The 60948-nt window shown below is 48.2% G+C and overlaps 1 protein-coding gene across 1 annotated transcript; it reads left to right on the top strand.

Moving 5' to 3' along the window:
- Window positions 1-2440: 2440 nt before the first annotated feature.
- IGFBPL1 (insulin like growth factor binding protein like 1) lies at window positions 2441-17576 on the top strand. The gene is made up of 5 exons (XM_031449563.2): window positions 2441-3012; window positions 11498-11607; window positions 12250-12366; window positions 13966-14124; window positions 16374-17576. Exons 1-4 carry the CDS (start codon window positions 2565-2567, stop codon window positions 14113-14115), a joined length of 825 nt encoding a protein of 274 aa, XP_031305423.2. The 5' UTR covers window positions 2441-2564; the 3' UTR covers window positions 14116-14124; window positions 16374-17576.
- The last annotated feature ends 43372 nt before the right edge of the window (window positions 17577-60948 follow it).

The raw sequence follows: 60948 nt of genomic DNA, 5'->3' as shown, positions 1-60948 counted from the left end.
TCTGCTTTAATTCTCAAAGAGTCATACTTACAGAATGCTCTTCCTACTACTTAAAAGGCACAGAGATCATTGTAAATGTGCCTCTGTGATGGGGTATCCCAAGCTGCACTGAGCACAAAATCAGTTTCATCATTATAACACCGTTCAGTTACTGTACTCTCAGTGTTTGCATAAAAGGCAGGCAAATCATTCCCGTGTACATTTATTCACCAATCACAACCACGTTTTGCCCCACCTGGGTCTCAGGGTCAGGCACTGTTCTGTGAGAATATGGGAATCGTTGGCTCAGTTTGAGGGACTTAACGATCCTCGCACCCAATCCCTGATGTTTTGATCCCCTCCACACTCCTTGCCAAGACTCATCCTTGAACTCCTCCACTGACAGGGAGCTCACTATCTCTGGAATCTGTTCTCTCCTTTGACAGCCATGCATTTGAAAATTTAAACCTACTAGGAAGGATGTTTCTGAAAAACAGCATGGAGCCTCTCTCTTTTGTTTTTAAGTCCTGCTTTGTTCCACTTAACATTATGAGTGTTTCTTTCACATCATTAAACAACCTTGGATTTCTGCACATAAATACAACCACATATTTACAAAAATGTCATCCACTAGATGTGCAATTTCTAATTGCTATTTCACTAAACTATCTTACAAGCATTTTTTCATTTCAATTAATCTATAGCTCCTTCCTCAGTTTCAGGTGCAGACAATCCTCTATTGCTGGATATACCATAATTTATTGAATCATCGCCCATCAGTGGACATTTAGGTTGTTTCCAATTTTTTTTTGCTGTAGTGACCAACTGCAGAATTAAATCTTCACACATTGTGATATTTCCTGAGGAGAGTCTCATAGAAGGCTGTAGAGGTCAAGGGGTGTGGGCACTTTAAAAGACCATTCCAGGTAAAGACAGCAGCCTCCTAGTTGAAATCAATCATTAGTAAGTAGTGAGAGCCATGTTGAGTGCTACACCGACACAGTTATATTTAGTCCTCATCACCACCTACCACCACTCCCAGGGTGCTTGCCTGTACACTTTCTATGTGTCTGCTTGTAAGGGAAGAGCTGGAGCTGGTGAGGCAGCTGGCCCTGCTCTGTCCACCACATAAAGTGGCCACCACAGGGACTCTCTTTGGGGATAAGAACATCTCCTGAAAGACTGCAAACTGAGAAGGACCTGAGCTTGAAAAGCAAAAAGGAACCACCCAGAGTGCTGTACCTGGTCTTCCTAGACTCCAAGAGAATTTCTTCTCTAGAAGTTCAGAAAAGAAAGAAAACAGCACGGGGCAAATGAGGGTTGCAGGGTGAAGGCAGGTAAAGCCACTCAAAGCCTGGTCAACAAGTCCTTCCATCCATCCAATGTTTTCATTTGGCCACATATCAAAGTCCAGCAAACAAGACTCCCCTGGGTTTCTTGTCTGGGTCCCCTGCCAGGACTGGGCCAGGGACCAGGTACACAGAGCCTGACTCCGAGCAAACACCGGGCTGCAGGAATAAAAATCTGACCGCAAGAACCTGTTCCACTTCATCTTCCCAACACGCACACCCCACTGAGCCACAAATACGCTGACACTTGTGTGCCGGGACACCCAACAGAGCATTATTTGTAGTAACAAAAGTACCAAAACCAACTGGTTAAATAACTACGGTTTTCATGTAATTAAATACTTTGCAAAGTTAAGAAGCCTGAGGACAACACAAAATATATCACTGTCTCATCATAGCCAAAGTCAATGCTGACTGTGAGATGCACCATGACTTCACGGAGCATCAAAGGGAGGGAAAAAACCCAATTAAACTATGCTCCATTGACTCTACAAGACGCTGGATTTCAGAGATGGTAGGAGGTGGGGGAACCACGGGAAATAACATGAGTAGAAAAACCAAGTGCACAATAATGTGTAGGGCATACTTCTGTGTGTCTGTGTTTAAAGGGAGGAACTATACAACCATTCGTGCTTTTATAAGCATACAAAATTCCTGGAAAGATAACCAAGAACCTGATAACAGGTTTGGCCTCTAGACGCTGGGTTGGGGTACTGGGACACAGGGTGGAAGGGAAGCCCTCTTCACAGTTACATTCATTTGTAAACTCTGAAATTTTAAACCATACAGTCCCTTTTTTATGATAAAAAATTTAAAACTACCAAATGTAAAATAAAATAAAATAAAAATAAAATAAAATAAAATAAAATAAAATCAATAAAATAAGCATATCCTTCTGGATTAAAGGGCATAGCACTTGGAGCCAGCCTTGGATCTAGAGAATGTACTTCCAATCCTAGCTTTGCCAGAGCGACCTCGGGCAAGTTCCCGCCCCGACTGGGTCTCTAAGAGCCCATTGGCTGTTGGAGAGCGGGTCTCAGAACATCTTTCCAGCTCAGAGTCCCGGGCGGTCCAGGAGCCCACCCCGCAGCCCTAGTCCCGGGCCGGGCAGCGGACTGCGGGCGCCCCGCGGTGCAGGCCGGGCCAATCAGCGGTCGCGGGGCGGGCGGGGTTGCGGCACCGCGCGCGCGGAGCTGAGCGCAAAGCAGAGGCTCCACGGCCGTCCTGGAACAGACCATGCCACGCTCACCCGTGCTCTTCCCGCTGCTGCTTCTGTTGCTGCCACCGCTGGCCCTGGGCCTCGGGCTTCGCGGCGCGGGCGGCCGGCGCCCGCAGTGTGGTCCGTGCCGGCCGGAGTTCTGCCCAGCGCTCGAGCGCTGCCCGGCTCCCGGCATCGCGGCGCGCGACGAATGCGGCTGCTGTGTGCGCTGCCTGGGCGCCGAGGGCGCGAGCTGCGGAGGGCGGGCCGGCGCGCGCTGCGGCCCGGGACTGGTGTGCGCGAGCCGCGCCACTGGGGCGGCGCCCGAGGGCACGGGGCTCTGTGTGTGCGCGCAGCGCGGCACAGTCTGCGGCTCCGACGGCCGTTCCTACTCCAGCGTTTGCGCGCTGCGCCTGCGCGCCCGGCACGCGCCCCGCGCTCACCCGGGCCACCTGCACAAGGCGCGCGACGGCCCCTGCGAATTTGGTGAGTCCGGCTTCTGTCCCGCGGTGCTTGGGTGGGTGGAGAAGGAGGGACACCAACCCTCTGGGGGAGTAGGGCAAAGAATCCCCCCAGCACCGCGATGGACAGTGCTGCCTGGGCCTCAGTTGTCCTTTAGGGATCAGTTTTTCTTACCTGGTCAGATGCTCAAGAAGACAGTGACAGGAATCCACATCCTGTAACATCCCTTACGACACCCATGGACACAACAGCCACTGAGTTGGTCGGAATTTTGGTGAGCCTGCTCTCCCTTTTGCTACTTAAGTACTTGCTGATACAGTTATTTGTAGGACTGGCATGTTTGCCTCCACAGACAGGGAGTTTGGGGAGCAGGGTGTTCCCACTGGGTACAAGTCGTACTTGGGTCCAGCACTGGCCATGTCCAGAGGAGTGTTGTCTGAATGAAGAGGGAGGGCAGGTGAAGATGCTGGAGGAGGAGGGGGCTTGGACTCCAGATTGGGACTCAGGAGTCAGGGGATCAAAGCAGTAGGGCTCAGTGAGTGTGGGGTGGGGTCCTGCTGGGAGTCTTGAGGAAGCACCCCCCTAGGACAGGTAAGACTTTGAGAGACCTAAGCTCTGAAAAGATTATGGTGCCATCAGGGGCAGACCCAGGTTTTTGTGAGGATAAGGCTTATATAATTTGGAGGGTTCCACTTGAAGTAAAGTAATAGAAGATGATCAATTGCTTGGGACCTAGAAACATAAGCTTCATTAACATCACAATAAAGCCATCTCTGGATGCCATCTTTGCTCACCCTCTACATGTAATTTTTAAAAATCAAACAAAAATAAACCAAAACATCTATATCGGAATCCCAGCCAATCACCCTGCTGGCCCACTAGGTTTTAGAGAACTGCCCCTGCCTAGACTGCCTGGAGTGGGCAGTGGAGAGTTTAGGGTGAGTGGGCTTGTCGCTTGGGGTTCCAGCCTGGGACTGGAGACCAAGTCTATACCTAAATGCCTCAGTCAGTGTAATGCCCCAGCTCCAACAAGGAAGCCTCAGGGGTGGGGGACAGGCTTTTCCAGGCCTTGGGAAATTTCTATTATTATTTCCCCCCAAGCATTCCAAGTAGATGCCCTCAAGTCCAGGAGACCTAACTGGTTGTTGGAGATGGGGCAGGAAGGCCCCTGTCCCTGGAAACAATGTGCTGCCCATTGAGAGGGCTGAGGCAGTCCCAGGAGCACAGGAAAGTCACTATTGGCTGTTCCTGGTTGGGGCTTTCAGCGGAGGAGAGGGCTGGCTGGTGCTTCCCCGGCTGCTGCTTTGGCTGTCCCTTCCCTTCTCTGGGCTGTGTCAGCCCCTGTGGAGCCACTATTTAGGTCGAACCTTTGTTTCTGCCATGTGGCATTTAAACAGTCTTACCCGTTTTTACAGTCTGCTTTCCTCAGCAGGAAATTCACAAGCAGGTCTCTTTGTCTCCAGACAGGTAACACTTCCACTTCACATGCAGGAGACATGAGAAATGCTGACCAGGTCCCCAGTCTCTAACCAGTGCTGATGGTCTCAGATGATTCCTCCCTGGACTGGTATTCTGTTCCTAAAAGAGAGCCACTTTGAAGGCATTTTGACCAAATCTACTAGTATGCAGAGGAGACTGAGACCCAGGGGGCAGGGGACTTGTCCAGGGTAACCGGTAAAACCTGAGTGGCTCCCAGGTCCCTGGCACCCGGTTCAGTGCTGTTTCAGGACAGGACTTGATAGTGTTAAGTCAGCAGGTGGTGGTTGCCATGGTTACCGGAGTGCAGCCAGATGGCAGATGGAAGCCCCACACCCCTAATTCACTGAAAATTACCAAATGACAAGTAAATGTGACAGCCCCTCCACTCTGATCTATGGGCTCTGAGCCCACCCCAGGCATGGGCCCCAGGAGTAAAGATGTTCACGGGGCCAAATGGAGGCAACTCAGAAGCTGCTTTTAATGATCCCATTAGTGGCAGGCGTCAGGCCTCCCCAGAATTTAGCTCTCCTTCCCCACCAGTGATTGTGTCATCAGGCACTATCCAGACCCCAGCACTGTTTTCCCCCACCGTGTTTTGTCCTGAAATGCTTGTGTGGGCCCTACCCTTGTGTCCTGGTGAAGCACGGAGGTGTGGACGTGGACGGGGATCTTTCCCAGCTAGGGAATACTGTACCTCATTCTGGGCTGCCCTCAAGCCATCCTTTATTCAGAGGACACGGCAGGAGCACTTTTTAACAATGCCCCTGGGGACCTCGCTTGAAGGGAAACAGACTGAGTCAGAGCAGCAGCTGTTCTGCTTCAATATTGGTAATAAAATCACCCCTCCCCAGCTCCTCACCTACGCCGTCAATAAGCCAGCACCTGACTTTAACGGAATGAGGCCTCCATAAATATTTATTAGGTTCCGCACAGTGTAAGAGGTGTTCTTACTCCTGCCTCTGAGGAGCATTTGGAAACAGTTTTCAGGCTTAAATTCTGACCTTTCCTCCTACGCTTTGAAACGCCCCAAAATGCTAATAATGAAATAATCTTTTGATCAACACACATGTATTGAAGACCCACTGTGTTCCCACAGAAGAATAATTCTTTCCTGTTGGAAATCGCTCTTGCATCATATCTTCTTCCTTGATTTTTACAACTACCCAGGCCAGGTCTCACTTGAATGTCATAGAAGGGCAATCTGAGGCAGCAGAAGGGAATTCCCTGGAGCCACGTGGCTTTGTTGCCCACTGAGGTGGGGCTGCAGCCCGGGTTGTTCTGGCTCTTTTTGGATGTGGCCGTGCACCTCTAGCCCGCTTGCAACCTGATTAGGAAGGTGCCGCAAATTGACTACCCTTGAATCTCGAGGGTTTCTCAGTCTGTATCCACTTTCCTGTTTCTCCCTCAAGGCTTATGACTGGGTCCTCTGTTTAGCACCTGGTGATGGCTCCTGAGAAAAATGGGGTTAGCTTCACAGAAGAGAAAGCATCTGAGAGGGGCCTTGAAGGATGGGTAGAAAATCTCTGGGCTGAGAAGGGGGGATGGGGAGCACAGCATACACCAAGGCAAGGAGTTAGGCAAGCCTGTGGCGAGTGTGACCAGTGGGCCCACTGGGCAGTTAGGGGACGTCTGGGGCAGACTCACTGCAGACCTTGAGTGCCAGGTTGCCAGGTGAAGCTTCATTCTGTCCTGGGTTATTGGTCCGTTTAACAGTTAAGGTGACATGGCGTTGTTTTTGTTACTGTTATTTTTATCATTACTTTAAAAGGCTGCTTTGTTCCACATATGCACCCTGGCTGTTTGCTAGCATTGGCAGGAGGTTGGGATCCTGCAGACAGCAGGTGGAGTTCAGGTTTTGAATGCTGCATGAGATAGGAACAGGGTCCCATGCCGATGCCCATCAGGGCACTGAGCCCCCAAAGCTTCCGTGAGCTCTCAAGATCCTAAATCTGAAAAAATTCGCCTTGGGTTGAAATTCCAGCTCCACTTAGAAACCTCAGTCTGTGCGAGGCGTGTGTTACCAGGTAACCAGGAGAGGCAGCGAATGCCACTTTGTGAGAGGGACAAAGGAGGGGGGCCTCGTGCTCAAAAGCCTTTCATGCCGAGGGAGGGGGTCTGAGGCACAGGCTGCAGGGAGCCAGATTAAACTGTTTCTTGTTCCACATCGTAACGTGACTATTAGCATAAATTATCAGGGCTATTCAGTGCATTGATTATTAAACTCTTTGGTTGTGTGCTTTTTCATACGAGCAGATGGGGTCCTGGAGGATGACTTGTGATATTCTTTCTTTCCTGAGTGCCATTAACTTTAAAGAAATCTCAGAGGCATTAGGGAAGATCTGTTATTCCAGCCATCAAGGACACACTCAGTTGACGGGGTTGGGGGACAGATCCCCACACACTAATAACAGTATCGATCCCTTTCATTTGTATCTGTGGATAATAATGCAGTCACATCCCTCCTCTCCGTTCACCCTGGAGGATGTGGGGGCACAGTCCTCATCTTCATTTGTAGATAAGGAGGAAATTCTTAGCAACTTGACTAATGGTTGGCGACTGGACCCCCAGGCATTTGAATTTCCCTTGGTACTATTTTGCCCACCTGCAGTGCTGCCTCTGTAGGTGCACACCTGGGTGACTATTCTGTTTCCTGATGGTCAGTCTGTGCCACCCCAGCATTTCCAGGGCTGTTGCTGGCATGAGCAGAAGCAAACAAGTGTTTAGCAAGGAAGAGCTAGAGAGATGAAGCTGGTGCATTCCCAGACCGGGCCATCCTCCCTCCTGAAGGCAACATGACTCTTGCCAAAGTCGGTAGAGACGAGAGCCCCAGCTCTTTCAGGAGTGTGGCAGCTCTGACAACAGTAAGGTGAGAGGCTGGGCCCTGGGCTTGCCAGAGTGAGGGCAATGAGCCACTGCCTCTGGAGCCTCTGGGCAGCGCCCACTAATAGGCCCGCTCCCCAGAGGCCAATAGAGGGTCTTGAGCAGGCGGGGCACCTTAGAGGAGACTACCCTTGGGTGGCACACCCTACCGATTCCTGAGGTCCCTTCATGGAAGCCTTTCACAGTTGGCAAAGTGTCTTGTAACTGTTCTGCACAACAGCCTATGGGGCAGGGAAAAGAGGGAGAATGAACTGTGCCCACTGTAAAGAAGAAGAAACTGAGGCCAAGTCACACCCCTGGAGTGTGGCAGAGGTAGGATTTGAACCCGAGTTCCTCCTGCCTGCGGTAGTCAGGAAGTTGAGCACCCCAGTGCCACACTCAAATGAGCCCTTGGGGACAGCAGGCCTGAAAATGACCGGCCAGGATTAAGGACACATCGCCCATTTACTGGCATCCTCACAAGAGCTGTTCCCTTGGGTGATGTACAGAGGGTTCCACTTCTGTGCAGAAAAGAGTAACACAGCAGACTTGAGGCTGGCATCCTTAGGAAGGCCTGCTGGGAAGGTTGACCCTTGGCTGGTATCTGGGAAGTTGGATTTGGGGAGGGTTCCCACTGTTTCCAGAACTGATAACAGTAGTTCACTGTCTGAACTGTACAAACAACGTGGTTTACACTTTCCTTCTAGAGGTCTGAAATTTTGGTATGCAGTAGGCAGAGGGTGCCTGGGGACCAGCTTCCAATGGTGCCACCAGGCACTGAGTGTCCAGTGAGGTTCCTTGGTAGAGGGCACGTCACATGTGTTGTCACATGTTTGTTGCTAGGGAATTAGGTGCATCCTGTGTGACTCCACTGGGAGAGGCTCTTGGAAACATGTGCCTGATTCCCCCAGTCTCTGCTCCTTGAGACTTTTCCTTTTGCTGATTTGCTTTGTCTCTTTTTGTTATAATAAATCCCAGCTGTGTGTAAAATATGCGGAGTCCTGTGAGTCCTCGTAGCAAATCATTGAACCTGGGACTTGTCTTGGAGGCCCCCAACACAATCCCTAAGGAATTCTTTCATATTCTGGAATGGAATCCATACAGATAACAAATGTTTCACTTTAAAAATCCATATGGAATTCACAGGATCAGGGTGCCGGGGTTTGGGGCCCTGCTCCTCCAGGCGCTTCTCTTTTCTGAGCCTTGGTTTTCTTATCTGGAAAATGGGGATAAAAGCACCTACTTTGCAGGGCTGGTGTGAGGATGAAAGGTGGACATGGAAGTGTCATCTCAGGAGAAGTCAAGATGGTGTGGGACAGAGCTCAGGCCAGCCCCTGGGGCTCTACTGTTTAAGCCTGGGTAACCCTTGCTAGCTCCCCCAGCTGGCAGCTGGGGTGGTTGCTGGAAGGATCAAGTGGGTTAACCCTACAAGCAAAAGGGTACGTAGCACATGGCAAGCTCTGTGTTAGCTGGTAGCATCATTACCATTACTACTATCATCATCATGATGACTGATTGTAAAGAGCTATTATGGATAAAAATATTTTAAATTTAAAATCAGATATGTTAACATGCAAAACCAATAACTATGACAGAGCAGCATGAAGAAATTTTTTGAGATAACCAACAGTGCAGTCTTGGTACTGGTTACACGACTATGTGCAATCATCACAACTTAGAACTGTACACCAGAAGGAGTGAATGTACTGTATGGACACTTAAAAATAAATCAAAATTTGAATGTCACTTTATCATCAAAAGCAGGGAGCACTTTTACAAAAGAAGTGCTGTTTTCTGCCACGAAAGGCATGGCAAAGGCAGTATTTCCAAGACAGTCTTTCTTAATTGTAGTTACTGAAAAAGAGGGAAATGCAGGGAGAGAGATGAAATGTGATTTACCACTGTTTTCATTTAGGCCTGAAAGGGATTGATGAAATCTCATTTAAAATTTATGACTTTACATGAACGAAAGTAAAACATGTTGATTGAGTGTCCCTTTGGAATCCGTTGAGGGCTTTGGAATAAGATGCAGCTCTGATTGTTCCCACAGCGAGCCATTTGAGGACTGGTTTGGGCTCCAGGGGAGGTGCTGCTGGCAGGAGGATGTGAATAAATTAGACTCTCTTTGTCGTCCGTCGCAGATGGGGCTCTGCCAGAGAGGCAGGGTGTTGTGGTCCTTTGTGGCAGTTGGCAGGTGGCTGGGGTGCGGGCAATGTTGGAAGTCTACAACCTTGGTTCATTCGGGGCACTGGCTACCCTCGGGGTTGTGAGTTGGGGTGTGGTGCTTGGAGGGCATTCAGTTAGTCACAACTGAAGGAGTGAGTTGATCAGGCTGAGGGGGAGAAAGCAGCCTGGGGTGAGGAGGGCAGGCAGGGTAATGCGGGGCTCCTGAGGGCAGCCCTGGGATTGACAGGTGGGAGTTACAGGGAGACGGGTTTTAGCTCCAGGTGAGGACAAGCTATCTCACCAGCACAGCCATGGTTGGAAGCTCCTGGCTCCGTAGGTGGTGAGCTCTCTGTCACTGGGGGCGTGCAAACCAAGGCTAGATGAGCACATCACAGTCAGTCAGGCACACGCTCCTGGGGAGTTGGGCTCCTCCAGTTTGAGACTCTGGCCCTTAGACAATTTCTCAGAGATTTTTTGGCACCAACTTGACCGCTCTGTAGGGGCCAGATCAGTCTCATTTCTTTGCCTTTTACTCCTTCCCTCCACTCTCTTTCTCCAGCCTTCTGTCTCCCTCCCTTTGTTCTCCTGCTTTATCACAGCCCCACCTGGTGGGCAAGGGCCCTTTCCCTCTCCAGTGCTGGCCTGTGGAGGGCCGCAGGGATGTCCATGAGTCTCCAGGTGAAGTCCCAAGAGTTGTAGACTCTGCAGTTTGATGGCCCAAGGATGAGAGTGTTTGCTCTTTGATTTGTCGTGTTTCTTTACCCAGTCATCTGTTTGACAGTCCTACTCCTGCCCCCACTTGCATATTGTGTGAACTTAAACCCTTATGTTCACACTCATCATGTGGTAAGATCAGCTCAACAGCCCTGTGAAGCAGAGAGTGTTATCCCCATTTACCAGCAGACCTGAGCAGAGAGCGTTTTCCTTGCCAGGCCTCCACACTGTGCCCTGCCCAAGACCCCCCGGGGCCAGCTGCAAGGTGGGGCCAGTGAGACCAAGTGGAAGTGCCTGGACTACACGGCAGGCTGGGATTCAACAGGTCAAAAAGGAGCAGACCCCCCCCCCCCATCCTGGACTAAGACCCAGACCCCCCAGGCCCTCAGGATTGGGAGGTGAGGGTGCTTCCGATGTGGAGGGGAGGCAGGGCAGTGAGGGCAGATATGCTGAGGGCCGGATGGAGGAGGCCCTGAAGGCCAAGGCACCTGGACTTGAGTCTTGTAGTCCCAGTGTGAGCAGAAGAGATGCCAGGCACAGGGAGGAGGGCAGAGTGTGGAGTATCAGCTAAGAACGTCTGACTCGAATGCCACGTGCTCTCCAGTCCCACCCAGGTGCGGGGGGAGCCCACACCTCCCTGTCCTTTCTGTAATGTCCTGGCAGCCTAGAACCACATTGCCTGACTCCCTGATTTGCCTCTCTCTGGGCAGACAGGCTCAGCTTCCACACCTGCAGTTTTGCCCTCAGGGATGGGGAGTGGGGGGGGCCTGATATGCAAATGAGTATCTTGAACTGCAGGGGGTCTCAGCTCAGAGTGAGCACAGCTGCTCTTCATGGCATTATTCTTTGAAACGCCCTCCATGCGGAAGGAGAAAAGCCCATCTGTTAGGAGCCTGCCATGGGTGAAGTGACACCAGCCCCTCCCGGAGCCTGCCGCCATACGTGTAGTTGAGTTGTAAGCAGATGGCAGCTGGGCCCTGGGAGTGAGGGTGATGAAACCACAGACGCACTGGGGGACTTTGGGAAGTTGCCCTTCCTCTCTGCATCCCTGTTTTCCATTGGTAGAACAAAGGCGATGAATGAGGAAACACGTAGGCATCTTTCCAGGTCTAGGGGGAACACTCTTCTATGATTCCTTGCCTGTGAGTGTGTCCTTTCTGTGTGGAGAGTGCTCACCTGCCCTGCCCCGCTCATGTTAGACTGTCCCAACTTGCACTCTGCAGGCAGGGAGTCTTCGATCTGGGGGGCTTGGTCAGGGTCAAGGTTGTGTTCCCTTGTCTTCTTCTCCCAGCTCCTGTGGTCATCACTCCACCGCAGAGTGTTCACAACGTCACTGGGGCACCGGTATACCTGTCCTGTGAGGTGAGGGCTGTGCCTACCCCAGTCGTCACATGGAGGAAGGTATTTATATCCAAGAACTTCTGTGTGTGTGGTGGGGGTGGATGTAAATGTTTTTTAAGTGTGTTTGTATCTTTTTATGTGAATCGGAGGATTTTTAGAAACATCTTATGCTCCACTCCTCTGCCTCCAGATTTATGCTTCAAAACTTTTACTGGAAAGCTCTCCACAGAGAAGAGCTGTTACCATTTCCTCCCTCTGACACTTTAGCTGTCCTGAAAGTTCTGCTGTTTATCTAGCCTGGGTCAGCTGGGATAGTTAGAGCCTGCTTCAGTGGATCTGGGTTTCAGAAAGACTTGGCTAATGGAAAATGACCCAATCCTATTCCAAAATTCAATCTTCCTGCAGATCAGTTTCTGATCAACTGGCCTGGGTCACAGCATATGTTGTCCCCTGACTTCAACAGCCCTGAGGAGGGCCATGAAATTCTAGTAGATAGTGGTGGTATCTGCATCTTTGCTGTCCAGCAGGGGGTGCCATCTGTACATACATTCAGCCTTAAGAAGCAACTGACATTTTAATAGGAATAAGAGGTCCTAGGGTTGCAGCCTTCAAGTCAGTGAAGATGAAGACAGCAAGGATGTCAGTGGGGAGGTCCTTATCCAGAAATGCTTTTTCTAAACCATTCCTGGTTTTTCTCTGTAGGTCACACAGTCTCCTGAGGGCACCCAGGTGCTGGAGGACCTGCCTGGGGACCACATCAATATAGCTGTCCAGGTGCGAGGGGGCCCTTCTGAGCATGAGGCCACAGCCTGGATTTTGGTCAGTATCTCATTTGTTTAGGATTACTGGCTGTTATGACTGGCCCTTGTAAAGAACCATTTATATTTCTGTGACACATTACACCTTTCAAATGTTCTTATCCGCTTCTCCTGGGACCCTACAGTAACTGTGAGAGAAGCAGGGCAGGTAGCGTAACCCCTGAGAGTAGGCATAGGTAGGCAGAATTTGCCTCGGAAAATGTCCTAATCTCTGGAACCAGTGGATATGTTAGGTTATATGGCAAGAGGGGATTTAGGTTGTGGATGGAATTAAGGTTGTTAATCAGCTCACTGTAATAAAAATTATCCTGGGTTATCTGGGAGGGCCCAGTGTAATCACAAGAGTCCTTTACGTGTGGAAGAGGCAGGTGGTTGAGAGCCAGAGAGATGGCAATGTGAGAAGACAGGAACCACCTGTGCTGGCTTTGAAGCTGGAAGAGGGGGCCACAAGCCCAGGACTGCAGGCTGCCACTAGGCTGGTTCTCCTAGGGCCTCTAGAAAGAAGGCGGCTCTGCTGACACTTTAATTTTAGCCCACTGAGACCCACTTGGGCCTCAAAAACCATAGATAATACATTTGTGGTGTTTTCAGCCGTTAAGTGTGTGGTAATTTGTAACAGCAGCTGCAGGAAACTAACACACTTGGCTGAGACCACATGACTGATAAAGGGGGAAGATAGCACCTTTATGCCCTCCTCCAGGGCTCTCCTATGCCCCGGGCGGCAGTTTTGCTAAGAAAAAGGAATGCCACGTGTTTGAAAGAGCCACAGAGGGGCGAGATGGGGGTCCATGCTAGGCTAGTCACTCTACCTTCCTCAGCTTCAGCATCCACAATCATAAAAAGAGGGCTTTGGATTGGACAGCATCCAAGGGTCCTGTGACCCTAACATTCTGTGACTTCCCTGTGAGTTTCCTGTAATATGAGGACTATGATGCTCCCCCTTCAACCACAATCGAGGTATGGATCAAAATGAAATGGCGTGCATAAACTCTCTACAATCTGTAGTGATGCGCAGTCGAGAGAAGCCCTTGTAAGGAGAAAGCAAGAGAGGAGGGGGCTGTCGTGGATCTGCTCTGCGGGGGCATGAGAAAGGCTCTCTGAGGGGTCTTCCTCATTTCACCCCCAGCTCTGCCAGGTTTGGTGACTTCTCCACCCAGCTCAGAGACTCAGAATGCAGTCAAGTCCATGGCTTCTTCAAATCAAGCAAATTCCCCCCACTTTTTTACAAGAAGAGGCAGGGGAAAGGTTATCTCTGGTGTTATTTGTAAGGGCTGTTTCATTGGGAGCACTTGTGGGCCATACCTTGGTCAGTAGATTTTCGTTCTTTGTAGAATTTTCCTTTTAAACTCTACCTGTCCCCTTCAATACAAGGACCAGGTAGCTCACAGTAAAAGACAGGAATGTAGAGGAAACATGAACATGAGAGCCAGATAAAGAGGAAATTTAACTCTTTCTCAGCAACCAAGGCAAGAAGAGAAATAGAGTGAGCTGCCTTATTTTGAAAAGGAATAAGTGTTCAGACAAATCATTAAGAACAAACTAAGGAAGTGACTTTGTTGTGCGACATAGGACTGTATAAACTTGCCTGTTTAACTTCCAGATCAATCCCTTGAAGAAGGAAGATGAGGGAGTGTACCAGTGCCACTCAGCCAACGCGGTTGGGGAGGCGCAGTCCCACGGCACGGTGACGGTGGTAGATCTGAGTCAGTACAAGGCCCCCCGCTTCCCGGCTCCGGATGACCACATGTGACGGAGTAATGTGTGTGTTCCAAGTCATTTTCAGTGTCTGTACACCTGTGTCACAAGAGATTGAGATGGATTGTAAGATGTGTAATAAGTAAGAAGAAAAATACATGAATCGAGGGGCCCAGGGGCATGCAAAACAAGAGCAGGAACTGATTACAGTCAGCAGGTAGACTCTAGTATGTGCTACATAGGTGTCATTCTGGGCTTGCCACCTAGCATGCAGCGTCAAGAGCTCTGAACATTATGGGAGCCCGTCAGGTGAAAGAGACCAGCTGTTTTTTTCAGTTTCTGAGGCTAAATGGAGCATTTCTTCTGAGTCCGCCCAGCAAGGGCCCTGAGAGAACAGACATCATCACTGTGATGCACCCACGTGAACGCCTGCCTGCAAGGAAGACAGTCTGAGCCACCTGGGTCTGTCCCGGGTTCTTCCCTGTCTGTAGCTCTGCTGTCTCCGGGCCTTGCCTCCCCATCCTCAGCACCGTATGCCTCAGCAGCACACCTCCAGGAGAATCGGCTTCTCCCCTGGCCAGGTGGCTCCTAGTCCTCAAAGCCACCCAAGTGAGAGCTGGGCTGCATCTGTCCTCCACCAACAGGTGGACTGGGAACTTAGGAAGCAAGTCCCTTTATCAGCCAGCCTTTGCTGCTTCACAGCCCCCGGCCTTGCTGGGTCACAGCCACCAGCACTGATCTCCTGCTCACATTCCATGTCATGGCTGCAGGCTGGCTGTGGCTCTGCTCCATGTGTCTTCTCATGTGGGGACCCAGCTAGGGTCCCCAGCTTTGTTTTTGTTTTTTTAAAACCAGAATAGGATTTTACTGTGTAAAGTTTATAGAGTATGACTAGTATTCCTCTGTACAAAGTGCATAACAAATGGTTTTAAATACAACTGAGAGAAATATGAGTCCTATGACAACATTTGTTACACGCGAATCCTTTACACGTACATTAAAAAAAACAAACAAAAACTCCCAGTGTGGAGTATGTCCATTCTTAGGGCCGAGGGGACGAGCAAGAGGCTGAGCCAAACACACGGTCTCAGTTAAAGTTTCTGTGCCCATGTGGCACAGGTCACATAGCTTAGGTCCACGGCCAAGGCAAGTCACACGGCCACACCCAGCCTCAGTGGGGTAGAGGGATGTCTTCTCTCACAGGAGGCCGAGGGCAGGGTGCATGATCCTCATACAGGATCGGAGGGAGGAACAGTCATGAACAGGCACCATTACCAAGGCTGCCTGATGACTTTTTAATAGAGCAGGAAAAATTAGAAGCAGGTTTGATAGCTTAGGAAAAGCAGAAGGATTTGGCTGTGTTTGTAATCCATATTATTCCGTATTTAGCCACTGTTGCCATGCTCCTTCTGTGTACAGGGTCTGTAGGAGATGCACAGAAAAATGAAAGGTGAACTGCATTAAACTATAAGGAATGTAATGTTAAGGAAATATGGGGCATGTGTGAGTTTGAGGCAAGAGAGGCAGCTTAGAACTGGGGAAAATAAAGGAAGACTTTGCTGAGGAAGTGAGGTTGGGGTTGAAGGATGGGTAGATAACAGGTGGTTAGAGTTCCTGGAAACAGGGAGGAAAATGTAAGATGTAAAATCGTCAAATAGGAATTCAGTTAGGAGATGGCTCTTAAAGTTGCCCTCCTGATACTTAACCTGGTTTTTATACGTGTATTGTCATACATGTGGAACAAAAAGTCAGGTATCAGGACTTTTTGTTCTGTACACTTGTATGTATATTTATGTATATACATGTGTACATGTTTCATGTTTTAAATATATATAATTTTAACTATATATACATACACATATGTATGTGTAATACAGAAATGATACCAGGCTATGTACATAGTTTATCATAGATGACTTTTCAAAAGGAGTCATAAAGAACTGTGGAATTTTACGACCATTGCCATCGCCTATTTCTTGAGCTCCCTCTACAACATGCAAAATTGGCCAGCTCTTGTTTGCATACCTCCAGGGACACAGAGCTCACTACCACCCGACAACCATCTTTAGATTTTCCAAAAGTTGAAAGTTCCTCCTTATATTAAGCTGGAACCTGCCTCCCTGAAATGCCCACCCATTGGTTTTATATGTACTTCTTGGACCCCCATAGGGCATCTATGCTCCCCACCACCACCACTCCTGGCTGGGGAGAGGTTTAAAGTTAGGGTCATTTACCCTACCTTTCATCTAACACATAGTTGTCTGTGACAAAGCAGTTTTCTTTTCTCTAATTCTTTTCCCTCTTTCCTTCTAGGGTCTTAGAAACATTGATCACAGGATGACAGAAAAGTCAAGTCATGGATCGTTTTGCTTTGAAGAGCTGGAAAAACTGTGTTTGTAGATGACCCCTTTTGTACGTTTTTAAAAATTAGATGCACACTAGATTTCGTATGCAGATGTAGTTTTTAGCAGGACAAACATTGGGAAAACAGACTGCATGTAGCCTTTTTATACTTTTGAAATGAATAGCTCTGTGAGAATTCTTTTTTTACCTATTCCCTCCAAGGGAAGGTATATTTGTTACCATATATTTGTAATTCTAAAGGGCTGGACCACGGCATGTGTCAGCTGTGACTCTTTACCTCATTTGTCTAGGACCGATTAGCGGAGCTCTGTGACTTAAAACACTGTGTGTAGGAGGAGTGGGGAGAACCCTGCTGTCCTCTGCCTGACCTCTAACTTGCTGTGGGACCTGGGCAGGTCCCTCCCCTCCCTGGCCCTTGGTCTCTTCACTTGTGAATGTGGTATTGGAACTGGATGTTTCCTGTCTCTTTGAGTGCTGCCATCCCAGTGTAAGATGGTCCTACGGAAAAAATACAGGAAGTGTAGTCTTAGCATCCTTTTTAAAATGGTATTCCCTCAAAAAGCAAATACTAGGGTGTGGACAGCTGGCTGTAGCTCATCTATTCCTGCCATCTTCCTATTTTAAAGAGGTTCCATCCTAGCTGGAATACTTAACCGGGCTGAGTGTTTGGGGACCAAGACATCTACTTACTAACAAGCCCAGCATTCTCTAACCAGATGGGCAGTGGAGACCTGGCCTCTGGACATCAAACTGTAAAAATGGGGTCAGCTCCTCTCTCTGGGCTGTGGAATTAGAGTGGAGTGCAATACATTTTCCTTAGAGATGTTTTGACCTCACCCAGAAATAAAGCTTTCTTTCTTTTCTTTTAATCAAGAAAGAAGGTGAATTTTTAATAGCTGGGCTTAGGCATCTGAGCTGGGGATTGGAATAAGTGTGAGAGATTCCAGGCTAGGGAAGCAGCATCTGAAAGCAGGGGTGGAGAAGTGCAGTGTGGTTGGTGAATGCGGAGCAGTGACCAGTGGTGGCTGCTGGGAGCCCTAGTGGCAGATAGGGGGCGGTTTGGGGCCACACCCCTAAATGCCATCAGAAGAGGCTGGACCTGATGCTGTGAGCAATGGATCTGAATCTCAGTCTTCTGTTGTCAACTGGGTTATAAATGGGAATGAGAAAGGTCATCCAAAAGCCAGTGTTCAATCCCAAAGTGACTCACCTTCCACCTTAAACAAAAGAAGTGTGGTTTTTAGTCATGAGGGATTTTTTTTCTTCAAGTTTTAGGGTGAAATTAATCCTATGTTTTTAAAGAACATTGCCCTCCCTCCTCCCCCCGAGATGGATGACACGGGGAAAATTAATAAGAACGAGCAAACTAGTCGACAGTGAACAGTCTCCTCTAATGAATTTCCCCATTCCCAGCCTCCACCAGAGTCTCTTGAACATTAAATCAGAGAATGATTATTATGTGATATTTTAATTAATTAAGGGAAACTAAAGTGCCCTGGTGTCTGCAACTGAATAATGAATTCAGAACGTGGGAGCCCATCACCCAGGGCAGAACTAGACACCAACATTTCCCCACGCTCGGCTCAGCGGGGCTGACTCCTCTCCTGGAGCATGAACTTTTTTATGATCAGGGCTGCCTTGGAGTTCAGCCTTGACTGCTCCTATGTGTCCTTTCACTGTGGCTCTCTCTTCGTTATCCTAAATCTCTCCCATGACATTAGAGAGTGGTTGCTTGTCAGGGGAAGAGTAAAAATCGTTAGTACTAGGGAGTGGGGTGGTTGGGGGCAGGGACAGAAGCCTCTCATTTCCATTCATAAATCCACCCACCACACATGTCTGCAGAGCACCTACTGTGTGCCAGGCACTGCTGGGTGCTCAGGGACCTACTGTCGCTCACAGCTCCCAGAGTCATGGCCCTGGCACAAAGATCTAGACTTGTCTCTGTGCTACTGGAGGTATGGTAGTCGTCCCCACGGGTACAATGGGCATTAGCTTTGGAGTTGGAAGACCCGGAACCAAGGTCAGACCCTACCATGGTCAGTGGGTCTCGGTTACTTCCCTCTACTCTTGGGGCCCCATTTCCTCATCAGTCCAGGGAGGTCAGCATCGCTGCCCTTTCCTGCTGCCCTGAGGATCCCATGAGCAAATGGACATGCACTGTCCACTCTCCAGGGCTGTGTGCCAGGTGGCAAGGGTGCAGGGAGACAGATCAGACATGCTGGGGGGGGGGTCTGTGGGAAACAGTCTAGTGGGACAAAAAAATCAGACCCATTTCATTACACATACACGCTAACAAACAAGAGCTGCCACAGGGTGAGACTAAAGGAAGGGTGGGTGCTATGAGCTCAAAGGGGCCAGAGGTGGCTTGATTGAGATGCTCAGATAAAGCTTCCTGGAGGAGGTGGGTCCCTGGCAGGGTGCCAAGAAAATGGGCTGAATTTGGAGAGAAAGAAGGAGAAAGAGACAGCATGATCAAGGCTGGAAAGTAGGAATGAACAGCCCACAAGAGGATTAAACTCTAAAAGCATCTTTGTAAGAAAAACTGACTACCATGCTCACCTGCAAGGAGGTGCTGTGTGTGTCAGGGCAGGCGGCAAGCTGTCCTCCAAAACCTGAGGACAACGTGCAAGTGTTCCCATAACTACATTTCCCACCTCCATTTTCACCTTGGTTGGGTCAGGTGGTTTCGCCAATGGCCGTGAATGGAAGCAGGACATTCCATGCCAAGGCCAGGGCTTTAAGAAGCAGCTGTGCCTTTTCCATACTTTCTTCCCCAATTACCTGGGGCCCTGAGGTCTCTGAGGCCCCATGCAGGGGGTTTTCACCCAGGCTGGTGGACCCCTAGGAATTCTATAGATGGATTCATGGAGTCTGTGAGCTCCTGAAAGTGTGCAAAATTTTGTGTGGATGTGCATGTGTGCATTTTTTTCTGGTGAAAAAAAATTAGCTTTCACTAGTGTCTCAAAGGAATACATAACACAAAAGTGATTTAGAACCACCGTGGATAGTGGAGGCACAAGATGGAAGGAATCTCCATGTGGAGGAAAGGTGCTGATTGACCAGACATCTGCATTAGATTATTATGTAAGCAAGAAACAAACCCTTGTGCTGAACCCCCGCAAACTTGGGGGTTTATTTGTTGTGGCAGCTAACATCATGCTGAAACACATGGGGAGAGTATTTGGCTGGGACCAAGAGACCTGTAATCCAGCCCATGCTCTGGCCCCAGAGTTCCATGGCCTTGGGCCGTTTACTTGGTCCACTCTGGTTTAAGTGAGTGGGGAGACTAGGGGTTCTCAATGGCCATCGTAATGTGCCTTCTTGCTTTCCCTCCATCTTCCAACCCTGGGATTAATGTACGGATCACTGGGGGTGGGGGTTAAGTGATGCTCTCAACCCACAGCAGGCCCCCCACAACCTTTCTCCATAATAACCTTAATCATCCAATGGACTAAATGTTTCATTTACTTTGCTTATGGTCAGCCATGCCCATCAGGGAAGATGTGTGGGACTTTAGTTCCTGCTGTATCCTGAGCACCTGCGATTGTTCCTAGCACAAAGTCAGCTCAACAAAGGGTGCTGAATAAATGAATAAATAAACTCACCACCTTGTCCCCAAACCTGCTCCTCCAGCTGGGCTCCCTTTCCCAGTGGGGGCACCACCGCCCACTTGGATACCCCAGCCAAGAACACAGGATCACCCTAACTTTCACTCTCCTCTTGCAGCAATCTGTCACCACGCCCCAAAGCCCACCTCCTGGCTCCCGGGATCGCCCACGCATTCTCACACCTGGTTCAGGTCAGCATCCCTGGCATAGGCAGCAGTGTCCTGGGTGGCCTCTGACTCCAGGCTGGCCCTTCAACCTAACCTACACGTTGAAGAAGAGCCAGCCTTAGGAACCAAAATATGACCCCATCACTTTCCTTTGAAGAACTTCACGGCTTCCCATGGCTGGACTCACAGGGGTACAGCCTCTTTACCATCCAGCCCCTGCCTCCTCCCAGGCCTCCCTTCCTCACACCATTCCTCACTCCCTCTGTGCTTTCTCACAGACTCCATGCCCTTCCCTCTCCCAGAAACACCCTTCCTGCATCCCTCTGCCTGGTTACCTCCTGCTCATCCTACAGAATCCTGTGCTCCTCCCATTGTGCCTTTCCCTTGGACTGAGCTGGGGGCAGTGGACAGAGTTGGAAGACCTGAGTTTGAGTCCTGGCTCCACTTCCTAGCTGAACATGGCTGGGCATCCATGTTTATTTACCAAGTGTGGAATGGTACTAATGAGTGCCCTGAGGGTAATCAGAAGCACTAAATGATAACGAACATTACTGTAGGTACCTTATTAATACTGTGGGTACTTAATATTTTTCTTTCTGTGGCTTCATGACCTCTTTACTTCTACTTATCACAGAACTTTTCACTTTGTTCTGTAAATATGCCCCTGCCAGACCATGAACCCCTGCAGGACAGAGATGGCCTCATTCAATTCTCTTTCCCTACAACCTGCTGAGAGCCTGTACCTCAGCCTTCAAATTAATTAACAAAGTGACCACCAGAGGTCAGCCTCACACGCAGAATAGAGCCAACTCAAACAAGTTCTTAAATGGCCTGCAACCTGGGATCTGATCTGGAGAAGCAGAGTGATGGAGCAGCAGCCCCACTGGATCCAGCGGGAAGACTGGGTATTTGGGCTCGTTCAGCATTGCTGTGGGCTCTTCAGGCTTTGGAGTTTGATTAGATATGCTCTTAGTTTGCCCCCACCCTTCCCCGTCTTCTGGACCCATTTCCAACATGTATGTTGCTCAGGAAGCGGGGTTCCCCACCCCAACAAGCAATTCTCAGACACCAGCAGGATGCAGACTTCTGCTCAACTCTGACACTATCTCCGCAGAGACAGTGTCAGGTCCCACAGGTCAGGGGTCAGTCCTACAAGACTCTCTCCCCACCCTACCCACATCCCCCTCTCCAGATGCCAGTCACAAGTCCAGGTTGTTAACCTGTGCTTCCACTGACAAGCTCAGATTGGAGGTTCCCATGACCGCTTCCTTTCTTGGGTTCAATTAATTTGCTAGAGCAGCTATTGGAACTCAGGAAACATTTTACTTATTAGATTACCAGGTTATAATAAGAGGATGTAACTCAGGAACAGCCAGATGGACGAGGTGCATGGGGACAGGGTGCAGAGCTTCCATACTCTCTCCAAGTGCACCTCTCTCCCTGGAATCTCCATGTGTTCACCCACCAGGAAGCTCTCTGAACCCAGCCCTTGGGTTTTTATGGAGGCTTCAGGACACAGACATGATTGATTAAATCATTAGCCACTGGCAGTTGATTCAACCTCTAGCCCCTCTCACCTCCTGGGAGGACATGGGGGTGGGACTGAAACCTCCTACCCTCTAATTTCAAAGTTGGTTCTCATGGCAGTAAGCCCCCATCCTTAGACCCCCAAAATCACATCATTAATGTAACAAAAGGCACCTTTATCACTCTTGTCACTTAGGAAATTCCAAGAGTTTTAGGAGCTCTGCCAGAATCAGGTGAAGACCGAATATATACTTATTATAAATCACAATATCACATCCCTTTCTGGCCCATAGTGTAGGCACATGGGAAATAACTCCAAATGAGCTGCGCACAAAACCTCTCAGCTTCCATCTCCTCATGTGAAGAAAAGGGTAACCCCACTGCCTACTTGATAGGATTGTTGTAAGACTTCAATGACATGTGAGGCACAGTGATTGACAAACTAAGCACTGTGTAAGTCTGTTGAATGGGGAGGGGGGCAAACTGCAACATCTATGACCAAGTGAAGTCATACAGGCACTACACTTAATAATAATGCCCAATTCAGCCTCCCTGCTCACACCTGCCTGCATTCAGAGCGATGGTAATGATGGCAGAGGGGTTGCGGGGCTGAGCTGATTGGGAATCTGACCTGTCTGACTCCTCAATCTCAGAATTTCAGGGATTGAAATGAGGGAGGCAGAGATCGTCCTTTCCCAGTCCCACCCGGCACTGGGAGACACTCTACAAAATTCCTCTTTGATTTAGAAGTACTGAGAAGCCAATGAGGAATGGACCTGTTTAAAAAATGGGATATTGTTTGTTAATCATTAGAGATCCCATCCACCCACTCACTCCTTGCCCACTTCATGAGAAACTTGCACTACTGTCCAAAGTGCCAACAGCCTCCAAGGAAGATAGATGGAAAGTGCACTCTGAGGGACAGTTAGTCCCTCAGAGTAAGGGGTACAAAGAAAGGGGTACAAAGGCCAGGAAGAGCTCTCTAGTCCAACTGTCACGTCCGATCTATCCTCCAGCTCACTCCCTCACCTCTTCTGGGTCTTTGCTCAAGTGTCACCTTCTAAGTAAGTCCTTCCCTGACCATCCTTTATAAAATTGCAACATTCCTCACTCCAGCACTCTCTATTCCCCACACCACGCCTTATTTTTTCTCATCTGAACCACCAAAGAGTAGGTGTACACACTTCTATGTACACACTCATTGTCTGCCTCCCCCTAATAAAACGTTAGCTCCATGAGGGTAGGGACTTTTGTCCTATTTCATTCATTGCAATGTCCCCGATGCCTGGAATTATGCCTAAGAAAGAGCAGCTGCTCAAAAGACAGTTATTAAATGGCATACTGAAGAAACATCGACATATCCACTAAGGCTGTTTAATTGATCTGAGTGGAGTAGACTCAAAGGGACTCAGGGACAGGTTGGTCTCTGAGAGAGGCTTCCTTCACTTAACCTCTGAGCCTGTTTCCTCACATGTGAAATGTCACATAGGGCTAAAGCTGAGTGGGATGGTGCATATAAAAAGCTTAGCACATGCCACCTAGGCCATCAGAGCTGGCAGTATACGCAGACCCCTCAGGCTTCCTGGTCTCAGCTTCCTAGGAGTGCAGCGAGCCCCCCAGCTGGAAAACAGGCTCTGATTACTGTTGCCTACAAGTCTGAAAATAGTATAGACTTTACTAAAACAACAACTATAAAATTTAAACAGTCTGTAAAATTTATTCAACAAAATTTAAATGATGTATAAATTTCCTAGATTCGTTGAAGTTACTCTCCAGCCAGGACATCAATCTCTCCACCTTTGCTGTCTCTCCTGAGCCCTGCCTCACCCAGCAGCAAAAGGGAATTGCACCTGCCCTACCCTCACCCCCAGCACCCCAACCATTCACCACCGGGCTGGGAGAGGATCAAAGAACTCATCCAGGAAAGCAAGGCCCAGGCCAGGTCCCCTGCCCTACACCAATCAATGCTGCCCCAGAAGCTGTCCCTTGGAGGGAAGCTGAGACAGCAGATCTGTCAGGGGTACACGCAGGGCCCACTTTGCTCAGGGGGCAGAAGGAGCCTTGGATCCAACAGGCCTGGGTCTGAGGAGGGAGGGGTCCCAGGAGAGGTGGGAGTTGGAGGCTAGACAAGGCGGGAGGGGTGGTCACAGACCCAAGCTGGCAAGTCTTTCATGCCCAGCCAAGGCTGTTCCTACTTTAGGGGACCTACGTGGGGTCTGCACTGGCACCTCCACCGGCATATGGGAAGAGCACTGCTCACAGTACACCATGCTTTACAGTTTGCAGGTCACCATCTAAGCAGTTAACTCATCGAGCCTCCCAACAGCGCTCCACCCCGGGGGAGGGGGGAATCTGGGCAGATAATGATTCCCATTTTGAAAGAAGGCTAGAGATCAGAGAGGTTCAGGGGCTCAGCGAGGACACACAGCAAGTAAGAATAGGAGCCTCAGCCTGATTCCCACAGCCCCAATGTAATAGAAAAGAAAAAATCTGACTCCATATTAGATCTGTTCCTTTGGCTTTAACCCTGTGCCCTGTTTTGTAGGCTTAGTCTTGCTAGCTCTGCACTCACGTAAAGGTAAGTTGCAGAATAGAGAATAACATTTGTTTTGTTGGAGGTTTTGCAGGAACACATGAGCTGGCCCACGTGGAAAGCTGCAAGAACAAAGAATTCCTACAGCAAGAAGTTTACACCAAGCAACCACACCCCCTTCCCTTTTCTTGTATAAAAAGAGCCTGTATTGTGACTTGAGTAAGACGGTTCTCCAAGGCATTAGACTGCCATTCTCTTGATCTGCTGGCTTTCCGAATAAAGTCACTATTCCTTGCCCCAACACCTGGTCTCCGGATTTATTGGCCTATCGAGCGGCGAGCAGAACAAGTTTGGACTCGTTAATACTAGCTTTGTGTTTCCTCCCTACTATGGGCATTTTCTTACGGTTCCCTGTATTGGCGCCCACTGTGCCATGGACCAAACCTTCTGGGTCATCGAGGACCAGGTAGCGCCCAACTCACCCATCCTGCGGGGAGGGGGTGTGCGTTCTGGCCTCCCGGCTACAGCCAGAGGCCCTATGCTGCAGAGGGCCCGGTGGGCGGGAGTAACGAAGTGGAGCTAACGGGGAAGGTTTGGGGGGCGGGGCGTCATCTGTGCCCTCCAAGCGCGGTTCCGGGACCCCATTACCAGGGGAGGGGTGGGAAGTGTGAAGAGGTTCCTACCGCGCACGCCAGGCGGAAAGGCCAGCCCCCTGATTGGGAAGCTGAGACCCGGAGAGGAAGCCTCCATCGCAGGGAGGGGAGCTGCGGCCTGAGGGGTGGAGGGGGGACCCGGAAAGGAGAGAAGGGGGCTAGTTACCTGCAAGAGGCTGGGGCTCACGCTCTCGGCTGCGGGTTTGGGCTCTCCTAAATCGAGTGTGTCCCCCGGCGGGGTGCTCGCCGGAGGCCTCGCCTCCGCTCAGTGTTCAGCCTCCAGTGACGCCCCACCTGCACCTGGGGGCGGCTGACACCCTGCCCCGCGGCCGAGGCGGCTTCTCCCCACCAGGCGCTGGGCTTGTCTGCGTGCAGAAACAAAGGCCCAAAATCAGGCAGGACTTGCCAGGGCACACACAAGCACCAGTGGGAGACTGGACCCCCAACTGTATTTGCATTTCTCCCTCCCACACGATGCATCCTTGAGCCTCTCAACTTGTTTTGTGCCTCCCCTCTCTCACTTTTCCCCCTCGCTTCACTGCTCTTTTCCCCAGTTGATTTTATATTTGTGCTTTTAAAAACTGCATTTTGGGGGAGGTTCTAAGGACAAAAAGAATATATGCAGAATGTAGAAAGCTTGGAAAACACAGAAAAGGATAAAAGAAAAAAATTACCTTCATGTTTTTCACCCAAAAGTTGCCATTCATCTTGCTGCTATTTTTCCCTTCACATTTTTCAAAAATTCGTTTAATAAAAATGAAATCATATGGTGACCTCTATTTTGCTGCCTGCTTTTTTTTTTTAAACTTAGTAATATATTATGAACCTTTTCTTGTCACTAACATCCTCCTCCCCAGGGTAGCACAGAATCCTATGGTAGGATGAATTGTTGATGGACATTTAGATTGCCTCCATCTTGTTGCCATAAAGGATGCTAAATCCTGAAACCGCATCTCATACTCACTCCACTGCACCCTCCTTATGGTCAGGGAGACTGGGAAGCTAAGAGCTGTTTCCTAGCCTTGGTTGCAGTTAGAGTGAACCAGGTGGTGCCGATTAGCAGTACCCCTGCCAGATGTGGAAGGTGGAGGGTATAGTCCTGCCCATTTGGAGCATTACTAGCACAATGGCAGACGTGTGAGGATTTTCTGCATCAATGTTCCTCATTCTGCCTCCAACTTCCTAGGTGTGGGGTGGCTGCTGTGGCTACAGCTCCTTGACTCTAGCTCCCTGCTCTTTGAATCTTGACTGCAGGGGTGTGTCTTGAGCTGAATAGCTCCAGAAGTGGCACAGAGAGAGTACTAGGCGGATGGGACACATCCCTCTCATTCTGGAAGTTAGTCCTGAAGGTTCAGCCCTCTCTGATTCTTCCTCTGGCCCTGCCAGCGATTTTGTCAGCACCTGAAACCTGTATTAAATCTCTACCTCTCTACATATTTAGAATGTTCACATTTTCCTGCTTGAACCTGACTGAGTCACCTAATCCATTCCTTAAGCTACATCTCTATGGAATCTTTTGTTACCATGTCATCCTTAGGATGTTCACAGTCCTTGCTGCAAAATTCAGTTCTTCACTAAGAGCACACATCTTGCATCTTGCCACATTTATGTTTATGTTTTCCCAGCAACCATGTGGCCCTTTGCAAAGCCCCTTCTGCCTCCCCGACAGCACACAGCCAGCCTGGGACCCGTTTGGCACTTGGCATGGCACGCCATGGTGGACTGACTTAAGGATTACTTGGTCAGTCATTAACAGGCCTCGCTGATAGAGTCAGTGAGTCCGTGACTAAGAAAGTATCAGTTTTCACGTGGTCAGACTGCTTGGAAAGCTGTGGCAGGTGTGAGAGGCCAGCAGCAAGCAAGAAGCCGCCCCTTGGGGGAGAGGCTGAAGGCTGTGTCCTGTGAGGAGTAGCTAAAGGAGCTGGGGATGTCCACCCCTCAGAATTCAAGGAACTGGACTGCACCCTCTAAATCTCTAAATGGCAAAAACAGTCTGTGGGGTCCTGGAAGTCAGAGCCAGACCCATGAGGGGAAGTTATAGGAGGCAGAGGAAGAACTTCATGACAAAGCACAGCTTGCTCAGGATGGGTGGGAAGGGCTGCCTTGAAAGGCAGTGAACCCCCCATCACTGGAGGAGTACAAGGAGGGACGGAAAACCATTTGGCAAAATCCTATGGAAGAGAGTAGCAGATAAGGACTGAACTAGAGAAGTGGTTCCCAAACTTAGCTGTGCATCAGAATTGCCTGGGGAGCATAAAAGGAAAAAAAAAGTTCCAATCTCCCTAGCCTTACCTTTGGTGATTCTGAATTATTAGATGTTTGTTGAGACCCAAGAATTAAATTCCTTATACGCTTCTGATACACAACTGTATTTGGGAAGCACCAGCCTAAGTAGTCTTTGGGATTCTATGACTCCATCATGGATGGTTTTCAGAAAGGGACTTACCAAGTGAATGCTTTGTCTGTATCCAGATCCCATTCAGTAGGCCCACCCTTGACACTTGGTAAGCTGTGTCTGGCATCAGAAGTCACCAAAGTAGTCCTACTGCAAGGCATTTGTAAAAGCATCCAAAAACTAAAAAAAATTAAAACCTTCCACAGTGCTTGACATTTATGGTTTGGAGAGAAGGATGAATGTGCAGTGACTCAGGGTAAAATGCACAAATTATTTTTGCAGAGGATTGACTATTTTTCAAGAATGCTTTAGATTCAGCTTTTTGATTGGGCAAAAAAAAAAAAAAAAAAAAAAAAAAAAGATCCAGGCCACTAAAATGGATGTTGAGCCTGGAGCCCCTGTGAGTGTTTGGACTAAAAGGATTGAAGGGGAAATGGTGAGATAACACAAACCATAGTCAAGTCCTTGTCAGCAAGGAATGTCACCCAGGGATGTGTTTACACTGGCCTGCCGGGGGAAGAGAAGCTATTTCCATCCTTCAGCATCTTGAAGCCTTATATGTCTGGGAAGTTACTGAAGAAGATTCCAGACTCTGAGAAAATGAGCAGATCAGATAGACTCCAAACAAAAAGACCTGCAAGCTGCACTGGGTGTTGATCCTACACTGAGTGTAGCAGGTACCTCCATTGCCTGCATTTGAGCTGAAGATGGAAGACTGGGTCAAGACACCGAGGGAGTTGCAGGGAATGGCTATTTAAAAATAAAGATGAATATAAAAGCAAACCAAAATGTACCCCGTTTTCCCCTCTTTTTCTCTTAAGTGAAACACTACACTCTGTGAAATTTACACCCTGGGAACATGAACTAAATCTGAATGTTGTCAAACCAAACCAGCGCTGAGTCTTTACCACAAACCCAGTTTCCCTCCCGCCTGCCTGGCTTCCTGGCTCGTTCCCTTCCTCTGCCCCTCAGATTATGGCTGAGGAAACTGAGACCCAGAAAGGGAGTGGGACTTGCCCAACATCACACAGGAGATGAGTGTCTGAGTTCAGACTACAATCAAGGCTCTCACACAAGCACACAAGTAACACTGGAATTGAAGCAGACATTATGGCAGCACTTGGGCATCTGCAGTGAAGGATCTGGAGGGAGATCATCCTGGATTACATGGGTACGCCCAGTATAATCACAAGGGTCCTCATCAGAGGGAGACAGGAATGTTAACATCAGAGCAAATGTGACGGTGGAAGCAGAGGTTGGAGTGATGCAGCCACAGACAAAGAATGAAAGCAGCGTGAAAAGGCAAGGGAACAACTTTCCCCTAGAGTCTCCAGAAGGAGCATGGCTCTGCCAACACCTTGATTTTAGCCCAGTGACACTCATTTCAGACTTCTGAACCCCCAGAACTGTAAGATAATGTTTGTGTTGTTTTAAGCCACTAAGTTTGGGATACTTTGTTACAGCTAACAAATGTGAAACTAATACACTGATTCACTCATTTATAGCCCTTCAGGCACTTGGGTTTGTAGCCTCAGGCCTAGCTAGAGCAGGCAAGGGGTCCGACAGTACTCCATTGCGTAGACACACCACAGTTATGGTGGACATCATTTCTTTTGTCTGCCCAGCATTCCTTTCTTCTAAAAACCTCCTCTCCTGCCTTTACCCCAATCATATTTTTGAGTTAGAACTGCCCCCATTGTATTCTACATATTCTGGGGACCTTGTAAACTAGAAATGCCTTCTATTCTGCGTGTCTAACAAGTTGCCCAGTGATGCCAATGCTGCTAGTGCCGAGCCCACATGCTGAGTAGCAAGGACAGAGGATGAGAGCTGAAAGACAAATAGGGCCCAACTGAATGAAGACGCAGGTTCAAGTTGCAGGTAAAAGGGACAGGCATGTGCCCAGGCCTGGAGGTGGGAGGGGTCAAGGTGCATTCAAAGAACTGAAAGAAGACAAGTGGGGCGGAAGCAGGAAGCAGGAAGCAGGAAGGGGTGTATGGTTCTGGAAAAGGCTGGAGGCATGGGTAGCGACTAGACCATGTAGACTTTTGGAGGCCCGAGTAAGAACTCTGACTTCTGGGGCAGGCACCCTGCATAAATCTAATATGGTCCCACCTGGAGCAGGTCAGAGGACAGCAGAGAGACCTACCCAACCCAAACGAATGCAATGAACTACCATATACCTCTAATGGAGATTAGCACCCAGCTCTGTGGAAGCACAAGGAGGGAGCCCCAAGTTCCTCCACCTGGGACTTCTCGGGAGAAGATGACCTTTCAGCTGAGTGAGCCATGTGTCCTTTAGGATCAGTTCAGAGACATATGATTAAACAGTGGTTCTCAACTGTGGTTGTGTGCTAGCATCGTCTGGACAGCTTTTTAAAGCACTGATGCCCAAGCAACACTCCAGACCTGTTGAATCAGAATTCCCTCAGTGTTGTAACAGATTGTCTGGGTTTTGCTGTTGTTTCCTTTTGTTTTTAAGTTCCTCTATTGATTCTAATATATAGCCACATTTGTGAACTACTGACGTAAGAGGAAACCCAAAATAAAAATGGCTTAAACAAGAGAGAAGTGTATCTTTCTCTCACTTAAAAGAAGCCCGGAGGTAAGCTGTGGAGGGCAGGATTGGGGCCCTGCTCTGTCTTCCTTTCAACAGCCGAGGATCCTACTAGAGTTCTGAGGAAGAGGAGGTGAGTTAATATGATCCTGTTGGCAATTTGGAAAGATCATTCTGGTTGTTAATATGTGTCTCCTCTAGTTTCCTCGGGGAAAGACAATTCCAAGTCATGTTCCCAAGAACAGCAGGTGTTGATAATTATTAAGCTGGCTGCTGATGGGCACAGGGGATTCATTATATTCTCTCCCTCTCTATTTTGGTGTATATTTAAACTTGCTCATAATAAAAAGTTTAAAAAATAAGAAAAGGTTATGTTACCACATCAATAGGGTATGTCCTCCTGGGTCAAAGGCTCTGTAACAGATCTGTCTCTTCATGACCTTCACGAATGGGCCCAAGGGGTCCGTGTCTTTCTAAATTCACAGTTAATTATTGGACAGCAATGGCAGAACTGGGCAGGGGTTGTGCAAAGGGCATGGGGGCTGGAACAAGAGCCTGGCTCCTGGTCCCTGTACCAGCCTCTCCATGTGACCTTGGGCAACTTCCTCTCTCAGCCTCAATCCTTTTATAAAGGAGGCGATATGAGGTGGCTGAAAGGGCCAACAGGGGATCAGGGCTCCAGAAAGTCCTAGGAAAGCTGTTAAATAATATTCATTCTTAGCAGAGTCCTCGGACCACAAACTTTGGACTCCAAATGCATGCCACTTATGAAACCTGGTTAATTGACTTTCCCATCCTGTTATCTTCACTGGTTCTGGGCCATAATGAGGCAATGGTTGAAGTACAAAGAATGGGCAGGGGCCAAGTGTATCTTCACACATTTGCTGACTGAGTGAGCCTGAAATGCTGCCCCTCCATTAACGACACACAGTGCAGATTGGCTAACAGACGCACCAGGGCCCCTTGAATCCAGCAGTACTCAACTCCTAGGTGACCAGAATAGGGCAGCAGGAAAGAGCAGCTGCTCAGGATGCCCTTGACTTTCACCTCTGCCTCCAGTTCTTTCCACTTCAAACACTATTTCCTGCACAGCCCTCACCGGACCCAGCAGTTTCCATCCACATGGGCAAGCCTCTGCCATCCATCTGCCCTCCCTCTCTCAGCTCCTGTTAATGACGACCCTGTCGCAGAGGCCCTGGCAGTGCAGAGATAAACCAGGCACCATCCCCATCCTCAGCCCGCTCACAGACTGGGGAATCAGACAGACACGGAAACTGGTGTGCCTTCCTCACATGGTTGAGAAACCCCTGTGGGGCCAAGAGAGAAAAAAGAAACAAGAAACAGAACAAAACAAAGTCTGGGAAGGTCTAGGGAGGCTTCCTGGAGGAGGTGATACTTGAGCTGAATCTTGATACCTGAAAAGGGCTGGGGGAGAGATGGCATTTCTGGAAGACAGATTTGCATGTGCAAAAGGCCAGAGGTTGGGCAGCTTGGGTGTCATGGGGAGCAGTGAGTAGCTCCTGCTGACCAGTGCCTGGGGTATGATGGGCAGGGCGGGGAGCAGTGACAGAGCCAAGGCTGGAGCAGTAAGAGGGGGCAGATCACAAAGGACCTTAAGTGTCATGCAAAGGAGTTTTAATGTTCTCCTGAGGAGGCACAGAAGGACTTTAAGGCAGGAGGGTGACTTGGTTAGAGAGAACCTTTTAATTTCATCAGCTCCCACAGCAGTGTGTAAGGATTAGGTAGAGCTCTGAGTAACAGAAACTCCAATAAAAGCGGATCGCACAAAGGGTGAGTTGATTTCTGTAAATACGTAAAAGAAGCCCAGAGGTAAGCATCTAAGAAGGTGATAAATGATTCTCAAGGATACTCGTCCCTTCCAACTCACCACTTGGTCATCCTTAGCAGTGAGCATTGTGTTCATGGTTCAAAATGGCAGCTACCACATCCATATTTCAGGTGGCAGGATGAGGAGGGGATGAAAACAAAAAGGCAAAGTATGCATGCCAGCTTCTTTTGAGGCAGGATCCCAAAAGCTGCCCTGACACTTCTTCTTTCATCCCATTGATGAGAACTTAGTCACATGGTACAAGTAGCTGCAAAGAAGGCTGGGAAATGTGGTCTTTATTTTAGGTGGTCATTTTGAAGCCTTCCATTTCTCTGACACTATGGGAAGATAGACACTGGGAGAGAACTAGGAATCTCTGCCACAGATCCTTCCAACTCTGCTGTGAGGACAAGTGTTACCAATTTCAGCTGACAGATAAGGACACTGAGGCTCAGAAAGAGAAAATGATTCATTTGTAAGTGGTACATCTGGAATTGCAGCGCTTGGCTTTGAATGTTACACTCCTAAGCACGAGGCAAACTACTGGCTGCCTCACTATGTGCCCTCTGGGCCTAACTATCCACACAGTGAGGGGATTGGGCTAGATCACTGACGCAGATGAAATCTTACACAGAAGGCCAATGTGAAGCCAGGTGAAAAGGAGCCGCTTGTCACCCCCACCTCCACCCCCTGAAGCAGTTCTCGGGGTTCTCTGTGGCTCCGTGGTCCTTCCCAGCTCTGCCCCTGGGCTGCGTGTCTGGGAATATTCATGAGGAAGGGGCAGCATGAAGTAACTCCGGGGCAGGAACCAGGAAGTGTGGCCTATTCCTGGTCTGGTGAGAGTCCTTCATGGGGTTGGAAGACAGCTGGCCTGCTCTGTCCTCTCAGGGCCAACTTTTTGGATGAGATGACCTGCTAGGAAGGAAGGTGGGTGGACAGATCAGGGGTCCCTGACTGGGAGGTTGCACACTGAGTTCTTCCACAAGCTGGGCCCCCATCTGGGGTGTAAAGAGTAGGAGAGGCTCCTCAGAGAAACAGAATCAAGACTGGGAAGTGCCTGAGCCTGTGCAGGGGCCCAGGCACGCTATTCAAAACACTGAGTAACAGAACATCTGGCACTGACTGCACATGAGCCTGGCCGTAATTCTATGCCCAGTCCTTGTGCCCCTTCGCTGGGCCAGGCATTACTCCTTTGGATGCTGAATCGTGTAGAGATTTGAGGGGGTACCAGGGTAGATGCTGGGAGGCCAGAGTGGAGGTGGGCTCTTGGGGCTCAGACATCAACTGCTTGCAAACTGGTAGGTGATCGTTTCACACTAAAGCACCCACATGGCAGTACTAGTTAGTGCTTTTCAGCAGTAAGTCTCGCCTTGTCATTTATGACTTGAGTCAAAGGGGTTCATCACTGTGATGGGACGAATATGAACTAATAGTATTGTCACCCTGATTGTACAGGACAGGAGACTGGACTCCATGGAGGGACAGGGACCTACCCCAGGCCAGGCAGAGAGACCCCAGCAGGCCAGGGCAGGGCAGGGCAGAGTAGCACCAAGTGGCATCCTCCACATCGGGAAGCCACTACATCTGTGGCCTTGGAGGTGCAATTAACTGCCTGCTGGGGACAGATCAGCGCCTTTAATGGGCATGTTTATTTAACAGGCTTCTCAACTCTCAACACCCAGAGGGGAAAAGGGATAATTCAATCTTGTTTTCAAGCAAAAAAGAAAAACAAAGAGGAGGGGTAACAAGGGGGCAGAACAATTCTGCTGATGGGACCAGACTCTCAGGTTGCTTTCCAGCACAGCCCAGCTCAGACCTCCAGCAGGAACAAAGGAATGGCTGTACTGAGAGGGGTTGTTTATTCACCAAACACTGCAAATCATTATCTCCTTATAATCACCATCATCATTCTCTGCTTCCCAGAGCAGCAGGTATGGCAGAAAGCACCCCAACCCGACTGTGTAGGGGTGCACAGGCCGCACAAACTTTGGTCTGTCCCTGCTTGTTCCCTGGATTCCTGCTCCTAGGACTGGCAGCCCCTGGGGTCTGTTCCCAAAGCTCTCTCCAGCTGGGAGACTCTTTCTCTCTCCGCCTGAAGAGCACTGAGGAGCATGGGAGAGGAAAAGCAATTATTTTCAAGAACTCAAGGCCACCCCTTTAGGCAGCCCTTGAATCCATAGTAAATCAAGCTCTCAGTCTTAAAACCTGAAGGATGTTTTAAAATTCTGGTCTGCCTGCCAGACAGGCACTTCCCTTCCAGAATGTGCATATATGAGTCATTTCTTAAAACCTTAAGGCAATGCCAGGAGTGAGACACTCACCTCGGTGACACTGCCCTGTGCTTTGAGTGTGGCACTGAATCCCACAAAGCCGGAGAGACCTCTAACTAGACTGCATCTTGTGTCTCCCTGGAGTTTGAAATGCTTGGTTTAAATGTAGCTGAAAATGTCACCATGTTAGTGATCTACTGAACCTTCCTATTTATCCTGAACATGTGGAAAGGGGGTAGAGTAGGGGACACTGAAAGGTGATCCACCTGTCTGGATTGAAGTGTCATAATAATTAATAATTACTGAGGATTTTCCATGTGATGAACCCTTTTCATGGATTACCTCATTCCAGGCTCATCATACCCACGTGACAGGTACCTAACTATGATTTCTATCTTGGAGGAGGAACAGATTTACAGAGGGGTTGCTCAGCCTGCCTGCATATAACCAGGGGTCTTCTAAAAACACTGATGCCCAAGCCCCACCCACAGACCACCTAAATCAGAGTCTCCAGGGATGGGGCCTGGCCATGGGTATGATTTAAAGTGCTCAGGTAATTCGAATGTGTGGCCAGAGTCAGAAGAAAGGATTGGCTGCATGATTTGCTCAAGGTCCCCCAGCTAATAAGTGGCAGATTCTAACCTAGGATGTCCAACTCACCAGGCCTCACCTGAACCTGCTGGAAATCAGTGTCATTCACTGCCCTCCCAGAGGAAGTGGGCCTTTGGGGAAGTTCCTTCTCCCCTTAACAACAAAGGCATATGTGAGCCAGAAACCTCCAGCACTTACAGCTCTGGAACCATAGGTGTTATTTACTTCCTGCTCTAAACTTTCCTGATTGTACCATATGGGTCTGACACCTTGTATTAGTTTGCTATTGCTGTTGTAACAAATGACCACAAATCTGTGGTTTGAAACAATGCACATTTATTCTCTTACCATTCTGGAAGTCAAAAGTCTGAAATCAGTTTCATTGACCAAAATCAAGGCACTGGGGCTGCACTCCTTCCTGAGGCTCTAGGGGAGAATCCATTTCTTTGCCTTTTTCAGTTTCTAGAACTAGTTTTCTTGCATTCTTTGGCTCATGGCCCCTTCCTCCATCTTCAAAGCCAGCAGCATAGTATCTGCTACTCTTTTGTAAGGACTTTTAGGGCCTACGTGGATACTCCAAGATAATCTCCTTATTTTAATATCCTTAAACACATCTACAAAGACCCTTTTCCCATCTAAGATAATTCTCACAGGTCCCAGGGTTTAAGACCTGAATCTCTTTGGGCTCATCCTCAGACATGCCCACTTGAAGTCCTGGGGGCGGGAGTTGACCTGGGAGTCTGTCTCCCTGACAAGTGCCCCTGGGAAGTCTTGTGAGCACCCTAATCCCGGCTCCAGGCCCACTCTCCTCTGTTGTTGAAGGGGTGCCTTACTCTGCTTGGGCTGCTACAACAAAATACCATAGACTGGATAGCCAAATTAACAGAAATTTGTTTTTTTCACATTTCTGGAGGCTAGAGGCCACAATCGAGGGCTGGCACAGCTGGTTTCTGGTGAGAATACTCTTCCTGGTTTCTAGATGGCCGCCTCCTTGCTGAGTCTTCACAAGTTGGGGAGAGAGGGAGAGAAAAAGCTCTCTTCTCACAAGAACACTAATCCTAATGGATTAGGGTCCCACCCTTATGACCTTGTTTAACAGTAATTACCTCCTTATAGTCCCTGTCTCCAGATACAGGCTTACCAGGATTAAGGGCTTCAACATAGGCATTTCAGGCGGACACAATTCAGTCCACAGCAAGGGGACTGCAGGACACAACTACTGAGGTCTAGAGGACAGAGCAGCTAGTCCACAGGGAGCTCTCCTTCTAAACTGAGCTGAGCTTTGGAGGATGGGATTTTTGCTGTTAATGATTTTTCTTTTCTTTTTTTTCTGATTATAGAAATAATTCATGTTTATTGTGGAAAAATGGGCTAAAGTGAAAAAAAGTACAGTGAAAAGGATAAAAATTATCCAGTGATAACCACTATTCCCATTTTTGGATGTTTCCATCCAATTCTGTTTTCTGTGAATATACATGCGATCCAATGGTTTGGAATATTTTTCACATGAAAAGCAGGATGGTGAAGTGTATTCGAAAGAATACTGAACCTGAACCCTGAAGATTTGGGGTCCCAGTCTCATTTCCACACTTAATATTTCGTGTTCCTAAAATTTAGAGATCTACTTTTTCTTAGCCTCAATTTTCTTGTCTGTAAATCAGAAATAACTGTATTCAACCTGCAAGGCCACTGTAAGGACTGAGAGAGCCATGGCTGTGGAGGGCAAACAGCACACCACAGGGCACAGCCAAGTCCAGCATGTGCTGGTTGATGGTCCATCTGAGCAGCAGAGGAGAGAGCAGGGAACAGCCCAAGGACTATGGGGCCAAAGGCCTGGAGGTGGGAAGAGCATGGGGAGGGAGTGGGCAGAAGTGGGTGGCGAGAGCTCAGAGTGTGTGAGGGGGCATAACGTTTGGGTCAGTGAGCTCGGGATGGGGTCTGCCTTCTATTCACATGCCCACTCAGCTCCCATCCGACCTGTGCCCCCCAGGCCCGCTGCCCCATGCCCCGTGCACTTGGCCTCCCTCCTCTGGGCACACTCTGAGAAGCACTGCCTGCCCTGGATTTCCTTTGTGTCATTCCTCTTCTGTCTACCAAAATTTCCCCCTCCTTTGTCCCTTTCCCATTTCCTGCTGCTCTCTCAGAATTGGCTCCAGCAAATGGTTCAAATCTTTCTAAATCCTCCACTCCCACCCAGTACCCACCTCTGACATTTGTAAAACAGGCCTCAGCTCCCTATTTCCCTCCCCAGATCACCGTGAGGAAATACTGGTAAATGCCTGTAGGTCACTAGAGATAGAAGGCTGGCTGTAAATTACAACAGTCGTGAGATGGATCAGCATTACTCCCAAGGCCGTGACCCCTTTGCCCCAACACAAATCCTCTGCCATCCAGGAGTTCTATGTTCAGTTCAGGACTCCTTTCTGTGCCCAGGAGGCCCCCCAAACTCTCCATGGGACCCCCCTCTGCCTCTGGCCACAGCCTTGGTTCTGGCCAAATTCCCCGTCACTGCCTTCAGTCCTCACCAGCTCCGCTCCTTCCAGCTGCCTTGATGAGGCAGGATTCCCCCATCTCCTCCCAGCCTCTGGGTCCTTTGCCTTCTCGTCAAACCTGTCAGACTCTCGAGCCTGTCTGGAGCCCACCACACCCACCATCTGCCTCACCACTCTCGTTCGAAGTTGCTCTAGGATGACTGAAGTCAGAGAGACCCAGAACTGGATCCTGACGCTGCCTCTCACTAGGTGAACAACCTTAGGCACGTTGCTTAACCAATGTGTACCTCAATTTCCACAGCTGCAGAAAGGGAGTATCATGAATACTTACTGCCTAAGGAAGGCATAAGGAATAAATGAAATAAAGCACGTGGAGACTGTAAACCTTAACGCCAGATGAGAGATTTGAGGCCCAGAGAGATGAAGGCACCAGTCCATGGTCACACAGCGTATCTGTGGAAGGGGTGGGAACTGAATCCAGGTTTCCTAGGTCCCAGGCCTGGGCTCCATGCATTGCCTGGGAGGGGTTTCTGCTCGGTTGTGCAGACCAGTGAGAGGTGTCAAGTCAAGCCCTAGGAGGAACCAGAGTGAGGACCAAGTAAGAGGTCCATTTCTAGCCCTAACAAAAGGCAGTTGTTTCTAATGAAAGTCAATCATGTACTAGGTGTATTACATGCTTTATAATCATGAATTCTTCCCTCAAAGGGAAACAATCATTTAGCAGACGGGGACGCTGGCTTGGAGAATTCCACAAGTCTTGTAAGCAATGGAGCAGGAGTTGCAACCCAGGTAGAGTGTAGACTTCTGAAGATACTAGGTTGTTGCCTGCTGTGGGGTTAGGCTGCCTGCATCTTTTTAAACCAGGGTCTTCAGATAAGTGCAGGGTGCTGAGGGTGTGGGGGTGGTGGGGCCTCCTTGACTAGGACAAGCAATGCTATTCCAGGTGGATATGGCCCCTTTCAGAGTATCTCTCCTTCTGCTTTTCCTTCACCTTCACCACAGGACTTTAGTGGGAGGAGCTTACTGTGTGTGGTATTGGGAATCCCATTTTGTATTCTAGAACCGAAGTCTCGCTCTCCCTGCTTTCCTAACCCAGCTTCTGGGCCTTTCTCTTCTCTGCTCTTGACCTCAGCTTCCCGATCTGCACACTGACTACAGCAAAGGCTTTTAAGTGACTTTGTCTCTCTTTCCTTAACAACATTTCCACCTGCTCCAAGGGAGACTCAGCTGGAGGTCAGAATCAAAAGCAAAGCAAATGGGTTGAAGTAATTTGCACCAGGAAGTGCGAACAGCTCTGTAACCACCCCCACCCCACCCCCTTTCCTATATTAGCCTTAAAAATAAAAATAAAACAAAGAAGTGAATGGCTTTTTATGTGGACTGAAAAAAAAAGGGAGCCACCCTGCCAGTGAGGTAGGTAAGAGACTTTGGGACCAGAAACCTCTCTCCACAGCCTGGGGCAAGACTCCAGGCTCTGGGATCAGACAGAGCTGAAGTCCCATCAGCTCTGCCATCATGATGGGGCTTTGTGGCCTCAGTAAGTTAGTAACCTCTCTGAGCCTCCCTTTCTGCATCTGTAAAAGGAACAGCGCCTGCCTCTGACTTGTGCTGAGCTGCAAGCAACTAGCCCCAGTGGGGTGCCCAGGTGTGGGGGCTCCATACTGCTGAATGCAGACCTCCTCCCCTTCCACCCCCAAGATCTGGTGTGTTTGCCGTGAGTGGGGTGGACGTGGGGAGGAGAGCCAGGTCTGCCCTGGCCATTCAGGATGGGAAGATGGTGGGGGACCTCCCCTGGCAGAAGGCTCAAACCCCCTATTCCCTGACTGGGTGCAGATTTTGGAAGTTGAGGGTTGGCTGTGGGACAGGCCTGGCTGCAGGCGCTGGGGTGCCAGGCGGGGTGGAGGGGGAAGCAGCTTGCCTCCAGGCAAGTTGGCTCAGCCCACTGCTTTGTTTAGCTTCAAACATTCAACTTCTCGCTTCTATTTGAAAACCTGCTTCTGATATGATGGCCTGACAGCTGGTGAGAAATGCGAGCTGCATCTGGGCCACTAGAAGACTTGGCTGTGTGTGTGTGACAGCCCAGTCTTCTCTGTGCCTGGGACCTCATTCATTCACTCACTCACTCACTCATCCATCAAACATCTACTAGGTGCTTACTCTCTGCTAAATGCTGGCATCCAGCTGGTGAGCAAGACCAACATGGCCCTGCCTTCAGAGTATAGGTTCTTGTAGGGGAGGGGCCCTTAGCAGGTCATCAGTCTTCAAAATGGAGCACAGAGCTGGTGTAAAGGTGGAGGTCGCCAAGTGTTCTCAAGGATTGGAATATGCTGCAACCGAGGTGGGTGATGCCCTTAACTAGATGCAAGGGGCTGGTGAATTTAAGTGTTTCTGCCAATCTATTCATCCAACAATTATTTACATCTACTCTGTGCCTGGCATATACTAAGCCCTCAGTGGGACTGTCACCATGCCTGCCAGGAGCTCCGTGAGGGCTGTGTGGAGGTGTGATTCTCCTCCTCTGGATTCTCCGTGCTAGACCTGTTGATCATGCAACAGGGACTCAGCTACTGAGACTGGAATGGGATGCCATGCAGAAAAGCAGAGAATCCTTCCTGGCCGAATAGGGGTTTGGGGAAGGAGGGTCACAGATTATCACTAGCATAACTGTAAACACTGGGGAAGCAAGAGACTCTGGTTCCAGCTCTGGTTCTGCTACTCAAGGGCTATGTGACTTCAGGCAAGCTCTCTCCCTCTCTGGCTTTCAGTTTCCCCTACTGTAAAAGAAAGGGGTTGCCGCAGCTCAACTCCAGGTCCCAAGCCCCAAAGCCCAGGACAGCATCTAGGACAGAGCAAGGGCTGGGGAATAACAATGTCATTTGTCATAGGGGGCCAGATGCAGCCAGGGTCGGAGATGTGAAAGGGCTTATGACAAACAGCACTAATTGTGCCACTAACACTTTCATCCTACCTCTTCATAGTTAGGGTTATTTTGTATCTGAGTAACACAGCATAGCATGTTTATAGTAATTCTTAGATCTTTGGGTCTGATAGGTAACTTTCCTTTTAACAATTATAATATGGTCATAGGTTCTGGGACACATGAGATAGAATTCTAGATCCAATCTTTGCTTCCAAAGAATAAAGCTTGAAAAAGAAGAAACAGTTACAATGGGGATACCTAGCAAACATTACCTCAAACAAGCAATTAAGGAGAACCTCAACACTGATGTCAAGTGTCATGTGGAATGACGTGACGAGAAGGGCACTTTGCCTCTGTGATATTCTTTCCCTAAACTTATAATCCTAATTTAAACATGAGAAAAACGTTAGATAAACCGGACTGGGAGATATTCTGTGGGATACCCAGCCAGGACTCTTGAGGGTAATGAAAAACAAGGAAAGACTGAGAAGCTGGCACAGACAAGAGAAGATCATGAACAGAGATGACAACTCAGTACCGTGTGGTGCCCTGGCACTGGATCATGGAGTAGAAAGAGGGCAGTAACAGAAAAAATGGTGAAATCCAAATAAAGTCTGGAGTGCATGTAGTAACCATGTACCAATGTCAAATTTCTTTGTTTTGATACATACACCATGGTAGTGTAAGGTGAGAACTATAATTGGTAACTCTCCATCTATACAACTTCTCTGTAAATCTAAATTTACTCTGAACTGAAATGTTTATTTTTTTAAAGGAGACAAACATTTTAGGACTAAAATAAAAGTGTTTGGCAAAAAAGGAGGAAAGAATGATTAATAGATAAAATACCTTCCTTCATAGAAAATACCACAGAATAATTTGTTTTTTCTCAGTTGCTGGAAAAATTTTGAAACTAAGCCAAGCTTTGAGGATTTGTATAAGATGCTGCATTATAATCTCATGCTTTGGCTTTGTGCTAACATAACAGGGCTGTACAAGGTACAGTAAAACACAAGAAGAATCAGTAACTCTTGGAGGGTTGCATAAGGCTTCCTAGAGGAGGACGGCATTTTCAATAGGTTCTTGAAGGATGTATAGGAGTTATCAGATAGCTAATGAGAAAGAGTAAGGATAGGAATCTCTATAATTATATTTAATAAATATTTATTGGTTACCTACCAAGTACTAGGCTCTGAGGATACAGCTATAAACAAAACTAAGAAATGTTCTCTGCCCTCATGATGTTTGGTTTCCTGTTACTTCCTACAATACATATAATTATGTGTTGTAGTTATGGAGTGTATGTGGATGTTTAGGTATATGTCTCCCAGAAACAGTAACTAGCTGGCCTGCTCTGGCACCCACCCTGACTTCTAACCGATACCACTCCACATTAAGCCTGCTGCCCAAGCCACCATGTTTTTACCAAGCTGGTTTTCCTGGTAAGTGACCTCTGCTGATGCACAGGCCATTTGGTTTTATGTTCTGTTGCCATTGTCTTGAAATGCTTAATACTTTTAAGCGAACTTGTGTTTTGTAAGTGAAGTCTAATGAGACAATGGAGCATGCATGTGAGAGGGGAGACCTGCCTGGTGGCAGGGCATGCACGCGTGGGCTCAGCCCCATGGGGACAGGGCAGTATGCATACCACGCAGCTGGCCTGGCCACTGGATGGGCACACGCTCTCCACTGGGGTGATCTGGAGTGCTGTTGGACCCCAAGGGGGCAGCCACGGCTGGACCTGAGCCCAGGTAGGTGGTGGCGATGGTGAGAGCAGTAGCAGTGCTAGTGGCAACCAAGGCCCAGGAGAGAGGGGCCTCCAAATCTCAGGCATTAGTCCTTTACTGCATTTATTGAGGGGCTACTATGTGTCAGGTCCTGTGATTGATAAGAGCTCTAGTTATGTCCCACTAGAAGTGGGAGGAAACACTGTTTTTTCTTACTGTTTTGTCCCATTAAAAAATATTATGCAGCAAATTTGGAGGAAATAGAAAAAAGGGGGAAAAAGGACTCCATAGACTCAAAGCCTCAACAAATTACTATGAACATTTTGGTGTTTTTCTTTCTAGACTTTGCCGTGCATATTTTTACAGGGTTTAAATGATATGTAGCGTATATTCTATCGAGTGACTATACTGTATTAACTTTCTTTGACATTTATGTGGCTTCCAATTTTTGATAAGACTTTGCTTTACATCTTTGTGCATAATTGCACTTTCTAATACACTGACTCATTTTTTAAAAATGTATAGTTTTTCATGAAGTTCAGATTATTGCTTAACCCAGAATTTCTGTGCTTTGTTCACTATGGTCTCCTTAGGTGAGTCATTCATTCCTGCGTTTGGTTGTTTCAGCAAACAACTTTCTCCTCAGCTTTATTATAATAAATTTAATAACTCAGATGAAATTGACAAATTCCTTGGAAAACACAAACTACCAAAGCTTCATTCAGGAAGAAACAGATAACAAGAATAGCCCTGTATCTGTTAAACAAGTTGGATTCATAACTGAAAAACTTCCAACAAACTCCAGACCCAGATGGCTTCACTGGTGAATTCTAATACCAAGTTATTTAAGGAAGAAATAATACCAATTCTACCCAAACTCCTACAGAAAATAGAAGAGGAGGAGACATTTCCCAATCATTTTATAGAGGCATTGGTGTACAGTGGTTAGCATAGCTGCCTTCCAATTATTTTATGAGACCAACATTTCCCTGATACCAAAAGCAGACAAAGACATCCTGGAAAAAAAAAAACCCACCTATAGTCCAATATTCCTCATGAATATAAATACAAACAGTTTCAACAAAATATTATCAAAGCAAATCCAGCAGAAACTATACAGGATAATTCATAACTGCCACATTGGAAAATAACCTAAATGTCTTTCAGCTGATGAATGGTAAACAAACTGGTACATTCATACAATAGAATACTGCCCAGCAATTAAAAGGAATGAAACTCTGATACACACGACACAGAGAAATCTCAGATGCATTGTGTTTAGTGAAAGAAGAAATACTTAAAGGCTACATACTGTATGATTCTATTTATATGCCCTTCTGGAAAAGACAAAATTACAGAAACAAAACAGATCATTGACTGTCAGGGTGGGGAGAAAAAAATGGCTACAGAACCATAGCCCAGGAGAATTTGGGGGGAAGGTGATAGAATAGATCGTGTTGGTTACATGACTGTAGGCATTTTTGTTGAAACCTGTAGAACTCTCTTAACAAAAAGCATGCATTTTACTCCATGTAAATAATGCCTCAATAAAAAAGAGGGAAAAAAGGTCATCTATGCTTTTATTTATGACATTCTGGAAAAGGCAAAAACTGAACGGACATAAAAATAGGTCCGTGGCTGAAGGGGCTGAGATGGAATGAGGAGTCTGACTGCAAAGAGGCATGAGGTAATATTTGGGGGTTCATGGAAATATGCTATTTCTTGATTGTGGTGGTGGTTATAAAACTATATATGTTTGTCAAAATTCATAGAACCGTACACCTAAAATGGGTAAATTTTACTGTATGTAAATTATACCTTAGTACACTTGTCTTCTAAACACTCTATGCCTGGAACATCCATGACTGCTTGATACAGCCGTCCTTAAAAGGAGAGATGTTTACATTTCTCATAAGGCATTGATTGATGTCAAATTATTATCAAATGCCCTCTCTCTCAAGGACCACCCCAGAAACTTTGCCCTGTATGTAGCCGTGAACTAGTCTGGAATTAAGAGTTGATTTAGGTCCTGCTTCTTTTGTGGGGGTTTGGGGGATGCTTTCTTTTGATGTCCACTAGAGGGTACTGTGTACATGTGCATAGGAGGCTCTTACACAAACCTGGGCATCCCTTCTTGCACTCAAGTAGAGAAACACGGACAAAGACATCTCCACACATGTGCCTGTAATGAGACATGTGGACACACACAAACCCACAAATCATCACACACACAGCACCCACTCACACACATGGATAGATGTGTATATACATACATCACAACAGCATGTGCACAAAAACATCTACTCATGAACATAGTCACATGGCCATAAAACACACACAATGCACATATCCATATACATTCAGATCCACACAGATTTCCCCCCAACACACACACACACACCACCCCCACCACCACTGCCACCACCAACCTAGGCATACACATGGCCAATTACATGTTGGCAGGCAAATACAGTGATGTGTATAGTGTCATAAACACACTCCAGACACAGACACAGGCATGAAAACACAGATACACATTCCTGTCTAAATACCAACGCGTGTGCACGTACATGCACACCTACCCTGGGTCTTTGTTATCTTACTTTTGTAGAAAATGAGGTCCCCTGAGGGATGATTAACATTGTGGTGTTTTCTAAGGAAAACAATGGAAATGTCAACTTCATCCTCCCGATGGAACTGTTTTATTCGTTAAATGTTAATGAAAGGCAGTTCAGATAATACACTGAGTTTTTAAAGAGAGAAATAGCCACCCTGCTCTGACAAAGCAGAAAACCTAAGTCACAATTTTGCAAACAATTTATTAACATATGAGTTCTCTGAGACACCCTGAAACAGAAGCAGGTTTGAAAAAACACTGAAGAAACTTCAATAGAAAAATCAATATAAGCCATAACATTCTGTAAAGATAAATAATAAGTCCAAACAAGCCCTTTCTTCTCAGAAAGGGTGATAAAGAAGCCCAGGGCCTTTGCAAATGATTATCAGATGGCCAGGCCTGGAAATTTGCCTTCAATAAGACAAAGGCATTAAAATAAAGGAAAAAATAAAAGAAAGAGAAAGGGAAAAGGGCCTATGAAAATAGCTGATTGGATAACAGCATTATATAGCTGAGAAAAGGTGGCGATCAGAAATGCATGGCACTGTGGCAGCCAAGCCCTGGCATGAAATAGGTGAGTATTCCCCGGGCGACAGGCAGAGGTTCAAGTCGGGGCATGAGTGGCATGGACAACAGCGTCCATTGCTGTGTCTTCTCCACAGAAGTCTCGTAGGGAGGAGGGAGAAGCTTGGCTTCTGGGTCAGAACACCCAGGTCCAAGTCCCACCTCTGCCGTCTCCCTGGCATGTGGTGCTGGCAGTTCTCACCCCTCCCTGAGCCCCTGTCTCCCCAGGTGAACAATGAGGAAGTTGCCTTTTCTGATCCCTAAAGTTCCTTCCTGCTCTGATACCTTATCGTCACCAGCCCCCGGAAGCATCTTTCTGAGACCCCACTGCATCCCACAGCCAGAATCAACGCAAGGAGCTCTGTTTGTGCACTTAACAAAGTGCCCGTTCCAGCCCATCAGCTCGATCCCAGGGAACAATAGCTCAGGAACAGATAAAAGGCATTCATCAGGCAGCCAGGCCCAATTATCATGTCACACGGAATGAATGTATTTTAAAATCTTTTCTGACAAGAAAATGTTCCAAGTAGGTACCTTCAAATTAGCTGGAAAATCCAGAGAATTCGCTATTAGGCCTTCTTTGAAGAATCTTTATTCCCCCCTACTGTTCCAGAGGAATTCCTTGGATATTATTAATTCCTTCTAAGAGTCTGACCTTGTGCACCCCCGCTGGGATGGAAACACTTTGTCTGTCTGCCCAACTCCCCGGGAGCCATTGCAGAGATTATACACACTACAGCCCTGACAGGGGATCACCTGTCCATCAATTTCCAATGTCAGGTGGGCTCCAGTAGAAATGCAGTTCAGTTCAATTCAATTCCACCCACATTTACTGAGCATCTTCTCTGTGTCTAGAGCCCTGTGATAAAAGCTGAGAACCCAGCTCTTGTGGTGGAGGGACACTCTGTTAATGGGGACATGCTTATAAACAGATCAGTGTTAGCAAGAAGGAGGTCACATAGCTCGGTAACCCTACATTTTGAAGCTTGATTTGGCTACCGGCTGTGTGATCTTGGGCAGGTGACTTCACCTCTCTGAGCCTTGCTTTCCTTACTTCTAAAATGGGGGAAATGACACCTAACTCCTGAGGCTGTTGGGAGGAGGGTCAGTTTCATGGACACAGACTGTCCCACTGTCTGAGCCACCTGTGAGCAAGGCCTGACATTCCAACATCATCTTTGCCTCCCAGGCCTGAGGGGGTCATTTTTGACCACCTCTCCACTCACAAGAAACCAGCCGCTTTATTCTCAGCTCCATGTTGCAGATGGCTCCACTTGCCTGTGGTCTGGGAGAAGAGATGTCTCTAGCCTAATGAGAAATTGCATCAAATGCAGAGATACCTGGAACTTGTGGCTCTGATGCTGAGATCTGGAAAGGCAGCAGCAAGCATTTGGGGGAGAGGAGACTGATTCAGGGAATTAATTTCCAAATGAATATAGAACAATCTGCTTTGGCTTTGTCATATTGTGGGTTTGTGCAGCAGCAGATTGCTAACTAGGGGAGATTTCTCATTGACCCACAGAATTACAGGGCCAGAGGGGACTTAGAGGCCACTTTGTTCTTATTTTACAAGTAAGGAAACTGAGGCCCAGATAGAGGAAGAGACTTGCCCAAAAACACATGGTAAACCTGTGGAGGAGTTGGGCCTAGATCCTGGATGTCCTGTGTCCCTGGCCTCTGTCCCTCCTTTTATCTTGCTGGGTCACAAATCACCACCCAGAGGACTGGGAATGGGTCTCTCTCTCCAGCTTCCCTTCCTTAATACTAGAACCCTGGCCCTGGACCCCCCAGACTCCACCCTGCCCGAGCCTGCAGACCCCTCTTGTTCTCAGTCGTGGAGTGTCCGAGACTCCTGTGTGCAGTAGATCCTGCCTGCGCCAGCCCTGGGGACCTCCAGGCCTCAGGAAGAGTACAATCAGCATCTTTTCAGTGGGATTACTCCTGGCTACTCCGAGTGAAACTTTGTGAAGTAAGACCTCTAGCTGCTTGAAGGCTGTTTGGGTGGTATCTTTGGTCCAGGGGGACAGAATTCAGATGCCACTGGGTACCTGGGATTTCTGCTAGGTTTACTTCACTTCACAGTCTACATGAATGGGTAGGCTCATCCACCCCATTTTATAGATGGGGAAACTGAAGTTCTGAGAGTGCAAGTGCTGTGACCCAGTGACAGAACTGAAGAGTTACAACCTGATTCTAAGTAAGCCCTCCATGGAAGAGAAGAGCTCTACCTCAGCAACAGAGAGTTTGCTTGTACTTACTTTTGCGGTCACCCTTGTCATGCGGTCAGCTCAGCTGTTGTCCCCTGGGGAAAGCAAAGCACCCACCTACATTCTCACTAGTTTCTTACTGATAGTATGTTGCCTGATACTTTTCCCAAATAGCTCCTGTGCATTTTACTCTGACCAGGGGCATGTGCAGAGGACACATTCAGAACATTCTGCCTCTGGGGCTGCATCAACACCCAGGGAAGTGGAGCATGTTCAGAGAAGAGATGCCAATCTTATGTTGCTGGTAGGGAGGAGGAGAGGTCTTAATGGACAGAAGCAAAGGCGTGGGAAGGGTGTGCTGGCCAGAGGAGACATAGGGCGTTGGCACAGGCCTGCAGGAAAAAAAGGTGCATGTTTGGGAATAAGAACTTTAATCTGGGTTCAGCATGGAATGCATGCGTGTTTGCAGGGCGAGCTGCAGCAAAGGGCCTTGGCTATGAAGATAAGGAGCTCAGTATGATCTAGGAGATGGGAAACAGCAGAATTAAGAAAAGGTCTGATCTCTATGTGAGCTGAGCGTGGGCTGGAAAAGGGTAGAGATGAGATGAAGTCCACGCATCAAGCAACCACCCAATGGGCAGCAAGTTTAGACCTGGTCCCGGGCCAGGGTCTGCTGGCTCTCACCAAGATGGGAGACGAGAAGGAAGAAACCGGCACCCACAGCTCAGGGCCAGGCTCCGGCTGCCTGACTCTGGATGTCTCCCCCTCACTCTGTATCTTTTCGAGGCAACACCTTCATAAGGCAGCCTCAGAGGCCCACAGCTGCCAGATTCCTTCTTATCTCTCTTGTAAACACAGATGTTTTATTATCTTGTCAAAGGAACGGTCCTACAGGTTGCCTTAGGGAAAACAGAAATTTCAAACCTTTCAGCCTCCTGAAAAAATGCCACTGTGAAGTCTGGCACAAATACAAAAATTGTGCAAATATCTTCTTTGAAAGCAGAGAAGGGCTTCCCCCTTTTGAAGCCTCAGCTCCTTCATGTGGTAAAGGCAGGAGTTGGCTAAGAAAGCCTCCTACTTGGATGTTCACCCATCTATCTCCCCACTAGACTGAAGCTCCCGAGGGTAAGGGCCACGTCTCACATATGGGCCACAGTGTAGGTCTCAAGAATGTTTGTGGAATGAATGAATGAGCAGAAAACTGAGCAGATAACTAGGATTTCAAAGCAGTGAAACACAACTTGAGGTTGTGCACACCCCCCCCCCACCAGCTTGCTTTCAGCAAGACTTTGACTCCATTAGAGCTAGAATTTGGTGGTTGCTGCAGAGTTTAAGGCCCTCCTCTTTGCCACCGGGTTCAGGGTTGGACATGGATTTCCCATTAGTCACCTCAGATCAGGGGACAGAAATAGCTGAGAGTCACTCCCAAGGGACATACATTTCTCAAGGACAATGGGGTCACTCAACTCACATGACAGCTGTTGTCTAGTTAAATGCCCACTTCCCATCACATTCTCAGTAATGACCCAGAAGGCCCTGTTCCCGGAGCCCAGCGATGAATGACTGCCAAGGTCAAAGGGTAACTTCAACTTGCCTCTTTATGTTTGCCTCAGAAAGACAGCTGGGATGTGGGGGAGAGAGAATGGGAGGCTGAGAGGGATGGAGTGGGGTCTCTCCGGCCCCACCACTCAGTAGTTTTGTGATACCAGCAAGTTCCTTGGCCCTCTGCACCTCAGCTTCCTCTTTTGTAAGACAGGAGAAATCATACCTGGGGTCTGGGAATGGCTGGCCCAGACTGCAAGATGTGCTCAAGGGATTTGGTTCCTGTGCTTGGGCTCCAGCTCTTCCTCCAGCCTCTGAACCACCTCGCTGGGCCTCTGGCTCCTCACCTGTAGAACAAGCATAATGACATCTACTCATGGGGTTGGTCGAGGTGTGGGTGAAATGACATACTTTACATGAAAACTCTGGTAAACTGAAAAATGTTGTGCAAAGCGACGGGGCTAGTATTCTGTTTTTAAGGTTTCTTCAAGTGGGATGACTACATGTTCTTATGAAATGTGAAGTGTACTGGACTAGGTGTTGTGGTTTGAGCCCATTCCTGTGAGTTTGGCTGCTTTCTCTTAGCAGGTCAACAGCTGGAACATAGAGTACGTGACAGTGAAAATCTGGAGTGGTGATGATTAGGGATGTGGTGATGGGAGTTGATGCTAGAAAAATGATGAATGAAGATGAATGATTTTAGTTAGGCTTTATCCAGTAGGCAATGGGGAGCGTGGAAAGTCTTTAAGCAGAATTGGAATAGTAAATTAGAAAGAACGATATGGTACCCTGAGTGGAGGATGGCCTGGAGAGGGTGAGGTTGGAGCAGGGAAACTGATGCACAGCTAGTTGTGCTGAGACCCACAAGAAGGATGGCAAGGCATGAAGAAGGTTGGTGCGACTCCAAGGTCTAGGCTCCCGGCCATAAGCCCTTTGGTGCCTCTCTAATTAACTGAAAATATGACAGAAGACCTTTTGCTAAGAGCACGGCCGAAGACAACAGCATTAACCTTTTGTAGGAGGGGTTAAATGTCATAAGCAGAAGGGGAGAATTGGTTGAACATAGCCTCAAATACAGCCTAACCAATGGCCCACTTTAGCTTGGTAATGATTTCCTTGAAATCATTAAACAGGCAAAAAAAAAAAAAAAAAGTCCCATGAAGAAATTTGTACTTTGCTATACTTGTTTGAGCAGATGTTTTTATCTATCCTTTATTTTTAAGGCCACCTTCTTCCATTTAAGAGGGACAGCAATCTAGGTGATGGAGGTAGTACCTTCCCCCATGAAAATCCTGCAGCCCCTTGGCCTATGACTGGGTCTCTCGCCAGGGGTGGTTTGAATGAGGGAACAGCACGATGATGTCCACAGAGGCCAGACTCACTTCTCTCAATGTATTCCCTCTGGTGTCCTCAGCCCCGGCGCTGTGACGACTGGAGTCAATATCTGCTGTAATGTGTTTTGGTCTCATTAACATGGACTGGATTAAGCAGCCGCATGGGCTTTTCAATTAGGAAGACAAGTTTCTGACAGTGTTTACAAAAGGATTAGATCCCTGCTTAGCATGTAACAGGCCGCACCTCTCCTCCCTTCCCTCCTCCTCCCTCCCTCCCGTCTTCCTTCCTTTTCTCCCTTGCTCCCTCCCTCATTCCTTTCCATCCTTCTCCTCCTTCTTTCTCTCCCTCTTTCCTTCCCTGTGTTCCACAAACAAATGAGTTTACCCTGTTTCTGTTTTGGGGATATTTGGCCAGATGTACTGTCAGGAGTAGGCGGAGATTAGCATCATTTAACCATCCTGGATGACATCTCATCCAGCTGCCCACCTGCACTTGACTCTGCTCCAGCCTTTGCTTGCACACCTCCAGGCCCTGGGAGCTCACTACCTCAGTACCTAGTCCATGTCCCTGTTAGAAGGTTCTGATCACAAGGAAAGCTTCTTTCTGGAGCTGAGCCATCAGCAGCCCCCAGAGTTTCTTTCCCCTCACACCCCAGGCCTGCTCTTCAGGGCCATCAAAGCCTGTCTACTGTGACTGCAGCTACTCTGGGACAACCTTTTGTGACCTTGAGACCAGTATCTCATGCTGCAGGGTAGCCTCCCTTTGTGCCAGCACACAAGGGCTCCTTCTTTGCGTAAAGGCAGGCCTTCACCTCACACGGACACATGTGCTCATAGTTTTAATCGTGCTGTAAATAGCCTTTTGTTCTGTTTTTAAATTAAAAATATACCATAAACATTATTCCACATGGTATCCCACTGTCCAAAACATTCCGCTTTTAAGCACTCCAGAGTATTTCATGCGGAAGCATCATGGCTTGATTCACTGTCTACCACTAATGGATGCAGACCCTGTTTCTTAACATTTCTTCACAGCTTCTTTGTTCATTTGGCTTTTTACTCCTATTGAATTATTTCCTCAGGAGAAACACACATTAGTGAGGCTCCTGGATCATTTGTCTTGATGTGACTTTTGGTACACACTCAGACTGCGTTGTAAAACGCCCATGCCTGGGGAGGTTGCCACCTCAGCAGCTGGGCGTTTCGCTTTCACTAGAAACTTCACCTGGCTCAGGCTCCTGTTTTAAAAATTTTCCTATTTTATGGGAATAAAGCTATCTTGGGGTTGTTTCAATTTGATGTCTTTCACCACTTTTTAAAGAAGAAAAGAAAAAGGAGAAGGATACATTGTTCCTTGGGTTTGGTTGCTATTTGTCTTTCTCTGGTGGGAGTGGTCTACTTGAACCTTCTGCTCATTTACACTATTGGGGTATTGATGTTTTCCCTACCAATTCCAGTGAGCTCTTAAATTGTAAAGCTATTAACCCTTACTCTGTCCTCGGTCAGACATTTCCCCACAGCACTTGCGCATTTACTTTAATCATCTTGTTCTTGTTTTCTGCCTGGGGAATTCACTACTGGGGACCAGGGGGCATCCCTGGGCACTGACTGCCCAACCCCCACAACTGGCATCTTTGATGGCCAAAGTCTATGTGTGTATGTGTGTGTGTGTGTGTGTGTGTGTGTATACACATACATATGTATATATGTGTGTGTGTGTGTGTATATATATATAAAGCACTGTGCAAGGTGCTCTGAGCATATCTTCTCTACTCCTCTAAGCAACCGTGGCAGACATTGTGCCTATTTTACAGATGAGGAAACTGAGGCTCAGAGCAGTGAAGTGGCTCATTCTGGTTCACACAGTACACAGGCATGACGGAGTGAAGGTAGGCATTGTCTCCAGATCTGCTTGCCCTTTTCCACAACGCTGTCAGCCTGCAGAGAAGTAAGAAAAGCATCTGCTGCCAACATCTCCAGGTTTGTGACTTCAAACTCCCCTGGTAGACGAGAGAATTACCATATTTGGGGGCAATTTACATCAAATTACCATGCACCCGCCAACAGCTGCCGCCTGGAGCGGGAGGCTGGCTGCACAGGGACGATCACATTTGTACACATGATAATGAAAACCCACGCTCGGGCCTCCACATTCTCCCATAAATATGGTCATTATGATCTTGTTGGCATTGCTTGTTGAATTCCGTCTTGCAAATTGTTTCCTGGTTGCCTGGGGGAGCTGACTTGGGCTCTTCTCATGCTCCTTTTCTTTAAGATGTGACAGTGCTTTGGCTCGCCCACTCCTCAGACTGTCCTCTGCCATGAGACTAAAGATTCTCAGGATAGCTTCCACTCAATCTTACGCAATTCGTCAAGCGATGGCTGTGCAATGGTGCGGGGAGCTGACAAGGCTCCGAGGGCAGGCCCTCTCCTTCATTGCGCAGACAGACAAGTGCTGCCCAGAGGGTTAGAGATGGGAGTGAGGTTTAAAGCCCAAGAGAAGAAAGGACCCTTTGTATCCCCTGCACTGGACCATGGAGGTGTGGCACTTGGACCTCCCCAGGGCACCTGGGTGGAGACAGGCAGGCCATGGGGCTCCGAGTCCTGACATGCTCCATTTTTAGTAGTTAGCGCTTCCTGACTGTAAATAATAGAAATCCTCTTCAGCTAGCTGGAGGATAAGGGATGGGGAGGGAGGGGATTTTGTACTGGGACAGAAAGAATATCATGAAATCCCAGGGCTAAATCAGGCCACACTCCAGAGGGATTAGATACAGGAAGTGGAAAGCCAAATAAGAACACAGGGTGCCCTTTTTCTCCAGCTCTTGACCACTTCTCTCTGCAGAGGCTCTGATCATCTCTGCCTGCCAAGGGCTCCTCCCTCTACGTGCTGGAACATGACACCCAAAGCACATGTTTCTGTGTTATAAGTCCAGTCTTCCAAAGGGTAACTCTCTAGTGTCCCAATTCTAAATTGTCCCAAAGAACTGAGGAGTGGCTCTGACTGTCTCCCACTCCTGCCTCAATTCCCAGTAGCCAAGAGCGTAAGCTCACCTCACAACACATGGCTGCCTCGAGCCCACCCTGTGGGTGGTACTGAAGTTTCCAGGGAAGAAGATAACCGAGTTGGCTTCTGCCACACCCTCAGTCTAGCACTATGTTATTAATTGAAATTTTTATTGAAATAATTATAGATTCACATGCAATTGTAAGAAATAATGCACAGAGTGCTCTTGTACACTTTGCGCAGTGTGCAAAACTGTAGTATATTTTCACAACCAGGATACTGATGTTGATACAATATACTTATCTTACTCAGACTTCACCAGTCTTTACTTGTACTCAGTTGTGTTTGCAAGAGTGTCAAGATCTATAAAATCTTGCCCCCTTTGTATGTCTGTGTATCCAACACCAATATCCCCATGTTGCCCTCTGTGGTAGGCTAACGAATGCCACCACACTTTACTCCATCCCCGCAAAAGATAGCTGGAGTCAAATCCCTGGAAGCTGTGAATGTTATCTTATATGGTAAAAGGGAGTTTGCAGATGTGATTGAAGGTCTTGAGTTGGGGAGATTATCCTGAATTATCCAGGTGGGCCCTGAATGTGATCATAAGAGTTCCCATAAAAGAGAGGTAAGAAGGTCAAAGAAAGAGTAGAAAATGTGATGATGGATACGAGAGGTTGGACTGATGCAAGGTGGGGGTCATGCATCAAAGCACTTAAGTTTTAGAAAAGGCAAGGAAACAGACTTATTGCCCCAGAGCCTCCAGTAGGAATATCACCATGTCAACATCTGGACTTTAGCTTAGTGAAGCTTTGGACTTCTGGTCTCCCAAACTGTGCGTGAATCAATTTGTGTTGTTTTAATAATTCCTTGGAGATACATCCAAGCTGTTGCATATATCAGTTTTTGAAAAAGTTCATTTTCTTTTATTACTGAGTAGTATTCCATGGTACGGATTTAAGTCTAGTACTTTTTACCTTTATTAGAAGGTTGAATTAGGAATATTTTGATAATAGTCTCTCGGGGCAGGATGTAGGAAGGAAACCTAAAGATCACTCCACCCTCCCTGTCATTGTATCAGCTACCTGAATCCCCTCTAGAGCCTGCCTGCCAAGTGCCCAACAGCCTCCTCTTGCATACCTTCTTTGCCCAGCTGCTCACTGCCTCCTGAGACAGCCTATAGTATAGTGTACAGCTCTGCTGGAAGTTCTGGTCTCAGCCCAGTGAGATGCATCTCTGGCTTTAATGTGCTAGAAAGGGAATGGTGTCAGACCCAGATAACTCCCCAGACTGGGAGCACATACAACTGGAAAGGGACTGAGAGGGAATTACTAACTTGAGCACTGACCTGGGTCCTATTAGCATGTCCTGGACATCTCCTGTCCCATGTCAGCTCTTTTTCCCCAGGAGCCTTGTTCCTTGTGGCCTACAGATAGTCCTCTGCTGGGATTCCCCTGCTCCATGAACCCCTCCTCCTCTAGCTGCATCCTCCCGTGTCTTTTTCCATGCCTCCTTGGGTATCATCCTGTCTTCCTCCCAAGTCAATCCAGAGGGATGGATAGTGGCTATTAGATATAAGAGGAGGGTACCTCTAATGATCATCATAATAACAATAGCTTACAATAGTTTTTAGAGCATTCCATATTCTGTGCTGCCATATTGACTGAATGATGCCATTTAATCCTTTCACAAAGTCTGGGCTATTATCCCATTTTGTAGATGGGTAAACTGAGGCCCCAAGTCACACAGCTTGAAAGTGACAGAACTGTCACTGAACCTGGGCTGTCTGAGGGGAAGGATCACCTCATGATCTGTGAACTGAGTGAATGGTGGGGCCATTCCCTGAGATGAGGAACTCAGGAGGAGGAGCAGGTGTGATGGGGAAGATGACACCTTGTTTGGGAATGCTGAGTTTGAGGTGCCTGAGAGAGAGCCAAGAAGGGGCTCTGGAGCTCAGGAGAGAGACTAGGCTGAGATGCAGGCCTGGGAGCTGAGGGTGTTCTCACAGCTGGGGAAGCCACAGGATGGTTGTGCTTGCCCAGAAGAGCAGGAGGAGGGCAGAGGGGCGGGCCTGCCACATGAAGAGGGTGGGTGGAGAAGGAAGGTCCTGGGAAGGAGTGCTTGGAAAGGTGGGCCATCACAAGGAGAAACCTGTGGGGCAGATGCCATGGGGCTGTGACACTGAATAAGGAGGACAGGGCACTCCTGACCATGTGGGGCTGCCCCGTGCTCTGAGCACATCTCAGTCCACAGCACAACCCCTGTGAGGCAGGTACTGTTCCCTTTATTTTAGGTGAAGAAACTGAGGCTCTAAGTGGTGCAGGAACCTGCCTGAGGACATGTGGGGATAAGGGGGCAGAGAAGAGATGGAAGCCTGGGCTGTCCCCCTGGCTGTGTAGCTCATGTGTTAAAATTTACTTGAGTCAGGGAGGATAAGTACGAAAGGAAATGGATTGGCTGGATTGACTCAGACAAGTGAGTGCTCAGGAAAAGGAGGGTGTGGGCTTTGAATCCTGCCCAGTGGCATCCTTGGTGAGGGAGAACACCCCAAGGAGATGGGACTGGGCAGGGTAAGGGGAGGGGAGCTGAATGTAGGGTGAGTGCAGGCTGTTTGAAGAGCAGGAGCCAGACCAGAGGGAGAGGCCAGAGACAGGGCAGCCTGAAGGAGCAGAAATAAGATCCTAAGAAACTGAAGGTCCCCTGCTCCCAGCGATGCACCTTGAGAAAAGGCCTCCTTTCAGGTTCCTCCCCTTTCTCAGGTCTCCCCTTGAAGGAGGGGGGCTGGCCCCACCCTCAGCCCCTTGCCGGGTGAGGAGCACCCTGGGGATTCTGAACAAAGACATCAGGGAACTAGAACAAGAGTGGATCACAACCAGCCCCTTTGGCTGCCAAGTCCCCCTCCCCCGTCCACACACCCCTGCACTCCCACAAACACTCCCTGGCTCAGGCCCAGCACTGGGCCTTCTGGTGAGAACCCCTCCCGTGGAGCGCAGCCTTCTGGGCCGCTTTATTCTCCAGGACCGAGCTGTCAGGAGCCTCTGAGAGATTTCAAGGCGACTCCCCTCCCCCAAGGGAAGCCTTTGTCTTTGTCTCCACGGAGGAGGCAGCAGTGAAGGGTGGGGTTTGGAAGAGAGGGAGAAGGGGCTTGTCTTTGCCCTCTGGGAGCTCACGATTAGGGTTGAAAGATGGCAAGACAGGAACGCTTTTTATACCTTTAATGGAAAATCTTTGAGAGTTCAGAGGATTAAGAGTTAGTTCACTGCCTTCTGGAAGATGGTCAGAGAAGGCTTCAAGGAGGAGGCAGCCTTTTGGCTGTCCTGAAAGGAAGGTAGGATTCGAAGGCCAGAGATGAGGAGGAAGAGCATTCCAACTGGAGGTGGGAAAGCACCAGGAGCACTGGGAAACAGGAGATGGTCCAGTGTGAGTGTGGGTGGAGATGATGGATTTCCCCATCATCAGAGAAGCCCTGGGGCAGCCAGACTGGAGCGCTTGAATGTGGCAAAGTGAGAGCAACTTCCCAGGCAATGGGAAGCCATGGAAAATTTCTGAGCAGGGAAGGGACCTGATAGGAATGATGGCTCTGGCCACTTGAGTGGAAGATAGATTAGCAGGGTGAGGTGGAGGCAGGGAGAGCAATACGGAGGGGATTCTCGGTGCCCTGAATGGGGTGGTGGCAGTTGGGGTAGAGAAGGGGGTGCACACGGGCAGATTGCTTTCAATGGAAGGTAGAGTTTACAGAGCACAGGACTGATTGGAGGAAGGTTGAGGAAGGAGCAGCAGTCAGGGGTAACTCCCAGGCCACGCAAGCAGCCCTTGGCGGGGCAGCTGAATCAGGTGGAGAATAAGAGAGGGTGGGTGGCATCTTCAGAGCACCTGTCTGTGTTCCTCTGGATATCTGGGGCCGCACATAAATATCTGGGAAGGTGGTTTTGCTCTGGGCAAGATTTTCTCATCTTCTGTTCCCACCCATAGTCTCCCAGACATGTGAGTAAGTGCTTGAAGCATGTGGTATGTGGCAGGACTAGGTTGCTGTACCCAGCAGGCCTGACATAGGGGAGGTATTCTAGGGAAGAGAGAAGGAGCAAGGGGGTGAGCCACTGACCACATAGGGAGTGGGTAAAGGGAGACCACTATTTGCTCAAAGACGACTTTTTTTATGCTTTTCTGTTTTTTTAAAAAATTGACTTGCAATATTATATTAGTTTCAGGTACACAACATAGTGATTTGATATTTGTATAGATTACACATCATACAAAGTTACTATAAAATAGTGACTATATTCCCTGGCTGTACATTCTATCCCTGTGACTTATTTATTTTATAACTGTTAGTTTGTACATCTGAATCTTCTTCACCTATTTTGCCCCACCCCTCGCCCTTCACCCCTCTGGTAACCACTAATTTGTTCTCTTTATCTGTGAGTTTATTTCTGTTTATGTTTGTTCGTATGTTTTGTTTTTTAGATACCCCATAGAGGTGAAAACATACAGTATTTGTCTTTGTCTGACTTATTTCACTTAGCATAATACCCTCCAGCTCCAACCATGTTGTTGCAAATGGCAAGATTTCATTCTTTCTTATGGCTAATATTCCATTGTATACTATCCACATCTTTATCCGTTCACCTGTCAGTGGGCACCTATGTTACTTCCATATCTTGTCTATAATGCTGCAGTGAATATCGGGGCATGTGTATTTTTTTTTTAATTAGTGTTTTCTGATCTTGACTTTTCCCCTCATTCCAACATTGACTGATCACCTCTCCTATGCCAGGTAGTGGTAGAACCATGGTGGGTTCCAGACCCAGCACCTACACTTAAGAAAGTCTCAGTCCAGTGTGGTGGGGTAGGGGTGGCCTGGACATAACAGACTCCAGCATTAAGGCTCACAGTGCTCAGTGTCATGGAGAGGGACAGAGAGTGACAGGTCAGGGAAGAAGTCCTAAAGGAGGTTTCACCTCTAAGACTTAGGGAAAAGGGTAATTCCAGGAGAGGAAACAGCCTACGCAAAGGCATGGAGACAGTCTATTCATGTGGACTGGACCCTAGAAGGATTTGAGAAGGGAGACAGGAGAAGGGACGACAGCAGAAGCAGTTCTAGAAGGGCGGGGTAGGGCAGATGCAGGTGACCTGGGATCTAGCTGTGGGTGTGAGGCTGCAGCGTGGGCAGAGAGAAGGGGCAGTGCGGGTAGGCAGAGGGAAGGGTGGATGATGGAAGAGTTTCATAAAGGGGAAGGCTGTGATGGTTGCTGGGCCTGAGAGGTCACTGGGCCCCGGCTGCTTGCCTCTCCAGGACCTCTCAGTTTACATTACTGTCTGGGTCCCGACTCCTTTATATTACATTTCCGGATCACCCACTCATAAATCCTCATCCTGCCTGGGGCCAGGAGCCCTTGCACAGAGAGTGGCTTTGATTTAAAGACAGGAATGGCAGTAAAAGGGGAGCAAAACTATCCTGAGACGAGCACAGGCTTCCCTGGGGGCGACCATATAATTAAAATGGGGCCACCTCTCTTCCTGGATGGAGAAGTCTGGCCCAAGCTCTGCACGGCCCTGAGAGGCTCCCTAGAGCACTGATGAGGGAAAATTGCCACCTGCCACCTCCATCCACCGTGCCAGCACATCTCCAGATCCAGGAAGGAGGGCCAGACTCAGAGCTATACACTCCGGCTCCAGCCCAGCCCCCTGCTGGATAAGCAGACTTCTAAGACAGCCTCCAATAATCCCCACCTGCTAGTAATCATGCCCTGTGTAATTCCCTCCCCTGGGGTAGGAGTCTGGAGTGGAACTAGTGATTTGTTTCTGATGGATTGAATGCAGCAAACTAGTGGGATGTCACTTCCATGGTTAGGTTACAAGATCATGACCTCCTTCTTGCTAGCAGACTCTATTGCCTTCTCAGCTTGCACACTTTGATTAAACAAGCTGCCATGTTGGAAAGGCCCCCATGACAAGGAATTAAGGGTGGTATTTGATGCACAGCCAGCAGGGAAGTTAGGCCCTCAGTCCAACAGCACACAAAGAATTGAATCCTGCCAACAATCACATGAATGAGACTGGAAGAAGATCCTTCTCCAGTTGAACCTTCAGATGAGACCACAGACCCTGGGCTGATGCCTTGATTACAGCCTCATGGGAGACCATGAAGCAGAAGATTTAGCTAAGTCGTGCCAGGATCCCTGACCCACAGAAACTGTGAGATCATAAACGTGTACTGTTTTAATCTGCCAAGTTTGGGGGTTGTTTGTTACACATCTGGCAACAGATAATCCATACACTGGCTGACTTGAACGAGTTGATTCCTTACTCTAAACCACAATGTTCTCATCTGAATAAATGGGCTGATGATACACAGCCTGAGGGGTTACTACAAAGATCAGAGACAACAGCAGATGGGAAAGGGCAGGGTAGACTATAAAATGCTATGTACATGGACCGCATTTTTGTGAGTATGATTATCTCAGGAAAGGTTAGGGAGAACTTGGTTCTCATTTGAGTTGAACTTCTCAACTCAAAGGCCAGGTGACTTTGTGTAAATCAGTTAACTTCTCTACCCTTAGTTTCCTCATCCGTAAAGTGCACCTGTTGGGAGGAATAGAGGAAAATGCAGATAAAGTACCTAGCCTGTGCCTAGCACATAGTAGGCACTCAAAAAAAAAAAAAAACAACAACTCTGGCCCTTCTGATTCATGCTGTTATCATCATCATTGTGATTTTGAATGAGATGAATAAGATGGACACTGTGAACCCTGGCTCAGCCATCTTCAGGAGGCCAGCACCTGTCATTCCCAAGAGCTCTGGACCACCAGTCTGATCTCACCTGTCAGAATGCATCTCTCTGGGGGAAACAAGGGCAGAGGGCAGAGTGATCCTGCCCTGAGAATCACCCTCAGCAAGGGCTTGTTAAGGCTGTATTATTAAGGAGTCAGCTGGCAGAGAAGCAGCTGAGATGCAGGGTGCAGAAGTGGAGCCTGGGTCCATGGCCCATTCTGTAGAGGACTGGCCCATTTCTGAGACCAACACTAGAGTGTTCTGAGGATAGCCTTGAAGTCCTTGATGGGAAAGTCAGGACATCTGAGTAGTGATCACGAAGCTGCAGAGCTGATTCTGGCAGCATGTGCCCTGTTCTGAGGATGCAGAGTGCTCATGGCAGATAAGGGAGACAAGAGAGTGAGAAAGGGCATCCTGGGGACAGCGTGCATATGGGTTAACCATCACCTTTCCTCTTCTCTGTTGGGTGTTGGATTCTGGCTGGAAGGCCTCTGGGCATTCTCATGGCCAGCAGGTAAGGATCTCTCTACACCCACCCGGGTCACAGTCAGCTGGGCCGAGTAGATCCATTGGTCCAGAGAGACACAGTGACTTACTTGCTCAGGGCAACACAGCCAGTTGGTGGAGGAGTAGGGAGCAGGAAGTGGTCTGCCTGATCTCAAAGCCTGTGAAAAAAATCAGTCTACACAGTTGAAGTTCTAAGGCTGGACTCATTCCTGTTCCTTGAAAACAGAGGATACAACTGCAGAGTTTAGCACATTTCGGTCCTAAAGATTTTGGTCAGAGTCTGAGTGTATTCTGTCCTGCACAATGGCAGAGCTGATGACATAGATGCTATGAAGTAAAAGAGTTAGGTTCTGAGAGAGAGACACACACGGATATGGGAGATCTAATTGAGATCGGCAAGAGGTATCCGAAGGCTTCTCTGAAAAAGACTGAGATCTAAAGGATAAGTAGGAATCAGCCAGGGAAAAATAGAAAAAGAGAGTCACAGGAAGAGGAAATAGCATGTACAAAGGTCCTGAGATGGAAGCCACATGATATATTCAGGTGATGGAAAGGAGGCCAGTTTTCTTGGAGTTCAGTGAATAGGGGGATCGTAACTTGGGGCCAAAGTGTGTAGGGCCTTGGAAGCCTTGATAAGTTTGGTTTTTATTCTAAGTGATCCAGTTCTCATGATAAACAGGTCAGACCTCTGAGTATGTGGAGGTAGG

The sequence above is a fragment of the Camelus dromedarius genome, chromosome 10, assembly GCF_036321535.1.
Source record: "Camelus dromedarius isolate mCamDro1 chromosome 10, mCamDro1.pat, whole genome shotgun sequence".
Taxonomy (NCBI): Eukaryota; Metazoa; Chordata; class Mammalia; order Artiodactyla; family Camelidae; genus Camelus; species Camelus dromedarius.
The sequence above is the reverse complement of the archived record's forward strand: the minus strand, read 5'-3'. Positions and strand labels throughout refer to the sequence as shown.

What these genes read in the sequence shown, in the direction of transcription:
- IGFBPL1 (XM_031449563.2), top strand. Translation starts at nt 2,565, where the DNA reads ATGCCACGCTCACCCGTGCTCTTCCCGCTGCTGCTTCTGTTGCTGCCA. An exon ending in CGACGGCCCCTGCGAATTTG is followed by an intron (nt 3,013 to 11,497) that starts GTGAGTCCGGCT and finishes TTCTTCTCCCAG; the next exon opens with CTCCTGTGGTCATCACTCCA. An exon ending in CAGTCGTCACATGGAGGAAG is followed by an intron (nt 11,608 to 12,249) that starts GTATTTATATCC and finishes TTTTCTCTGTAG; the next exon opens with GTCACACAGTCTCCTGAGGG.